This window comes from Marmota flaviventris, chromosome 15 (assembly GCF_047511675.1).
Source record: "Marmota flaviventris isolate mMarFla1 chromosome 15, mMarFla1.hap1, whole genome shotgun sequence".
Lineage (NCBI taxonomy): Eukaryota > Metazoa > Chordata > Mammalia > Rodentia > Sciuridae > Marmota > Marmota flaviventris.
In genome coordinates this window covers 78,489,009-78,553,582 of record NC_092512.1, presented here as the reverse complement: position 1 = coordinate 78,553,582, position 64,574 = coordinate 78,489,009, and the positions used below count along the sequence as shown (strand labels likewise).

The 64,574-nt window shown below is 39.7% G+C and overlaps 1 pseudogene; it reads right to left on the bottom strand.

Moving 5' to 3' along the window:
* Positions 1 to 29,703: 29,703 nt before the first annotated feature.
* LOC114090597 (large ribosomal subunit protein eL30 pseudogene) lies at positions 29,704 to 57,576 on the bottom strand (annotated as a pseudogene).
* Between the last annotated feature and the right edge of the window lie 6,998 nt (positions 57,577 to 64,574).

Below are 64,574 nucleotides of genomic sequence, written 5' to 3'. Positions count from 1 at the left end.
CCCTCAGCAACTTAGTGAGACCCCTATCTCAAAAATAAAGAAAGAAAATAAACCTGGGGATGTAGTCCAGTGGTAAGGAGGTGTAGGGATGAACCTAGGGAAGTAACCCCCGGGGTTCAATCCCCCGTACCATAAATAAAATATGTTGAACAGTTGAAAGAAAAAAGTATTATGTTGTCCATGGGGTTTTCAGTGTCTGAAAAAAACAACTTGGAGGAGGAATGATTTTAGCTTATGGTTTCAGAGGATTCAGTCCATGGCTGGCCGGCTCCACAGCACAAGGTATGGCCGAGAAAACCTGCTCAGCTCATGGTAGCCAGGAAAGAGCCGGCAGGTGGGGGAGAGAGAGGTAGCGATCATCTTAAGAAAGAAGGTTTTGACCCAGCTGTTTGTAAAGCAGGCTTTCTCCAAATGGAGAGGAGGTGGAGTGATTTAATTTATTGCAGGCAATCTGGCACCACTAAAGGTTAACTGGACACCTGTCCCAAGATTCATTTTCAAGTTCTAGCTCAGCATGGTTCCCTCTGTGACCTCCTAAAGTCTCTTGGATTCCCTTATTTTTCACACCTGCAAACACTCATTAAATCTTAACTTTCTATTTGGATAGGTTGTAGGACTAGACTCATGATTTTCTTCTTGATATAGAAAAGCCTATTCGTAGAAACCCATTTCACCAGGAGAGTCCAACATAATCTGCCGAGGCTACTATCACGACCTGCAATAGTTCAAGTCACACTTTTAGAACAAGCTAAATCCAGAGTCATTAATCAGATTACTTTCTCTATTCTTGTTTCTCTCTCCAACTTCAAACAGTTTCTTAGAATCTTAAAGTATATGCAGTGCCATAAATATATTTGTAACTAAATTCTTTTCATGTAAGGTCACTCAGTATACTAAACTTTATTAGTAGATTAATTTTACTCAATTGACATTATATGTTATTAAAATTTTATTGCTAATAATTTCCAATGACAGTTTTAATTAATAAGCATTTACTATTGAACATTATGATGCCCATATTTGAATTGTAATTTCCTCCTGCTTAATTACTCTTCAGTGTCCACAAATACTGTCTTAAAACATGAGAAATTTCATATTAATGGTACATAAAGTGGATTTAGGATAAGCCAAGTTCAGATTCAAGTTTGTAGAGGTCAGTGCAATTTGTGTTGAGCAATCTTAGAGTTGATTACTGTTAATGGATTACCCTGTTTCTTCCCATTTTCCTGTCTGGTAGCACATTCATGTTGTGACGTTTGTAAACACAGAACTTAGTAAACATAGAACTTTGCTCCTGTGTTGCTAGTTTTATTCCATTAAGGTCCCTCACAACTTTCTGTGGTCTTCTCTTGTTACTAACAGTTCAATGGATATTCGGAAGCTCTATTTATTCCTTTTTTTTTTTTTTTTTTTTGTAAAGTGGAGGTTAATTTATCTTTTTAAAAATCTTTTCATTCGTATACAATTACATGTAATAGTGGGATTCATTGTGACATATTTATACATGAATATAACATGATTTAAAAAAAATTTAAATTGTCAATGGACCTTTATATTTTATTTATATATACGTGGTGCTGAGAATCCAACCCAGTGCCTCACACATGCTAGGCAAGCGCTTTACCCCTGAGCCGGGACCCCAGCCCCACATAATTTTTTAAAAGGCTTCTATAGAAGATGAGACAGCTTCAGTTCAGGAAACTACTCTGAACCAAAACATTGAATTTCATGAGAGGTGTGAGCTCATTCAAAGGTCCCCGCAGCTGTTACCACCTGTCTGGGAGCAACCCTTGATCTTTGATCCCACCTCTTGGTGAATGCTTTAATGGTAAGAAAAACCACATTCCACATGGCTCCTGACCCCATATGGCTGCTCTGGATGCTGAATGGCCCAAACAACGCAAGTAACAGCCAGACATTTCATTTTCATTTTCCACTTGAGTGGGGCTGTCTAATGTGAAACTTTGCCGCTTTTCTCTAAGTTCTGTGTTAAGTTTTTTTATTTAATGCACAATAATTATAGGTATGTAGGAGAGTATGATATTCATCCCAAATATATTTCTCTATTTCTCTGGTTATTTTGAATTGGTTAATTCTGAAAAACTACAGACTCTGCAGTCACAGGAATGGCTCTGACATGATGTCCTTTATTTGCTGTTGTTGTTGTGTTTATTATTTTTATTTGTTCTTATTAGTTATAGAAGACAGTAGACTGTATTTTGACATATTATACAGATATGGAGTATAACTTCTCATTCTTCTAGTTGTACATGATATAAAATTGCATTGATCATGTAATCATATATGTACATGGGATAGGAGTGTCCAGTTCATTCTACTGTCTTTCATATTTCCCCTTCCCTTCCCTTCATCCCCTTTGTCTAATCCAAAGTACTTCTATTCTTCCCTAACCCCCTCCCCCCACCTATTGTGAATTAACATCTGTATGTTAATTCACATCTGCATTGTCCAAAGGGAAAACATTCAGTCTTTGGTTTTGGGGGATTGGCTTATTTCACTTAGCATGATATTCTCCAATTCCATCCACTCACTGGCAAATGCCATAATTTCATTCTTCTTTAAGGCTGAGTAATATTCTATTGTGTACATATATCACATTTTCTTTATCCATTCATCTGTTGAAGGACAACTAGGTTGGTTCCAAAGTTTATCTATTGTAAATTGCCTACTCTTCCTCTGAGTACGTATGCTGCCTTATTGCTTGCTTTCTTTTCTTTTCCTTCATATGTGTGTGTGTGTTTGTGTGTGTGTGTGTGTGTGTGTGTGTACTGGGCCCTTTACTATTGACCCACATCCCCAGCCCTTTTTATTTATTTTTTTTACTTTGAGACAGAGTCTCAACTTGTTGTGGCTAAGTCACTGTAATATGCTAATTTTAAGTCCTTTGCGAAACACTGTTCTTGTGTAAGAGAAATTTACATCCATCTCCTCTGGTAAAGTGGAGACAGAGACATTTCTATCTGATGTATATCCCTTTCTTCCTAGGAGGGGTTTCTCCACAGGAAGAAGACATTGGGGATCTGACACCTGGCCTAGACAGAGAGGACCACAGTTAACTGTTACCTTGGAGATTTTATCTACATCATAAGACAACCCTGGCCCCCTATGCACATCCTCCTTTCAACCTTCTGCACACTACTCCACCTCCCTTTGCTCCCAAAACACAAGCCTTATTCCTTAAATACTCTATAATAGAATCAACCATATAGTTTCTTTCTTTCTTTCTTTCCTTCCTTGTTTGTTTGTTTGTTTGTTTCTTTTTTTATTGGTATTGGGGATTGAACCCAGGGTTGCTCAATCACATATCCCCCAACCTTTTTTGTTGTTGTTGTTGTTGTTTTGAGATAGGGTCTCACTAAGATGCTTCGGGCCTTGCTAACTTTCTCAGGCTGGCCTCAAACTTGCAATCCTTCTGCCTCCTACTTCTGAGTCTCTAGGATCATAGGCATGCACCACCATGCACAGCTCCATATAACCCATTTTTGAGCCTAATACTCCCATGCTTTAGGCATGTTTAAAACCTATATGCTCTTTTTTCCTTATCTGTTACTTGTTTGGTTTACTTCTTAGACTAAAATTATTGAAATTCCACAGAGAAAAGAGTAAAATTATGTACTTATTGGTACTGGGGATTGAACCCAGGGGTGTTCAGCCACTGAGCTACATCCCCAACCCTTTTAATTTTTTATTTTGAGACAGGATCTTGCTGTTTCTTAGGGCCTCACTGAGTTGCTAAAGCTGATCTCAAACTTATGAACCTCTTGCCTGAGTCTCCCAAGTTGCTGGGATTACACGAGTATGCCACTGTACCTGGCAAGAAAAGAGTAAATTTAAAATTTCCTTACAGACATATAGTTAAATGTTAAGACTTTCAGATAGTTTCAGAGGTTATAATACTTTTATACATTTTTAAAAAATATTTAATTATTTATTTATTTGGTGGACACAACATCTTTGTTTGTATGTGGTGCTGAGGATCGAACCTGGGCCACAAGCATGCCAGGCGAGCGCGCTACCGCTTGAGCCACATCCCCAGCCCCACTTTTATGCATTTTATCTGTAAAATATATTGCTCTCTTTCCACTTTTCCATTTCAGTTAGCCCATTTGAATGTCCAGTCCCCTTGAAAGAATTCAAAAGCAAAATGTTTCCTGGTATCAGGCATCAGGATCCCAGTGGATAAGAGATGTGTGCTTCAAGTTACAGGTGGATTATGTGATGGAAGGAATAAGTGACTGAGTTCTGTCTCTTGGTAGTCCAAAGTACATTGCCTTGCATTTCCATGACATTTCACCTGTCATGTGGCATAATGTGTCAAGAAAAAATAACAGAGTAGCATTGGTTCCTATGGTAGAATAAAAGAAATATAGATAAGTGGAAAGGAGAAAAGAGCAAGAAAAAAGAGACTATAGCTTTAAATCTAAAAGTTCCTTGATCAGATTCATTCCCTAGACCTCTTGGCCAGTCACTCCCAAAATTTCTGAGAAATCTATGAATCTTGGAGTTACTGTAAATTCACTTATCTATGAAAATTGCCTTATTTTGATTAAAACTTAAGTGCACTGTTAGACTAGGCCACATATTTCCAGATTAGATAAAACAAAGGGAGATGTGGTTTAAGAAAGCTATGACGTAGGCACATTGTAAACCATCAGCTAGATGGAGGAGACAATGTCAACCTGAAGATGCTGGAGAGACCAGACCACCACCAATGTCCTGTGACCCATGGTCACCAGGCTGATGTCGTCTTCATATGCATTCCCATTCCCACCCCTCACAAGTTTCCTTTAAAAGAAGAGCCCCAGATTCAAAAGGTGAATCTCACTCTCCAATGCCTACTCTTCCTCTGAGTGCATATGCTGCCTTATTGCTTGCTTTCTTTTCCTGTGTGTGTGTGTGTGTGTGTGTGTGTGTGTACTGGGGATTTAATCAGGGGCACTTTACTATTGACCCACATCCCCAGCCCTTTTTATTTTTTTACTTTGAGACAGAGTCTCAACTTGTTAAGGACCTTGTCAAATTACTGAGGATAGTCATGAACTTGTGATCCTATTGCCTTAGCCTCCTGCATTGCTGGATTACGGAGGTGTGCCATCGCACCTAGTTTATTGCTTTCTTTTACCGAATAAGTCTCTGAAATGGTGTGAAAATTTTTCTCTGCAAAAGTCAAGAACTCAGGGATGGGGATGTAGCTAGTGGTAGGGCACTTGCTTAGTTTTTAAGGGGCCCTGGATTCAATCCCCCAGGAAAACACACACACACACACACACACACATTAAATGAGACATTATGTTGGTCACAGTGGCACATGCGTGTAATCCCAGCTACGTGGGAAGCTAATGATCCCAAGTTCAAGGTCAGCCTGGACAGCTTAATAGACACCTTTTTTTTCAAAATAAAAAAGGCTGGGGATGGCAATGTAGCTCAGTGATAGAGCACCCTGGGTTCAATTTCCAATATTGGAAAAAAAAAAAAAGAATTCACCTGGCTGAGATGAGGTTCCTTTCTCCGCTTTTGTGGTACTTCCTCCAACGCCCCTCCACTGTCAGTTCCCACACTTAAAATAGGGTCAGGAAATCATTGTTTACCAGGTTCTAGATGCATTGGCAGTTGAATCTTCTAACTAAGTAACAGACAAACCCTGGTCTCCCCAGCTCCCAGATGTAAGTTACAAATTGACCTTGGAGACATTGTTAACCTCTGCTGACCTTCTGTACAACAGACTCTCCCCAAACCACCCTGACCAAACCTCTCCTAATCCCTTTCTTACAAAATAGTTTTTTGTTTTGTTTTTTAAACAAAACTTTTTGGGATGGGGATGTGGCTCAGGCGGTAGCGCTCTCGCCTGGCATGCGTGCAGCCCGGGTTCGATCCTCAGCACCACATACAAACAAAGATGTTGTGTCCGCCGAAAAAACTAAAAAAAATTAAATAAATATTAAAAAAATTCTCTCTCTCTCTCAAAAAAAATTAAATAAATAAAATAAAAAATAAACAAAACTTTTGCCCGGGGCAACTATAATTCCTGGATAACAAGTGACGTCATTTCTAACCCCCTTGGGGTTTAAAGCTATAAATATGCTCTCCGTTCTGTAAAACCTTGTAGTATATTTTCTAGATTGCTTCAATCTGTGTTTCCCCAGATTGAAGCCCTAATTAGCGCCAAATAAATACACTTTTCTTTGTTTCCAACTAAGTTGATTTTGTTCTAGGTCAACTAACACCACAGATCTACCCCTGTATAACCACTTCCTAGAGTGAGAAATATCCGGCAGATGGCTGGGGCCAAAGGTATTAATAGCAAAATAAAACCAAAACCAACACCAGAAAAAGGAGGAGGGAGCAGTGTCTCAAAGAAACAGAAGTGTCTGAAGCTAGTTGCACTGCCACAATCATCACCCCAGGGGAAGAACGGTGGTTTCAGGTTGGACTCCCAGAGACCGACCACACTTGATTTTAGCCAAAAGGCCAAGAAGCAATTCACACAGATACAAATTAAAAACATTGTATATCCAGTGCTGTACCTGTGTGCCTGCATGTAAGCAACTGGCCAGAGGTAGAGTGTAATCTGTGGAAATGTCATATCTACTAGCCTCTGAGTAGGTTCTTTCTAACTCGTAAAAGAAGATTCAGCCTAATATAATTATTTAAAATCAAATAGTGAGGCAGAAGAGAGGGTTAAAAAGGACAGGCAGGAAACTTGGGCTCCTTCAAGGTTAGGTCTCTAGTAACAGGGTTGAGAAACTACAGACACAAGCCAGGCCTCCAGATCAGGCCAACTCCTGAGTAAGCAGAGAGGAAAAAAAGGAATTGATAGTGAGATATCTACTGCCTGCTACCCAGGTCCCACCAAAAAAAGGCATGGTAACCTGATGGGACCAAAAAGCACCTGAAGAGTGCTGTCCCCAGGACTGGGTAGGGGCTACCTCCCTTAACCCTGTAGATCCATAGAAACCCCCAGACAAAGCCACTCTCCAGAATTCCTCTCTTGGGACCCCTCCCCTTTGGGAGCTCTGCTTTCTTTCCTCCTATTAACACTAATAAATTCTGTTACTTTGCTCCCACCTTTGGGTCCGTGGATTTCATTCTTTTAATTGTGAGACAAAGAACACAAACCCAGGTTTCCATGGAATAGAATTTATTGACTTGGAAATCTGTATTTTCACCCTTGATGCCTCCTTGAGCTCCAGTTGCCTATATGGGAGAAAATAAATCCATCATGTTTCCCAAATCCATCCTTCTTCCCATGTACATTTTATCTCACTCCCCCTTCCCAGTTCTAAACTCATTATGTAGTCAATACTCAGTATAAATTCAATCACTATTTTCTAAAATAAATCAACGTTGATAATATAAATTCAAGTCAGTCTGGATTCCTTAAAAACAAACAAACAAACAAACAAACAATCAGAAAGTGCTGTGGGTGATGGTACATGCCTGTAATACCAGCCAGCTACCCAAGACAGCTGGGTAGGAAGGCAGGAAGATAGCAAGTTCAAGTCTGGCATGGACATCTTAGAACCTGTCTCATAATTAAAAAAAAAAAAAAAAAAAAGGTAAAGAGGGCTGAGCTATAGATCAGTGGTAGACCACATACCTGGCATGAGTGAGGCCCTGAGTTCAATCCCTAGAACTACAGAAAAGACAGAGACAAAGAGAGAGAGAGAGACCTGAAGGCACTTAGCACAGTGGTACACACCTATAATCCCAGCGGCTCAGGAGGCTGAGGTAGGAGGATGACAAGTTTAAGGCCAGCCTTGGAAGTTTAGTGAAACCCTGTCTCAAAATAAAAAATAAAAACGAGCTGCAGATGTAGCTCAGTGGTAAAGCACGCCTGAGCTTGGTCCCCAGTTAAAAAACAAACAAAACAGTGTTATATTTTTTCTTAAAAATTGCTCATCCAAGTTTTTTTCCTTTCTATGACTCTCAAATTCCAACATTGTCTATTGGGAAATTCATAAAACAGTGAAGAAAACTACAGATAGAGGAGGGAGAGAAAATGGCAAGGTTACCATAGCATGAAGAGTATATTGTCTAGAGAGAAGAGTGGATTAAAGAAAAGAAGCACGAGTATTAAACAACAACAAAACTGATTGTGCTATTGCAGAACTCAGGACTCAGAAAGGGGATGAGTTGACCACTACGTTCCTCTCCAAGAGCTAGGCCCTGGGCTACATGTGTGAGAGAGGCTTCCCTTGGGGATGGCCTCCAGCCAGTGCCGTGTGACAGTCACGTGCACTGTGCATGTCTGTCAGGGATCCACCAGGTTTCGCCAGGACCTTGCCTCGTGAGGCCACTTGGCCTGGATCCCTACTGCTGCTGGAACTAAATCCTCCCCTCCTTACTAGCTGGGGTTCTTTAGGGTGCTGCATAGAACCGTTAATAGGGCTTTTCAAGTTGGGCGTGGTGCTGCACACCTGTAAACTCAGCGACTTGGAAGGCCGAGGCAAGAGGATCTGGAGTTTGAGACTAACCTCAGCAACCTAGTGACATTCTGTCTCAAAATAAAAAGTTAAAAGGACCGGGGATGTAGCTCATTGGTAAAGTGCCCCTAGCTTTAATTTCCAGTGACTAACAAACAACAACAGACTTCTCAGACCTCCCCAACCAGAACTCCTTGCCTCGCAGCCACAGGGACTTACTTTCTCTGTTCTTTAAAAACCCCAGGCATTTCTGCCCTCAACATCTGTATCTGGGTTGTCTTCATGCCATTCAGGGTCCATTCCATTGAGGGACTTCTAGTGAGGGTCACCTAATCAGGCTGCCTTCCCCAGTCACCCAGTATGAAGTAAACCCCATATCCCATCACTCTTTAAAAGTTTTTCATAGTACTTTTGTTCGCTTTCCATGGCTATTAAAAAAACAAAAACAAAAACAAGATAATTAATCAGGAGAAGAGGTTTATCTTGGCTCACAGTTTTGGAGGTTCAAGTTCACGTTTGGCCCTGTTGCTTTGGGCCTGTGGCAAGGCAGCCCACTGTGGTGGGAGTGCAGGGTGGAGTGAAAACACTGACCTCCCAGCAGGGAAGCAAAAAAGAACAAGAAGAATGTTTTTGGCTTTTTCACTGCTGTGACTAAGGGACCCAACTAGAACAATTGTAGAGGAGGAACTGTTTATTTAGGGGCTCATGTTTCAGAGGTCTCAGACAGCAGACTCCATTCTTCAGGACTCAGGTGAGGCAGGAAAAACAGGAAAGAAGAGTGTGGCAGAAGAAGCAGCTCACATGGTGATCAGAAAGCAGACAGAGAGGTCTTCACCTGCCAAACACAAATGTATATCCTATAGCCACCCCCCCAATGAACCACCTCCTCCAGCCATACCCCAGCTGCCTCCAGTTTACCAATCCCATCAGGGATTAATTCACTGATTAGGTTAAGGCTATAACCCACTCATTTCTCCTCTGAACCTTCTTGCATTGTCTCACATGTGAGCTTTTGGGGGATACCGAGTCTAAACCATAACAAAGGGGATCTGGATTCTCCATCCCCTTCAAGCATCCTCCTCCAGTGACCTAAGGATCTACCAATGGACCCCACCTCCTAAAGACTCCACCACCTTCCAATAGTGTCACTCTGAGGACCAACCTTAACCAGACAGGCCTTTAAGGAACGCTTACCCACACCACAGCAGCACTTACCATTGTTGAGATTACTTTTTCTTTACTTGTCTACGGGCTGTCTACCCGCCATAAGAAAAACTGCACAGGACCAAGCAGCTGGTCTATCTCATTCATTGGTGCAGATTCGGTATCTAGAGCACTACATGCAATGGCTCCATTGATGACTGCTAAATTAGTGGACAAATGAAACATTGACTTGATGTAACAGCAGCAACCTGGGATGAGACTGTACATCTCAGTCCTGCTTCGTTTAATTTCATTTCATCTCTCTCTTCCTCCCTTCCTTCCCCTCCCCTCCTTCCTCCTTTCTTTCTCTTTCTCCCTCCCCCCTTCTTTCTTTCTTGGTACAGGGATTGAACCCAGGGATGTTTTGCCACTGAGTTACAAACCCAGACCTTTTAATTTTTTATTTGGGGATAGGAACTTGCTAAATTGCTGAGGCTAGACTTAAACCTTTGATCTTCCTGCCTCAGCCTCCCAAGTAGCTGAGATTACAGGTATGCACCAATACACCCAACATCAATTCTACTTCAAAGTATTTTTTAGTCAAGGTCTAGCCATTAAAAAAAAAAAAAAATCCTTCTCTGAACCTGTGAAGCCCATTTACTAAGGAAGAGGGAAGTTCAGACAAGATAGGAGGGACTGCAGGGGTTGGGGTGTAGCTAAGCAGTAGATAGCTCATCTAGTTTATAGAAGGCCCTGGGTTCAGGTTCATCCCCAGTACAATATAATAGTAATAATAATAATAATAATAAACTGAGTTATAGTGGCACACATCTGTAATCCCAGTGACTCAGGAGGTTGAGGCAGAAGAATTGCAAGTGTGAGATCAGCCTGGGCAATTTAGCAAGACCTTGTCTCAAAAAAAAAAAAAAAAAAAGAATTAATGAGATCATTAGGATAGGCCCTAATCTAACATTCTCTCACAACAAGAGAAAATTTGGGCACAGATGCACACTGAAATGTGTGACCATGTGACGATACAGAGAAATAAGGGCTGTCTACAAGCCAAAGAGAGAGGGAGGGCTCCAAGAAACCAACCCTGCCAATAGCATGGCCTTGTACTTCCAGTCTCCAGAATTATTATAATGTAAATTTCTATTGTCTGTTGTACTTTGTTATGGCAGCTGTAGCAAACTCATACAGCCACCAGTCAGAGGTGAACTTTCTCAAAAATCTTTGACCAAAAGTTCCTTCACCACCACCCCCATTATTGATTAGCATCCGCTTATCAAGTTGGACTCAGTCAAGATGGACTAGCGTATTTATTGTTTCCTAAGCCGGGCTTATTTTGAATAGATATTTTTAAAAGGTGTGTTTGTTGAACCTTGAGGAAATCATGCAAAGTGAAATAAGTCAGAAACAAAAGGAAAAATACTGTATGCTTCCATTTATATGAGGCACCGAAAGAGTACTCAAATTCCTAGAGACAGAAAGTAGAACAGTGATTGCCAGGAGCTAAGGACAGGAAAAATGGGGCAATGTTTAAATAAATACAAAGTTTCAGTTTGGAATGATTAAAAGTGGAGTTTGGTTGCACAACAGTGTAAACATAGTTAATACTGCTGCATTGTACATTTAAAATTAGTAAGATTGTAAATGCTATGCCAGGCATATTTTGCCATGATTTAAAAAAAAATAATAAAAATAGCTTCAAGTATTTGTAGGTGAGAAAGTCTCTGGTCTTAATTTGCCATAAAAAATAAATTAATTAATATGTCTCACTGAAAAATAATCTTGCTGGGCATGGGTGGCAAACAAGTTCAAGGCCAGCCTGGGCAACTTACCGGAGACTGTCTCAAAATAGAAAATAAAAAGGGGGGCTGGGGATGTGGCTCAAGCGGTAGCGGGCTCGCCCGGGTTGGATCCTCAGCACCACATACAAACAAAGATGTTCTGTCCGCCGAAAACTAAAAAACAAATAAATATTAAAAAATTCTCTCTCTCTCTCTCTCTCTGTCTCTCTCTCTCTTTAAAAAAAAAAAAAAAAGAAAGAAAGAAAATAAAAAGGACTGGGGATGTCCCTCAGTGGTAAAGCACCCCGGGGTTCAATCCCCAATATGGAAGAAAGAAGGAAAGGAAGGAAGGGAGGGAGGGAGTAAGGAAGAAAAATTTAAACAGACTTTTTGTCATAGAATTCTGTAAGGCATTATTGTCATACGTAAATGTGAATTCTTAAGATGGACTAGCATATTTGTTGTTTCCTGGATGCCTAGATATATTCATTTAAGAACCTTTCTCATTAAATACTTATTAATGTGTTGGGAGATATTTGTCTTTCCTAGGGGACACTTTCAAATTCTCATTCCTTTTGAAATATTTGACATTTATTTGCCTGAAAACAGGTTGACAGAGACACTAAGTATGGTGGGAAGTGTTTGATGGTTGACTCTGATAAGGCAAATGTTTTCATATGAAAGTTATTGATCAATAGTACTGAAAACAGAAAAGCTTGCTTATTTGTATGTTATGAAGCTATGGTAAGAACATCCCTCATCAAAAACACTGAGTCATTTTCTGACCCTCAAAATTGAGTCAGAAACTATTGTTATTTTGTTAATTTCTCCCCAAATCCTACAACATAGTGTTATGCTCAAATTCGGGACCCCCCAAAAGACCACCAGAGACCAAGATCCATGTAAGCAGCAAACAGGTGTTTATTGCAAGCTAGCTCGGTCCTCCGCACACACACAGCAATTGGTGACTCTGAGAGCCCTGAGCCCAGGGTTTGCAGCAGTTTTATACACTCTTTGGGGGAGGCAGGGACTTCACATACATCATAGCATCTCTTAGCAAATCATCACACACCTCGGGAAAATCATAAAACAACTCTAAAACATGATTAGCATATCCAGTGGCAGGAAAGAATCTGGAAAGGATTATTGATTAGTTCAAGGGGTTGACACACTTAAAATTGATTGGTTTAAACCGTGAGGATGTCGCAAGGGGGGTGCGTGCCAAGCTGCAGGGCTTCTAGTTTAGATACTGGTCACCACACCTAGGTGGGAGCCATCTGGAATTTCAGATATTTCGATATCTTGGCCTATCTTAGGTAATCACAATCTGAGGCTTTTCCGAGAACTGTTTCCACAGAGCTTTTCTGTGGTATTTTCCTGACTTTAGGACTGCAGTAGGTCAGAGGTTAAGTTTCAGAACAAAATGAGGTCCCCAGTAGAATGAGGTTGCTTAGGTCTTTCAACTTTTGCTTTTCTTCTCTTTTGCACTCAAAGGTAGGAAATAGCCAAGCATGGTGGCACACACTTGTAATCCCAGGAGGCAGGAGGATAGGAGGATGGCAAGTTTTTAGGACTACAGAGGCTGGACCAGGAATTGCAGAGATAGTGTGCCACAATCCCAGGTGGAGTGGTGCACACCGAAATCCCAGCTACTTGGGTGAGGAGGGGGAGGGTAATTTTGAGGCTGGCCTATGCAACTTAGTAAGACCTTGTCACAAAATAAAATAAAAAGGCTGGGGTGTAATTCAGAGGAAGAGCATTTGCCTAGGCCATGGGCTCAATCCCCAGTACTGTAAGAAAAAAGAAAAAGAAAGAAAAGAATAGGTCTCTAGTACTTGAAGGGATATATATCCCCTTCCCCCATGCTCAGGATCAAACCCAGGGACTCAAGCATGCTACCAGGCAAGTGCTCTACCATTGAGCTACACCCCAACCCTGAAGGGTTCTATTTTGATGAGAGACTAAGCTTCTGATTTACTCAGAGGAAAAATCCATGCCAGTTCACTCCACCTTAGTTATGGAAACTTGGACCTGCCAGTTGATGTACTTAAGCACTTTTTCCCTCGACTCTGTTCTAGGAATAATCATAATAACCTCCTAGGGTTATTGTAAGGGAAATTTAAGATAATATCTAGAATGTTCTAGAATCCATTGCTTGGCACTTAGTAAAAGGGTTCATAAATGGTAAATAAAAGCATGATTTCAGGGAGTCACATTGGAGCTCCAGATAATTAGAACGTCCTAACAATAAAAGGAAGCTCATTCTGAAAGTGCTGAAGCTTAGTTGGAATGAACTCCTATCCAGGAAATGATAGAGAAAGTCCAAGACTGCAGGTGGCTTGCTGTGGTTCGGCTCCCCCTAACTCCTTCCTTTTTCTCTTGACTGGTGGCCCACTCCTGTTGATCTGCCCTCCATTTTCATTTTGGATGAAATGTTAAGTAGCATGGCCATTAGCTTTTCAAGTGGCCACTGAGCGGACAAATGACAAGACCCAGGAGTGGGGAGCTAGTCCTCTGCAGAGTGATCCTGAAACAATGAGAACTGGGATGCAGTGGGAGCTGGATAAATAGGCTTGCCCTTCCTTTTACTCTGCTGTGGGCTGCTCCAAAGTCCCGAATGGGGACACACTGGGTGAGAGAGTGTCCCTGTGGTTTGCGGCTGATCGTGAAGCTTTGCACCACACCATAAATTGTCTCATGTTTCTTGGCTTCATTTTGATTTTTCCCTTACGGTACCATTCTGGCTTGTGCTTCTCAGATGAGCTTTAGAAACTTAATCCTTGTATCTTTTTTTCTACTTTCTTGAAGGTGTGGATTGAGACAGCTGTTTCTCTTAAATCTAGGATTTGGGCCAGGAGTGGTGGCATACACCTATAATCCCAGGAGGCAGATGAGGTAGGAGAATTGCGAAACTGAGCCCAAACAAAACAAAACACAAATCACAAGTTCCTTTTTACTTTCTTTCTTCTTCTTTTTTTTAAGACTCAAACTTGGTAACTTACAAAAGAATAAAGATTTGTTCAGCTTATGGTTCTGGAGGATGGAAAGTCAGAGGCTGCATCTGGTGGGGACACCTTTTTGCTTGTGGGGACTCTGAAGAGTCTGGGGGCAGGCATTGGGCATCACAGGGCAGAGATGCTTAGACAAGGACACAGAGCTGGTGCATGCCCATAGTCCCAGCTACTTGGGAGGTGGAGGCAGGAGGTTTACAACTTAGTGAGACCCTTTCTCACATCAATAAATAAATAAAAATAAAAATGAGATGGGTGTGGTGATGGTAGAAATATCAAGGTGCCGCAAGAAATCAAACACCTGCGCTCTAAATTGGGTGGCCAAGACATGTACTTCCCTGAAGGTTGTACTTGGGAGGGCAGTCCACCTGTTTATATACCTAAGGCAGTGCTGCTCTTCTCCCTAATTGGAGGACTCAGGGAAACAATGTATGGGATTGGCTTATTTTAAAATTAGGGTGGGCAAAGGGAAGGGCTATAATTAAAATAGCTACAATTGGATCCAATTAAGTCTGAATACTATATTCTGAAAATGGATCCTGGACTTTCTGTTTCTCATAGTGGTACACACCTGAAATTCCAGCAACTCGGGAGGCTTAGGCAGAAGGATTGTAAGACAGAGGCCAACCTGGGCAATTTAGCAAGAGCCTGTCTCAAAATAAAAAGGGCTGGGGATGTAATCAGTGATAGAATGCACCTGGGTTCAATTCAGGGTACCAGCAAAAGAAGAAGAAGAGGAAGAAGAAGAAGAAGGAGGAGGAAGAGGAGAGAGGAGGAGAGATGAGGAAGAGGAGGGAGGAGGAGAGAGGAGGAGGAGGAGGAGGAGGAGGAGGAGGAGGAGGAGGAGGAGGAGGAGGAGGAGGAGGAGGAGGGAGTCTGTGCTTTGTCTGCATTTCCTTTTTTGAGGTACCTAGATGCAAATTTCTTTTACAAAAGAACAGGTTTTTTTCAGAGCCATTCCTATGACTGCAGAGTTTGCAATTTCTGGAAATAACCAATTCAAAATAGCCAAAGAAATCTATTTGGGGTGGGATACTGTGCTCCCCCACAAAACCATTTATGACGAAAGTGCAGAGAGAAGGGAGTGCCAAGGATCTACTCCTGAAGAAAGCCAGCAAAGGAGATCAAGGAGAATCCAATCTGGTAGGAGGAAAAACTCAAGGGAGGGTGGAGACCTAGAAGCTGAGGGGACTGTGTGTTGTAGGAGGGGGGAACTCTGTGGGGTTTTTGTTTGTGTTTGTTTGGTTTTGTGATGCAAGCTAGCATACTCTGTACCACAGAGCTGTGTCCCAAACACCAAGCAACTGTGCTTGATTGCTGCTGAGAGGTTACCTAAAATGAGGACAGAGAAGTTTCCACTGTATGGAGTTACAGGGAAGTCTGTGAGCTTGGCAAGAATTGGTGTGATCAAGGCTAAAACCAGACAAGATTTGCTCAGAGGAAAGGAGAATCAAGAAAGCCAAGTTGGTGTTACATGTAGACGGAGAAGATTTGAGTGGGTTGGACAAAGGATCAAGGGATAGTTTCTATACTGGTGAGGAATGATCTAGAAGACAACAAGATATTTGAGAGAAGTGGTTAGAAGAAGGCAATGTCTAGGGAAGGTAGGAATGAGCAGCAAAGCAAGGTGACAGATTTTCCCATGGTACAAGGAGTGCTTTAGTGTTACCCAACCGGTCCAGCTGCTCACCCCTGTGACAAGTCAATTAAGTCAAGAGACAAGGTGCCAAGGTAAGGAAGCTGACTTTATTTGAAATGCAAGCTCATGGAAAAGAAAAGGGGACTCCTGTCATAAAGACATTTGTGGAGGGGGGCACAGGGACCCAAAGGACTTTTATAGGGAGATAAAGGAGGGGCAGGGCAGGCAGTCAGGTGCTGAGTGGTCATACTGTATGAGTGTCCTCTTTCTTTTTCTGTGACTTGAATATTTCAATGGACTTGGACCACCTGTGGTCAGATAACTAGGGGAGGGGCTTTGCAAAGGCCATCAGATGTTCTGGGTTCTGTGACTCCAAAGAACCATTTAACAGTTAACATCTCAACCACTTAGGTTGGGTCTCTCTTTAGAATTTAAAATGCTGAGCAAAGGAGAGGGGTAACGCCCTTGTAAAACTCAGCCAGGGACAACTCCCCCAAAGAGCTGCCCTGTTACATTGTTTCCCTAGCAAGGTAAGACAAACTGTGCAGCTTAAACAACAGACTTTATTGTCTCATAGTTCTGGAGGTTACAAGTCCAAAATCATGGTGGCATCAGAGCTGGATATGGTAGCATACACCTCTGGTCTCACAACTTGGGGAGGCTGAGGAAGGAGGGTTACAAGTTCAAGCAGAGCGTGGGCAATTTAATGAGACCCTATCTCAAAAATTAAAAACAAACAAACAAAAAAACAACTGGAGTTGTAGCTCAGTGGTAGAGCACTTGCCTAATGCATAGGAGGCCCTGGGTTAAATTCCCAGTGCCGGACAGGGGAAGCTGTTTGGATAGGAAGTGGCTTCAGAATTGTTTTTTTCTCAGGCCCTGGAGGGAAGGATTCATGTCAGGCCTCATCCCCTCAGCTTTAAAGAGATCATACTCAGGGCCCCAGCTGCCATATTTCCTTTCTCTGTGAAGACACCAGTCATACAGGATTAGGACCCACTCTAATGACTTCATTTTAACTTTATTTCTTGAAAGACTATCTCTAAATAAGGCCACATTCTGAGGTACTGCAGATTAGGATTTTAACATTTGAACCTGGTGTGCATGGAGAGTGGACATATAAGCGGTACAGGGGAGAACATTCCTTGTCCTCTAACAAAATGAGGAGAACCATGAGGATGGCATGGCTGCTGTACAGATTGGTGGTAGAATGGCCCAAAGATGCAAATTTCATGGCTTCTGGAGTCTCAATTGTAATGCCAGATTCGTGGGACCCCAATAGACCCCCAAGAGCCTAATCTGATGCAATCACACAAGAGTCTTTATTGCAAGCTCGAGCCTGGACTCACAACTGTTCCCGATGCAGCGGTCCCAGGGAGTGAGTCCTGGTCCTTTTTCTAGTAAGATTTTATAGGTTTTTTGGGAGGGATTACTCTGTGCATCACAACATCACACAGCAAATCATTCCATACCGAGGGAAAGTCAAACAACAACTCTTAACATTGATTAGCACATTCACTGGCAGGAACAAGTTGGGTAGGAGTGATTGGTTAGTACAAGAGGGGGATTCCTTTGAACTGATTGGTTTAAGCCACGAGGGATGTACGTGCTAAACTACATGGTTTCCCAACATGTTATCAACCACCATAAACTACTTGGGGGTCATCTGGCATTTTAAAATACCTGGGTTCCAGGTATTTTCCTTGTCTCATGCTGATTGGAGGTTACTAAGGGGTTGCTATATGTCCTCATCTAGACTGATTGAGTTAGGGACACCTAGTGCAGCAGATCTCTCCCGTTATTTGTAGACAAACAACTTAGCAGGGTGGGTATGTGCTTAGGAGTGCTCTGTGGGTCTTTCCAAGGACAAGGGTCACACCCCCTTCCCTAGGACAGGCCTTGAGGTAGAAGCTGCTGTTATTTATTTATTTTTTAAAATGGAGTCACATGAGTTTCTCATCAATGATTCCAACAAGTATGAGAAGATTCAATGAAGAAAAAAGCTTGGAATAGTTGCCCAGGAAAGTGGGAACCTTCCTACTAAAGAAATATAGTCGGGAGGTAGGAGGAATAAGAAGTAGGTAGGCAGGACATAAAGGAAGGGCCAGGAAATCACCCTAAAGAATTATTTCTTCACATTTTCAGGCCTCACTCCCTAAGTGGGTCTCTCTCCCAGGCCTGTAACACCCAAATTCCTGAGAAATGCATAAATCTAACTGTGCAGTATTAATGAGTCCCCTAATAAATTGATGAAGTAAAGAGAGATACAATGAGAAAGGTATGATTTAGGGGACTTTCTGGATCATGATCAGATAATGGAGACATCAGCCTAAGGGCCCTGAGACTGAACAGACCACCAGAACCCATCCTGAGATCACTGCACTGATGTGATTCCTACATACTGTCCATAGCACCCTTCACCAGGTTTCCTTTAAAAGAAGACCTGGGAACCTGCAAAACATGTCTCTCACTCTCAGGGTGGCCTGTCTTATCCCTTGAATGCATATTCCTTGATCTACCCCAAAGGCATCTCTCTCGAGATTGCCCCCATTCTCCCTTGAATGTGTATCCACTTTGCTAAATAAACCTCTGTCTATGCCTCTGACCGGTACAAGCCTAAATTCTTTTTCATCACATATGCCAAGAACCCCACTGCCTGAATCAAGATCCCTCTTCCTTCTGGGAACTCTGCGGACTTTTCTTTGGAGGCATCTCTTCTTTGATAGTAGGATTCCTGAGCAGCAGCCAAGGGTCCATGTCCGTGCTCAGACCATGAATTTAAAGTGAAACCATTAGGTTGACTTTGTAGTTTCTTGTAGCAACATGCAGCTGCTCCGGAAGGAAGAAGGAAGCCAGTTAAGCTTGTACCAGGCAAGTGTCACCAACCATCAGGATTGAAAATAACATGCAATTTTGAGGGAGTTTTAAAATAACACAAACATTTAGATAGAATTTATCACTCTCTTCACCAAATGTTAACTGCTGCCAATTATACCTCTCTCTTTGTTTCTCTCTGAGCTTGAACCAATTAACTCATATTAAATCTTTTCTTAGAACCTGAGACTTTCTGCAGACCGCGTCACATGGTTCTGTTTCAGAACAGCTGACCCTGCAAGCAGAACTCTCTAGAAAAGGGTAAGGAGTTTTGACAAATGATTCCCAAGGGAGGACAAAGGTTTGCTTGAGGCCAGAAGAGCAGCCCCATATTTTTTCCTGGTGACAAGTTCATGATTCATTTATTTTTGCATCTCCTCATAACTTGGGAACTAAGAAAGGTTATAACATTTTGTGTTCATAGCTTAAAATTAACTTTTATTTATTCACTGAGCAAATATGCACGGAGTGTTCACTATGTTTAGGCACCATTCTCTATGTGGAGAACAAGAACATCTGTGTATAAATTTTTATAGCGAAGGTGAAAAGGAATACATAAATAATAAACCCATTTTTTTCTTTTTAAAAATTTGTTCTAATTAGTTATATAAATAAACACAATTTAATATTTCAGATGTGGCTGGGTGCAGTGGTGTATACCTATAATCCCAGTGTTCAAGGCTAGTCTGGGAAAATTAGTGAGACATTGTCTCAAAATAAAATTTAAAAAAGGACTGGAGATGTAGCTCAGTGGCAGATCATCTCCTAGGTTCAATCCCCAGTAGCCACCCCGCATCCCAACACAAGACTGGGTATGTAGCTCAGTGAAAAAGCACTACTAGGTTTAATCAGCAGCACCAAAAGAGGGGAAAACAGAGAAAAATACAGAAATTTTAGATGGGGATATCACTATTAAGAAAAATAAAGCATAATAAAGGGTTAGAGAGGGATGGAGTTTGGAAAAACATCCCATAGATTCAGAATGTTGCTGAGTAGCAGACTGAATGATAATAAATCTGCTTCATGAGGGACTTGACTTCCTACAGTACTGGTACTTTGTATACAAAATTTGTTTAACCATTACTTTGGGAACATTGTAACAAGGTAAAAAAAATAACCTGTTTTCAAATTATATTGAATGCACTGTTGTTTCCACTATGTCAAATGGTTTCTCTATTATTTGAAATCTTAGTGCTCATAAACAAAGTTTTTCTTGTTCTTTTTTGGCAGTGCTAGGTATTGAACTCAGGGCCTTAGAGTATACTAGTTAGGCATTCTACCACTGAGATACATCCTCAGCCCACAAATAGTCATTAGAAAACTTGAGGCTATTTAGATTTCAGTTTTCATAACAACTGAGAAACACTAAAATGGTGCTTGCTACATCATTACAACTGCTAAATGCGGTTGAATATGTACATAGTAGTGCTTAGAAGATATTTCTATATTATGGTATAATCATATGAACTTTTCCTAAATATAAATTCACCTCTCCTGATAGGTAAATAACTTTGGTATTAAAAGCAGTGGAAGCTGGATGTGGTGAAGCACTCCTGTAATCTCAGTGACTCAGGAAGCTGAGGTAGGAGGAGTGCAAATTTGAGGCCAGCCTCAGCAATTAACAAAACCCTGTCCCAGGACTGAGAAGAAGGAGGAGAAAGAAAAAAGAGAAAATAAAAAGCCAAGGAAGACATATTGGGAAGGAAGTAAAGAGAAGAGAGGAGAGAGAGAGAGAGAGAGAGAGAGAGAGAGACAGAGAGAGAGAAAGTCAGTGGAGACATTTAGGGCAGGAAGTAAGATCAAATTTTAGAATGAATCATCTCAAGCATATGGCCTATGTGTAGATTTGTATATTCATGTACAGAAGTTCTTCACTTCACCTGTTCAAGAGGGCTGATTTTCATTCAGATAAGTAAGTTTTGCCAGGTACAGTAGCACATGCATGTAATCCTAATCACTCAGGAGGCTGAGGCAGGAGAATTATAAGCTTGAGGCCAGCCTCATCAACCTGGAGAGGCACTGTCTCAAAACAAAAATAAAAATGACTGGGGTAAAGCACCCCTGGGTTTAATCCTCAGTACCAAGAAAAAAAAGAAGAGAGAGAGAGAGAGAGAGAGAGAGAGAGAGAGAGAGAGAAAAGGGGGGAAAAAGAAAAGGATAAATAAGTTTCAAGCATGCTACTTCATTTAGGTGACACTTTTTATAGCAGAGTTCTTTCAGTTCTTTCAATTTGGTTATTTTCCACACAGTTGAAAATATGCTGTTGATATAACTTTCATAATAAACAGTGCCCACCAGGAATGGTGAGTACTTGGAATATCTCAGAACTCTTATAGACCTTCAGTCTTCTTTTTCTCCAGTGAATGGCTAGGAAGAAGATGAACTGCTCCCTTAGAAGTGACCTAGGGAGATTGTAAAATAATACCATGCAAATACCAGGTCTTTCAATCACTGTTTTATTATACCCCCCAACCCATCCCCCGCCCCTCCACCCCCTCTTCTCTCCCCCGCCCCCCTCGTACCAGGGATTGAAACCAGGAGCACTTAAGCACTGAATCACATCCCAACCCCTTTTAATTTAATTAAATTAATTTATTTATTTTTTGAGAGAGGATCTCAGTTGCTTAGAACCTTGCTAAATTGCTGTGGCTGTCCTTGAACTTGCAATCCTCCTGCCTCAGCCTCCACAGTTGCTGGGATTACACGCATGTGACATCACGCCTGGCTCAGTAAGTTTTTCTCTACAGCAAATGTAAGAATTCCATGTGTTGCTTTTCCATTGTTGGTCAACAACTGAAACATGGCAACTGTTTAGACTTCAGCAGTTATCTAACAAAAGTGAAGAGAATCAGTTTTACCTTCTATTGTGTTTATGAACAGACTATTTGCCAGGCACAATGGAGCACACCTGTAATCTCAGAGACTGGGGAGGTTGAGTCAGGAGGGATCTCAAGTTTGAGGTTAGCCTTAGCAATTAGCAAGACCCTATCTCAAAATTTAAAAAAAAAATGATGGGATGTAGCTCAGTGGTAAAGCATCTGCCTAAATGTGCAAGGCCTGGGTTCAATGTCCAGTATCCCTCCCCCAAACACACACACACACACACACACACATACACACAGTCAGACTTCCAAGGATGGAATAGGCTACATAGAAATGCTGTGATTTGAGGTGGGGGTGAAAGGGTTCAGAGAAATCCTAAAGTTAGGAAAATGCTATATATGCTGCAAAAATATACAGTATAATTAAAATTTCCTAAGTACTTGTATGTGCTTGACGCAAATACCTTACGCAGAACTTCAAAGTTAGTCTTCTCAACATCTTCTTAACACAAATGCTGCTTTTACAAGTCCTAGTACATAGGTGAGGAAAATGGATCTCAGAGTGATTAGATAAGTAGCCAAGAAACCAGTCGGTAATGACATGGGCCAAGAGGTAATCTTGGGTCTAGATGAACCCCAAACCTGTAATTTTACTTACCTGACTCCACTGTCTGTGTAACTGCCCATGGTGTACAGCTAAGGCTCATACTCAGTGTCTACACACCCCTGAGCGCTCTCAACACCACTTTTGTGGAGAATAATTATCCATGGGAATGAGTTTTGATTTCTTACCATGGCTGTCCAGAGGAAAGATTTTTTTCTTTAGGATTTATTTATTTATTTATTTTTGCAGTACTGGTGATTGGACCCAGACGCACTCTCCCACTGGGCTATATCTCTAGCCCTTTGAAAAATTTTTTATTTTGAGATAAGATCTCACTAAATTGCCCAGGCTGGCTTCCAATTTCAATCCTCCTGCCTCAGCCTCGCTGTAGCTGGGTTACAAGCGTGTGCCAGCATGCCCTGTAGATCATTTTGTATTCAAAGCCCATTGTACAGATATGTGGAATAGCAGCTTGGAGTAGTGGAAAATTTAAGCATCAGGGCACCTTGCCAATAAAACTGGCTTTGTGATGTTGGGCAATCTTCATTACCTTACAGAGATACTATGGACTAGGTTGTCAAGGGCATGATCTTGAAGGTCCTTTCCAAGAGGAAGATCTCATGAATCTGTCACTGTTCTGTTTGCCCATTTGTGCATCTGTCCATTCATCCATCTATCCATCCATCCATCTTGAATTTCCTGACTCACAAATCATAGAAGAACAGCTATCTTCCTTAAGAAGCAGATAAACCTCAGGAATATTTTCAGTGATAAATAAGACAATGAATGCTTTTAAAAGTACTCAGAAACCTGAAAAACTCAATACAAATACATAGTTTTATTATGTTTCCAACTGTTCTCAGAGCTATGCAGGCATGTCCATCTGTAAATTGGCTAATTATGATATTTCATCATATATTGGATATTGCTGGAAGGATTCCAAATGCAAAGCTTCCATTGACCCCAGACATGTTACCTTCATTCCAGATGTATGAAAATACACTCAGAGTATTAACAACCAGGGAAGCCTCTCAAGCTTCCATGATCAGTTTTTATTGGACTTTGTTTCATAGTCATTATTGATTGATTGATTACCCATGGTTGAAGTCAGTTCCAACTTCACCCAGTATGAGGTTAGGCTAATATCACAGGCCCAATGGACCCACCATGAATCAATTTGCTAGCATAAACCATTAGGTATGAACAGGGGACTCCCCCATGAATAATGAACACTTTTCTGCTGCTTCAAATATTCTAAGAGTTTAAAGAGTACATGTCTACCAGATATGGAGGACAAAGATCTTGTTCTTCAATGACAATTGAAATTTGAGCTGTTAGACTAGTGTTATTTAACTAGCTTCTTCTTCTTCTTCTTTTTTTTTTTGGTACTGGGGATTGAACTCAGGGCTGCTCAACCACTGAGCCATATCCCCAGCCCTTTTTTGTATTTTATTTAGAGACAGGGTCTCACTGAGTTACTTAGGGCCTCACTAAGTTGCTGAGGCTGGCTTTGAACTTGCGATCCTCCTGCCTCAGCCTCCGAGCTTCTGGGATCACAGATATGCACCACCATGCCTGGCTTATTTAACTAACTCATGATAACTGAAACTTGTGCATATTGGAACATGTAAAGTAAAAATTGCACATGTATTTACACACCCATGAATTATCTATAAAAAACAAAAAAACTATTTTATTTATTTAGGGAAAATTTGTCAGGATGTATCAAAAAGTCATAAAAGGGCTGGGGTTGTAGCTCAATGGTAGAGCACTTGCCTAGCTTGTGTGAGGCAGTGGGTTTGATTCTCAGCACCACACATAAATAAATAAAATAAAGGTCCATCAACAACTAAAAAAAATTTTTTAAGTCATAAAAAAAGCATAATATTGGATTCAATGATCTTATACTGTGACTCATTCAAAGAGTAATAAAATATATTCAAAATTTTATGTCAAAATTTAAAATAACCTAATTAGAAAATGTTTATATTTAAGGGAGTTTAATGCAGTTACTTAAATCCATTAAATCAAGAACTGTATTTTTTTATGAGTATTAACTGAAAAAGTATATAACATACATGTAATATTCTTACCAAAAGCTTGAGTCCTTGTCCCGATACCATTTCAATAATGATGACATGGTTTTGTGAAAAAGGAAAAAGGAAGTTTTATTGCTTTGCTTGCAAAGGAGAAATACAGGGTACTTCTGTTCCAAAGGCTGATTCTGCTCATCGTGGGGAACAGGTGACTTTTAAAGAGGTTTTTATGGTTTAGACGTGATGTCCCCCAAAAGCTCACATGTGAGACAATACAAGAAGGTTTGGCAAAGAAATAATTGGGTTATAGCCTGAACCTAATCAGTGAATTAATCCCTGATGGGATTAACTGTGTGTTAACTGGAGGCAGGTGGGGTATGGCTGGAGGAAGTGGTTCATTGGGGGCGTGGCTATGGGGTATATATTTTGTACCTGGAGGCTGGAGACTCTCTCTGCTTCCTAATCACTGTGTGAGCTGCATCCCTCTGCCATACTCTTCTGCCATGATGTTCTGCCTCACCCGGAGTCCCAAGAATGGAGCTGACCTTCTATGGACTAAAACCTTTGAAACGGTGAGCCCTCAAATAAACTCTTCCTCTTCCACCATTGTTCTGGTGATGTCTTTTAGTCACAGTAGCAAAAACACTGACTAAAACAGAGGTGATTCAAAGGGTCCATTGTACATGTTCTCAGTCCAGTGTTGTAATTAATTCACTTGTTAATTTGGGTGATAGTCATTTCTGAGATCTTCTGTTGCCATCCGAACAGTCTGAATTACTTTGGTCCTATGGAGGGTATGTGCTCAAGGACAGATAACTCTGGGTACAATGGGGAAGAAAGGTAATCCTGTTTCCCCTGAAATCAGAGGAAATATATATATATAGTAGATTTGTAGGAGAGATTAGAATGGGGAAGGGAGAGGGGACGAGAAGGAAGCATGGCCCTTTTAAAAATAAGTCATAGTGGTGGAACAGCAGGAGTTATATTCAAAGCATAAAGTAGACCACTGTTACAATATCACCAAAATTATATTTCAGAAGGCAGTACTGCGGGTAGAGCTCCATGCAGATCACTTGCCTAGCATGCACAAGTCTCTGGGTTTGACCCCAGTGCTGTATGTATATATATTTCAAAAGATTTCTAATCTGTTGGCAAAAGTGAATTGCTAACAGTTTTGCTTTTCTGTTTATTTCCATTTTTCTACGTGCATTTAAAAAATAAATCTAACATAAACATTAATTTACATAAAATTTGTTATTTGACAGTTGTGGGTTTGATCTATTTCTTATTGGGGTACCAATTGAAAATGTTTAAAAAAATATCTAGAAATGAGTAGGTACAAAGGACTTCTATAAAGTTTTATTCCATACAAGGTCTTTGGGGGAATGTGAACCTATCGAGGACTTTGGGGTTTTGTTTGTTTTTGTTTTAATTTTTTTAAAAAAACTTTGTTTTAGAAGGGCAGACGGTGCAGAACTGCAGAACTTCTTACCATGTTCCAAAGGTATGTGAACTCAAAAAGTCAAGCACCACTTAATTAGAGAAAATTCACTAAAGAACACAACCATTAGCATAAGACCGAAGAATAATATTTATATGAGGAAAAGAAGTCATAAAGGATTTTCTCAATAGGATGACCAAAAAGATATGGCCCACATCAGAGTGTGGTGGCACACACCTATAATTCAAGTTGCTCAGTAGGCTGAGGCAGGAGGATCCCATGTTTGAGGCTAGTCTAAGCAATTTAGTGAGTGTTTGTTTCAAAATAAAAAAGAGCTGGAGATGCAGCTTAGTGGTAGTCACACCTGGAATCAATCCCCAGTAAATGAGCAGGAGGATGATGGTGGCCCAGATATGTTTGTAATCCCAGCTACTTGAGGGGCTGACGCAGGAGGATCAAAGTGCTAAGCCAGCCTGGACAATTTAGGGAGACCCTGTCTCAAAATAATTAAAAAGATCTGGGAACGTAGCTCGATGATAGAGCATTTGCCTAGCTTGCCCAAGGCACTGAGTTTAATTCCCAGCACCACAAAAGAAAAACAGTTTAAAAAAATGTTAAAATAAATAAATAAAAATAAGACTTTGGGGCTGGGAGTGTAGGTCAATGGTTCAGCACTTGCCCTGCCCATGTGAGGCCCTGATTTCCCATCCCAGTACCACAAAATAAATTAATGAATAAATATAACGGATAAAAAAAGGAAATAAATTTTCTCCTGAGGGGTGTGGAATGATACTTTGAGGGATTTGACTTTTGGGACAAAAAAAGTATATGAACACAATATAGTATGGTAGTGCTGAGAATAAAGTTGTGATTATTGAGAAGAAAGTCAAATTATACCCACTTCTAGAAGGCTGCTTCTATTCTTTCTTCACCCAGTGCACAAATATTTGTTGAGCAGCTACTTAGTGTTAGACCATCCTTAGGTTCTGGGCATGGTAGGGACTGAAAAGACACAAATCCCCTTTCTGAGTATGTGCTCATAAGACTGCCTTATGCACTCTTCACATATATTATGCTTGACTGCTTTGATGAACTCATACACTGGATTTACATACAACATTTCTACAAAATTGTTAAAAATTTGCATCTGAACTATGGCGTTAGATTCCTTGAAGCAAGAGACCTACTGCCACCTTGTGGCATAGGCTGCAAGTTTCAGGGATAGTGCCTCAAGGAAATGAGGTTGCTTATTAATTTTATAAACCTAAATTTTAAGGTCATGGCAATGCCATAGTTTTGATATCATATGAAATAAAACATTGTACATTTTTTTGTGGTATGGGGGAAATCGAGCCCAGAGGCACATTACCACTGAGCTATATCCCCTGCCCTTTTTAGTTTTTATGTTGACGCAGGGTCTTACTAACTTGCCCAGGCTGGCCTCAAACTTGTCATCTTTCTTCCTCAGACTTCAGACTTGCTGCAATTACAGGCATGCAGCACCACACCCAGATAGTTGTACATTTTTTTCATATGAGATGGATAACCGTAACTCTTGTAAATGAAGAGTACCTTGTGCTTATAAAATTATCACTTCAAAATATTTTGGAGTGTGTTCCAAAGTGCTGTCCAAGGAACACTCCTAAAAGGAACTGTATGATTAACTCTTACTAATATTTATCTTGTGACATCGTTGGCAAATCTCTTCCTTGTCTAAACTGTTAGTTTTATTGCAAAGTAGATGTCACTTCATCCTTTGTCTTGGTGGTTCTGGGGATGGAATCCAGAGCCTCATGCATGCTAGAAAAATCTCTCTGCCACTCAGCTACATCCCAAGCCTCTACCTATACTTCTTAATCTACCAGAGATTTTAACATAGTTAAAGGTAGTTTAACATAGTTCTTCTAGCTGCACAAAGTGAGACAATGTGTATGTTTTATCAACAGAGCGAATGTAGCCAATGCCAATATGTGACCTCCATTGGTTTCTATATAGGTCACTTAGTTTTGCATAGTATGTGGGGTTTTTTTATTTATTTATTTTTAGATTTTTAAAAAAAATTATTCATTTATTTATGTTTTTTTTTTTGCATTACAATTCTAGTATGTGGTTTTAATCAACTCTGATCAGCTGTTGTGAAAATATTCATCAAAGATGAGCTGGGGTTATAGCTCAGTGGTAGAGTGCTTGCCTAGTATGTGTGCTTGCCTAGCACGTGGCTGGGTTTGATCCTCAGCACCACACAAAAATAAATAAATAAATACAATATAGGTGTTGTGAAAAAAATTCTTTAAAAAATATTCATCAAAGATTATCAAGGGGACTGAGTGTGGGAGGTGGTAACACAGTGGAAATCCACCAACACCATAGAAAAATCTTTAGGCAACTACTGTCTAGTATTGCCATTCTATGTCTAAGGTAATATACCCTATGGAACAGTATTTTGATAGATTGTATGTTATTTGTGACAGTTAAGAGATGTACAGATACCTTTGCATTTCAATTACTAATGTCCAATAGGAGACATATCTGCCCGGTGCAGTGGCGCATGCCTGTAATCCCAGAGGCTCTAGAGGCTGAGGCAGGAGCATTGCGAGTTCAAAGCCAGCCTCAGCAATGGCGAGGTGCTTAGCAACTCCGTGAGATCTTGTCTCTAAATAAAATACAAAAATATGGCTGGTGGTGTGGCTTAGGGGTTTGAGTTCCCCTGGGTTCAATCCCCAGTATCAAAAAAAAATAATAAAATAAAAAGAGATGTATCTGTCATTCAGAGAATTTCTTGGGAAAAATATTCAGTTTATTTGCACTTAACGTTCTTCAAGGACTTATAAAATACTGATTATTTTCTAGTAATCACTGGAAAATCTTACGCACACATGTGCATGCATACACAAGCCCACAGACTCGTGTGACAAAACTCTGAAGTAGCTTTCTTTTTTTCAGTATTGGGGGTTAAACTCTGTGCCTTGCACATGTTCGGTAAGTGTTTCATCACTGAGCAACATCCCCAGCCATATTTATTTTATCTTGAGCCAAGGTTTCATTAAGTTGCTGAGACTTTGCCATCCTCCTGCCTTAGATTCCTGAATTGCTAAGATTACAAGAATGAACCACTGCACCAAGCTGAAGCAAACTCTTAACACACTAAAAAGCCATGAGCCTTTATCGACTATAATTCTAATACCTTTTAAAGAAGCAAGAACACTTTTCAAAGCCTATCTACCAATCAGTCAGAAATTGCAACCGCTCTTTTAGAAGGAGGCGTGGGCAACAATGATGTACATGTTATGGCGTATCATGCAAATAAAACTTCTGAATTAACCACATTAATTTAGATATTGCACTATGAGATTACAATCAAATTACTTTTATTTTTAATTTATCTTTTCTGTAGTCCCGAGGACTGGACCCAGGGGTGCTGTACCATTGAGCCACATCCCTACTCCTTTTTATTTTGAGATAGGGTTTTGCCAAGTTGCCCAGGATGGCCTTGAACTTGCAATCCTCCTGCCTCAGCTTCCTGAGTCTGGGATTACAGGTATGCTCCACCACACCTGGCAAATTACCTTTACTTTTAGTGAAGTAACATGTTTGTGTCCAGAGATTTAAGAGTTAAATTGTCGATCATTTTATTTCCTGACTCCACTCTTCTTATCCCAAATCCTACTCCTAGAGGTGAGTGCTTTTAATGTGTTTATCAATGTCTAGTGATCTTGATATATATATATATATATATATATATATATATTTTTTTTTTTTTTTTTCTTCTGCAATAAGAGGGATTGAACTCAGGGCAAGTGTTCTATCACTGAGCTACAACCTAGGCCTTTGTTGCAATTTAGTTTGTTTATTTATTTTTAATTAAGATCTGGCAAGTTTTATTAAACATTTTGCATGATTTACTTTTCACCAGTCTGTTCTGGCATGCTTCTAATGATATCAGAATCACCTGGATCCATGATAGTCCGCGTGCATGCTCTGTAGTATTTTCCACATGCTCTGCCCAGTTCTATATTATTGCCACTTCAGTAATGGACACTAGTTTTGGGCCAACATGGCATATTTCAGATTTCCTCAAAGCTGGATAGTTGTTGGTGAGGATGGTCAATTTATTCCACTTTGCCCTGTCTGATCATCTTGAGAGTCGTCTTGTACGTGCTTTTCACTTTTCATTACAAGCTGGAGTCTAGAGTTGATCAACTCCAGAGACTTTTCATCTTCTTTGCAGTCACCATCTTCCTGCCTTAGATACTGAAGGGCCCCCAACTAACAGCAGCTGCCAAGATGGCTGGAGAGCTAAGCCAAAAAAAAAGCCTCATTACCATTTTAAAATTCATCTCTTTATTGCTCATTTATTTCCTTTCTTTTCTTTCTCACATATTTTATTGGTGTATTATAATTATACATGATAAAGAGATTATCGTTCTTTAGATTTTCTTCAGAGATTTTCTTTCATCTCTTTAGAAGCCTTCTCCAACTTATTCAATAGTGGCTACAGTGCCCCAGTGTGCTCCTGTGACATGATCCCAGCACCTCCTTGTTATGCTTTGGATCCGGAATATCCCCCAAAGGCTCATGTGTGGAGAGTTTGACTCTCACTGCTGCAATGTTCAGAGGTGGAGTTTTGGGGAAGTAATTAGATCCCGAGGGCTCTGATTTCATCAGTAGATTAACCCATCGATGGAGCCATAGCTGAATGAACTCTTGGGAAGTGGCGGAAACTGTAGGAAGTGGAGCCTGGGTACAGTGGCGCACACCTGAAATCCCAGTGATTTGGGAAGCTAAAGCGGGAGTATCACAAGTTTGAGGCTAGCCTCAGCACCTTGATGAGACCCTGTCTCTAAATCAATGAATGGATGGAAGGTCTGGGGATATAAGTCAGTAGTCATGCACCCCTGAATTCAATCCCTAGAACTAAAAACAAAAATACTCGAGGAGAGGAGACTTAGTTGAAGGGAGTGTGTTTTTTCTGGGAGGGGAGGAGGGTGACCCTGAGGACTATACTTTTTCCCTGGCTTTTTTCTCTCTTCCTGTTTCCCAGCTGCTGTGAGCTAAGCAGTTCTGCTCTGCCATACTCTTCCTTCATCTCCTCCAAGATGTTCTGCCTTACCACAGGTGCAGAAGCACTGGAACCAGATAACCACAAACTGAATTCTCTCAATCCATGAGCCAAAATTAATGATTCCTCCTTTAAGTTTTTTTTTTCCCAGATATTTTGTCACAGCAATGAAAAATACTCTGTCATAACACTTATTGGGTTAAATCAAAATTAGAGGCAAAATGGATCACAAGAAACTGTTTTCTTTTTCTTCCAAATCAGAAATGGAAATGTTATGGGCCAGGCCATATGGGCAATGACCAAACAGACTCCATTTACCCTGAGACTCCACATCATGTAAGAAATGCTTCTCCTGCGGGAAAGCCCCACCTCTGTACCCATTAGTAGTTACCTAGCATAACATACTTGGCAAAACAAAATAGCAATTCTTATACAATGTAAAAGTGTTCTCTTTGTTTTCCATGTTTCTTGGGTGATGTACCTTGTCAGAGATTGATTGTCTAGACGTTAGTAACCATTCTCTAACTTGTATTCAACTAAGGTCATTTTGACCCACTTCTCTTCTGCTTGCTTGCTGCTATGCCAACCTGGAAAGTCCCGTGGGAGATACCAATGTACCCATTGCATGGTCTTGCTGACTGCCCAGTCCAGCTTCTGTACCTGCTTGCTTACAGCTACGTCAACCCAGATGTAGTTTTTGCCTTTAAATATCCTAAAATGCTCAGGCTTGGGGCTGTTCCTTGCAGAGACAGTTATGGGTCCTGCAGGGAGAAGTCGCTGGCTGGCCGGCTAAATAAAGATTCTTCAATTTGGACAAAACTGGGACTCGGTGTGTTTTCTGCCCCACAACAGAAGGCATGGCACTAAAACTTGAAAGTTGGAGTAGAAAGCTTTTTTCTTTGGGGGAGGAAGAAACCAAGTGAAATTCAAATGAAATACAGACCTTAGTATTCTTAAGGTCTCTGCTCATGTAGAGAGGTTGAGAAACCCACTTCATCACTATGGGGCACACTGGTGCCCTACACCTGGTGTCCCTGCTGCCACAGTACTCACTTTCAGGAACCCCCAGGAAGACCCACTTGATAACACACTCATTTTGACTTCTTTCTCTTCCTATCTTACTTCTTACTCCTCTACGGTGGTGTTTTTTGTTTTTAATTTTATTTTAAAATTTGTTCTATGGAGGTTCTTGGAATTAACTCTCAACTCACACATTCCTTTTATTTATTTTTGGTAACAGGGATTGAACCAGGGATGCTTTACACTGAGCCTCATCCCCAGCCCTATTTATTTTTTGGGACAGGGTCTCACTAAGTTGCTTAGGGCCTCACTAACTTGCTGAGATTGGCTTTGACTTTGTGATCCTCCTAGCCTCCCAAGCTGCTGGGATTACATATGTGCACTACCATGCCCAGCCAAAGCCCCCTTTTATGCATCTGGTTCTGGGAAAAACTAAGAAAGCAACTGGCTTATTTTGAAATTGCTCAGATAGGCAGGTGTGGTGGTGCATGCCTTTAAAGCCAGCTACTCAGGAGGCTGAGACAGGAGGATCACAAGTTCAAGGTCAGCCCCAGAAACTTAATGAGACCCTGTCTCAAAAGAAAAGAATAGGGCTGGGGATGTGGCTCAGTGGTAAAGCACAAGTGGGTTCAATTCTCAGTACTCAAAAAAAAAAAAAAAAAAAAAGAAGGAAAGAAATTGCTCAGGATTGTATGTATGATGCTCAGACGGACGGTCCTTACTCATATTAGGACTGGGCCTAAAGTAATCCACCTGTCTTTCCTGCTATATTGGTGGGCAGAAGCCTTGTCTGCTCGCTCGCTCTCTTTCTCCTTTCTTTTTTTTTTTTTTTTTTTTTTTAAGGCCTTGGGATTGAATCCAGGGGTGCTTTACCCCTGAGCTATAGAGCTAGTCCTTTTAATTTTGAGATAGCGGTCTTGCTAAGTTGCCAAGGCTGGCCTTAAATTTGTGCTCCCCCTGTCTCAGCCTCCTCAGCTGATTTGACTCTTAAATTCTTTGTGAAATTAAGACACATATGAATGGGCAAATCATATTTCATAGGAGTCATACAGTAATCTCAGAGATTTAAAATGTAACAAGTTAGATTCTTACTGATTATTTCATCAAACATGCTCATGTTAGGTGGTGAATTAGGCAGACTAAATATTTTAGTCACATACCCAGGCCCCAAATGAGTTGTTTTCTTTCAAACCTACACAGCATAATATTGGCATTAAAATATTTTCACTATTTAATAATAATAATGTTTCGGCAGAGAAACTCTAAATTAAGAGTTTAATGATCTAGAGACTCATTACTTGCCTTTCTTGAAACACGGAACCAAGACATTTCCATCTAATTCTAAGTCCTATTTATGAAACCAATTTTCTCCACCATCGAATTTAGAGAAAACGCTCTTAATTTGGAATCTGATATTACTTGAGATGGAATTAAGTCAAACATATTGGCATATATCTAAAATAGTGCATTTTCTCAATTATGGAGACTATTCAAGTTGATATATAAACATACATATATATTTGGTTGTTACTGGAGATTGAACTTGGGGGTGCTTTATCACTAGACTATATCCTCAGCACTTTTTTGTATTTTTTATTGTGAAACAGGATCTCACTAAATTGCCAAGGCTGGCCTAAAAAAAAAATGGAGAAAGAAGGAAAAATTAAAAATGAATCACTCAGGTTTACATATACAGTGTTCTGACCGTCCCTACTTACACCAGAACTGAAAAGTAGGAATCTTAATGTGCCTGCTTTTCTCACCACATTTCATTCTTAACAGTGAGAACATTTGCACAAAAACAACTGCTTCCTCCTCCTCTTCCTCCTCCTCCTCTTCCTCTTATTTTTGTAGTGGGGACTGAACCCAGGGCACTTCACCACTGAGCTACATCCCCAACCCTCTTTATAGTTTTAATTTTGAGACGGGATCTAGCTGAGTTGCCCAGACAAACCTCAAACTTGCCAAATCTGGCTCTGAACTTGTGATCCTCTTGCCTTAGCCTCTGGAGTCATTTATTTTTAGTTCACGTGTGTACATTTTGCCAAGGTCCCCTGCCCTTGGCTTACTGATGAATGAGGTAGGACTAGGAGACAGAGAGTGTCTCTTTCCGTTTCTTCCACATCATCATCCTACTGGCAAGAACACAGGGTTTCATGGGTCATCTTTGTGGTTTTTGTTTCTCAGCATACCTCTCTCTCTGCTCTAAACAAATTCTGGTTCACATGGAAAATGTAGGCTCTCAGAATTGTCAGTCCTGGATGTAACATGCTCAGCTTGTCCTCATTCTGAGTTCCTCTGAGCTCCCATGTGTCTCGTGTCCACAGGAATTCTGTGCTCAGGAGCATCCTGAACCCCTGAGACAGGAGGATCTCGAGTTCAAAGCCAGCTTCAACAATGGCGAGCTGTTAACCAACTCAGAGGGACCCTGTCTCTAAATAAAATACAAAATAGGGCTGGGGACGTGTCGCAGTGGTTGAGTGCTCCTGAGTTCAATCCCCAGTACCCTCCTCCTGTCCCCCCCAACCCCCCTCCCCAGTATTTTTCCTTTGGTGCTGGTAATTGAACCAAGGCTTCACATAAGTTAGGCGAATGCTCTACTATTGAGCTGCTTCCCCAGCTCTGATCTCTATTAGTTGTTGTTTGAGACAGGATCTCCCTAAATTACCTGGACTGGCCTTGAACTTGGAACACTTCTGCCTAAGCCTTCTGATTCACTGGGATTTCTAGCAAGTACCACCATGCCCAGCTAAAATCATTTTTAAAATCATGTTTATTAAATATAACTTATGTAGAATAAAATTTGCCTATTTTAGTGTTGAGTTCCATGATTTTGGGGCACTGGGGATTACAGGTGTGTGCCATTACAGCCAGCTGATTTGACTCTAACATTGAACTATATCCCCACCTCTTTTTTCATTCTGAGACAGGGTCTCACTAAGTTGCTGAGGCTGGCCCTCAAATTTTCAGTCCTCCTTCCTCAGCCTCCCAAGTGGCTAGGATTACAGGCATGTTCCACTGCACAGGGCCTTCATAGTATTTTCTTAATGTTTTTTTTTTCTCCCTGCACTACTAGGAATTGAACCTAGGGGCATTGTACCACTATGTTACATCTTTATCCCTCTTTACTTTTTATTTTGAGACAAGGTTTTGCTGAATTGCTGAGGCTGGCCTTAAACTTGTGATCCTCCAGCTTTAGTCTCCTGAGTCCTTATGATGAACTCTTTCTTTAACATATGATTTTTTTTTTCTTTGTACTGGGAATTGAACATGCGGTATTTTACCACTGAGCTACATTCTCGGTCCTTTTATTTATGTTTTGAGAAAGGTCCTTGCTAAGTTGCTTAGGGCCTCACTAAATTGTGGAGGCTGGTCTTGAACTTGCAATCCTTCTGCCTTGGCCTCCTGAGTGACTGGGATTACAGGTGTGTGCCATCGTGCCCAGCTAATATTACTAATATAATGATTTTTAATCTTTTTTATTTTATCTGTTGCATAAGCAATTCATCTTATTTATTCTGAAGGTGGAAAAACATTTGTATAAAAACAGTGGCATAAATTATTAACAACCAGAAACAACTCAAATGTATAAGTTATAGAATGAATAAAACATCCGAATAATATGTCAAATTAAAAGGCAGATGTGAAAAAAGTAGACTCATGATTTTTTAATTTATTTTATTTTATTTTTTGTGGTGCTGGGGATAAAACTCAGGGCCTCACACATGTTAGGCAAGCACTCTACCACTGAGCTACACCCTCAGCCCTTCATGAAATCTTTTGCATGAATATGATAGTAAAATACCTAATAATATTTATCCAGTGATTTTTTTATATAAGTTTGAATGTTTAAAAGGTGAGAATTGGAAGTTATATTTTACCATTTTTTTCTTTAGCTCAGTAGATTGTTATTTCAAGGGTGAAGACATACCATAGAAACGAGGTGTCATAATTTCCTTAACCACTAGGTCAGTTTGAAGATGACTCCGAAGTGTTCTAGGCAGTGAGACGGACAATGCATGCTCTCAAGCTGGCTGTCTGGAAGTGAAGCCTCAAATTCCTAATTGCTAGTGGGACCTCACCCTCGTCAAAGGAAACAATTCCAAGACTTTCTGTTTTGCTTAGATGAAAATGAGCTCTTTGTGTCTCAGCCTTTTGAAGACAGCCCAACCCACCTACGTTAAAACACCACAGTTAGAGTCAGAGCTTCTTACAAGATTTTTTTTTCCCCCAATGAAGAACAAAGCTTTATTGAAGCTTAGATTACAGGATGCCACAGACGCCTGGAGAGGATGGTTCATATTAAACAATAGGCACTTTAATGTTAAGTGGAAATAGAAATGAGGACATTGTTGATGAAAATATTCTAGGTTTTCTTTTAGGGCATAGGGATAGGGTGGGTAAAATATTTTAGAGTTTAGATATCCTTCTTATATGATTTAGGATTACAAAAACAGTAAGGTATTTTTTAATTTTTTTTTGCATCACTAGGCACTCTACCTAGCAATTAAGGGTACTAGGCAGGTGCTGTACCACTGAGCTACATCCCCAGCCCCAAGGTGTTTTTTAAGATGTGGGCAGAAAAAAAAGAGCTAGGAATTTGGTTTACATGTATGATTTAAATAAAATAACTGTTTTTCTAGTTATATTTTGGAGATCTTAACATTGCTACATCTGCTGAAAATATTTTTAAGATGTTTGTGTTGAGGGAAAGGCACATTTATATACTGTTGTATTTTAAAATTAATTTGTAAACTAATTTATCAATCATGAAGATAGTGTTAAGCTCATTAGACATTAACATGTTCCTTAATCTTTGTGATTTAAACATGTGAGCAAGATGTTTTGCTTTATTTTTTTTTCCTTTTAGCACATCAATCTTTATACAGATTTAAAACCTGATCTGTATACTTTTAAGAATTACATTTGGAGGGCTGGGGATGTGGCTCAAGCGGTAGCATGCTCGCCTGGAATGCGTGCAGCCCGGGTTCGATCCTCAGCACCACATACAAAAACAAAGATGTTGTGTCCACTGAAAACTAAAAAATAAATATTAAAAAGTTCTCTCTCTTTCTTAAAAAAAAATTACATTTGGAAAGATACACTACGGTTTTTTTTTAAATATTTTATTTCTACATTAAAAAAAAAGTCCCTCTTGATATTTTCTTTCAGTTAACAAATTAAAAGGGAAAAAAATGGAATGTGACAGCTGAGAAATATGAAAGAGTCTATTTACTAAAAACTAGTTTACAGATCCAGTTAAAATAATGAGCTGAGGAGTCTCCTGGCAGACAGATAGGACTTGTTTACATTTTGATTGCAGTTTAATAATTTGCTGATTGCATTATAATCACAGCAATATTGCATTTTAATCACACGCATACATTTGGTTAACCAAATTAATGCTTTTAAATCACAATTTGATTTTTGCTAATACATAACCAGTTCTCTTTTTTTGTCCCTGTTCCAATAAGGATAATCATCAGTAAGCATGGCTTCGAACCAATTGTTTTTTGGTAAACTCCCTAGCCACATTCTGTTTCTTGCCTGCTAAAGACATCATCTTTCATACAAATGCGGAATAATGAAAAATGCTTCATAGAATAATGTATAATAAATTGGAAGCAAACCTCATCTACCATAAACCTGCAATAATCTTTGTGTGAATAAAACCCACAATTATTGGAGCAGAGAATTGCCTTGATCTTCCCAAACTGCACGCCTTTCCTATCTCAAAATTTAAAAAGTAATAACAGCTGGGAATGTAGCTCAGTTCTAGAATGCCCATGAGTTCAACCCCCAATACCAGGGTGAAAAAAAGAAAGAGGAAAAATAAAAATATTTGAACAGTACAGAGTGACTTGAGGGAAAGAGTAAACCATTGCATTTCCATTTCACTCTTTCTACAAGTCCACAGTGTCTTGAGGTGTTTGCAGAATTTTCTTCATGCCTTCCCTGTGAGGAGGGAGGTCAGATACCCTGGGATGCTGAGGTCCCGAGGCAATGGGCTCAAGTCTTCTGACTTCTCAAAGCTCTGGGCCAGGGATACCCAGGGATCTAGGGAGCTTAACCAAGTCTGAGGTAGGGTCTGACTTGGGGTGTTGGGTGGTGTGTATGTGTGCAGAGAAAAAGGTGGCTCTAGTCGCTGAGAGTCATTATTATGGAGCTGTCTGCCCACTGTCTTGCAGTAGGGACCAAAGACAGTCACATACCTGGAGACAGGCTGGATGAAAGACCTCATAGGAGCCCATGAGTACAGGGTGCTATGTATGATCTTGCTACCTGAGCTTCCAATGAGTCCAGGAGCCACCATGCAGACTAAGAAAGAAAACAGAAAAAGGAAGCCCCGAAAAGGGACAATCACTGGAGTTTACCTGGGAATGATGGGGTTACATCATAACGGATCACAGTGGCTGGCCAAATTAAATTAGTTCCACCATCAACAGAAATAGTTGTTTCAGTGGTTAGTTAACTAACTTCCATGATAGAAAAATATTGTTTTATTTCTTTACATCTGAATTGTGACTTTCATTAATAAACTTGTTTGATTTGAATTGTATTAATCCTCAGTTGTTTGTCTGGGTACTAGAGATGGAACCTAGGAGTGCTCTACCACTGAGCTACATTCTAGCCCTTTTCATTTCTTATTTTGAGACGGGATCTCACCGAATTGCTGAGGCTGGACTCAAAACTTACAATCTTCCTGCCTTAGCCTCCCAGTACCCAGCTCAATCCTCAGTTTAAAGCAGTGTTTTCTCACTTTTTACGAATGAAGAAATCAGAGTTTAGATGACTGAATTTACCAGAAGTTATACAGCTAGTAAGTGGTGCTCCAAGGTTTTGTGGTTGGATCCCCGAACAATTTTGTGCTGTTAAAATAGAACAACTAAGATTGGATAATTTTGGATGCTAGGAAATTCAAAGTTGAAAGGTTTGCATCTGGCAAGGGCTTTCTTGCTGCATCTTTCTAAGCAGAAGGCAGAGAGAAAGAGAGGGAGAGAGAAAAAGAGTGAAGGGACAGAGGAAAGGGCAGAGAGAGAGGGAGGAAGAGTGCCAAAATAATTTTTATAACAAATCCACTCTTATGTTAATGACCCTCTTCCTGCTATTGTAATAATGATCCATTTGTGAGGCTGTGCCCCATGACCTCTTCAAGGTCCCACCTCTCAAACATTGAACTGGGCATTAAGTTACTAACACATGAACTTTGGGGGACACGTTAAGACCATAGCAGTCATCAGTGCAGTGGACTAGTGTGATATTTTATGGAATATCAAGATGATCAACATCTCTGTGAACCATATTCCAAAGGAGAGCAAGAGTGAGCCCCTGATGTAAGACTGTGAAGGTTATTGTTGTTCTGTCAGTAAAGGTAAACTGTTTCTAAGTATCTTTATTAGTTAGTACAGAGAAAGGAGCATTTTTCAAGTCAACAGGTGCATATTAGGGACTATATTAATTTTTTCAGTACTAATAGTACATAAAGACATGGGTGCAGAAGCGCATGCCTATAAACCAAGCTACTCAGGAGGCTGAGACAGGAGGATCATAAGTTCAAGGTCAGCCTTGAGCAACTGTCCTAAAAAAATAAAAAGGGGTGGGTGTATAGTTTAGTGGTACAGTATTTGCCTAGTATATGTGAGGTTCTTGTTCACTCACCAGTACTGGTGGGGGAGAGCAGGGTGGGGGGAGAAAGTACATTAGGAATAGCAACTGCAGTTACAGTCCCTATCTGATTATGTTTATAATAATCTCGGAGAGCCATTCATCATCTGCACAGGTTGAGTAGTCAAATTAAAGAGAGATGTATTTATTATTAACACTACATTTTTCAAGTTTTTTTTATGATGGTTCACATCTCTGCAATTCCTTCTGAAACATGTATTGATTTTCTATCCTGAGAGAAAGAAAGTTTCAAGGGCTCCTTCTTGGCCTTTCTCATCATAATGAACTTTGCTTCCAGGGTCACAATGTCAGCATGGATATTCTGCCATTTTATGAATATGCCTATTCTAATTAAACATTCAGCAAAAGTAGGAAAATAACCACAAGTTTGGTTCATAGAGAGTTTGGCCCACTGTGATTCAAACTTGATCCCAAACATCATTTATCCATTTTTGCCAATATGCCACTGTAGCAATTCAGGTCTCCTCAAAGACAGTGTCAATTCAGAACCAATGTTTTGTGATCCCCTAAAGGCCTGGGTATTTCTATTTTTCCAGGTCATAGTAACTTCATTAAATGGTCACAGGCCCCTGTGGGGCCCTATGGGAATGAACTATGGGAATGGTAGTGTACACTTGTATTTGTATTATAGGGTCCTTCTTTAAGGACATCTGCTTACATTTTGGTCAATAAACTAGGTGTCTGAATGACTTAAATATGGAGCTAAGAAAAAGACAACAACTCTCCCTTCTTTCTTTTTTTTCTTATAGTGCTGGGGATTGAGCCCAGGGCCTTGTGCATGTGAAACAAGCACTTTACCAACTGAGCTGTATCCCCAGCCCATAACCTCCCCTTTGCTGATGGGTCAAGATTCTGGCTTTCTTGTTTTATAGATCAAGTAACATTTTAGAAGCTGTCTAGCTCTTTCCTTTGTAGGGACACTGAGATCAATTAGCCACTGTCAGTGATTTCTGTGGGTCATAACATTTGGTGACTATTTCAACTGTTGTCCATTATAGTTACAGTACACATTCTTTTATTATTATTTTAATTTTATCATCATCATCATCAACATCATCATCATCATTATTATTATTTTAGTTATAGATGGACACAATGCCATTTTGTTTGTTTGTTTATTTATTTACTTATTTATTTTTGGTCTTTTTTAATCCTTTTTTTCTTTTTTTCCAGGGCTGAGGACCGAACCCAGGGCCTTGTGCGTGCTAGGCAAGTGCTCTGCCACTGAGCTAAATTCCCAACCCCTGTTTATTTATTTTTATGAGGTGCTGAGGATCAAACCCAGTGCCTGCACATGTGCTAGGCAAGTGCTCTACCACTGAGCCACAACCCCAGCCCCCTACTGTCTTTGAAAGCTAGGCACTGCCCGTTGACCTCGGAAATCTTGTTATATCACTTGCAACTGTAACCAAGAGCTCCGTCCTTGTCCCCAATGCCAATTAATGCCAGTTTAATAATGGGACACAGTTTTGAAAAAAAGGAAAAATTTGCTTTATTGCTTTGCTAGCAAAGGAGAAGCACAGGGAACGCCTGTCCCAGAGGCTGTGATTCTGCCCATCAGCAGGAATAGGGGGATTTAAAAGGAGCTATTCAAAGGCTAGATTTCCAGGTGTGCCCTACCAGGCGGTCCCAGGGTGCCCTGATGACGCCTTAGGATTCACTTGTTAATTTGGAAGATATTCACTTCCTAGACAACTTCCTGTGGAGCACAGATAACTCTTAGTAATCTTAGTATCCCCCTCCCCACCCTGCTAGGGAGGGGGGGAAGGAGAAGAGGGAAAGGAAAACAGGTCTTTTTTAAAAATAAGCCTCAGAGCTATATTCAAAGGTGAAGTGGACCACTGTTACACGACCAGGGAGTCCATCTCTCTCTCCGTCTTTGGTACTAGGGATTGAAACCAGGGCACTTTATCACTGAGCCACATCCCCAGTCCTTTTATTTTTTTATTTTGAGACAGGGTCTTGCTAAATCCCTGAGGCTTATCTGGAACTTGTGATCCTCTTGCTTCAGCCTCCCAAGTTGCTGGAATTACAAGTGTGAACCACTGTGTCCAGCTAGTGAACTCATTTCAATGGTGGCATTTCCTTTGTGATACCTGGTCTATGGAGGACACATAGAATAGCCACATAGAATTTTAAGGATGCTCCCTTGAAAAGCAGTTCACTCACTAATACATTTCTCTCTTTTTTTGGCAGGGAGGGTGTACTGGGTATTGAACTCAGGGCACTCTATCACTGAACTACTTCCCAGCCCTTTTTATTTTTTAATTTTTGAGACAGCTTCTCACTAATATACCCAGGCTGGCCTTGAATCTATATTCCTCCTGCCTCATCCTCCCAAGTCACTGAGATTACAGGCCTGAGCTACTGCACCCAGCTAAATCTGGAACCCCAGGAAGTGCTCCCATTTCAACTAATTCAGCTCCGTAATTATAATAGTTCTCCTTGGTCTAACATCATCAGGATTCATTCCCATACAGATTCTTGAGAGTGACTTGAGAATTGGAGTCTTGGCTTTATCTGAGACAACTAGATGCTCCCTATAAAAGTCTCAGATCAGCCGGGCACAGTGGTGATCCCCTGGAATCTCAGCAACTAGGGAGACTGAGACAGGAGGATTGCACATTCAAGACCAACCTCCACAGGTTAGTGAGACCCTGTCTCAAAATAAAATAGGGCTGCAAATGTAGCTCAGTGGTGGAGTAGTTCTGGCCTCACTCTCCAGTATCAAAAAATTAAACAAAAATATCTGATTCCATTCCTTATCAATCAATGCTAATTCTTCATTTAAGGGACTTGGTGAGGCTACGGTCTCAACTTATATTAAAATTCTGCAACCTTCACAATTAAGTTTTTTTTTTTTTTTTTTTTTTTTTTTTTTGAGAGAGAGAGAGAGAGAGAGAGAGAGAGAGAGAATTTTAATATTTAATTTTTAGTTTTCGGCGGACACAACATCTTTGTTTGTATGTGGTGCTGAGGATCGAACCCGGGCCACACGCATGCCAGGCGAGCGCGCTACTGCTTGAGCCACATCCCCAGCCCTTCACAATTAAGTTTTGTGTATAATTTTCAGCTACAAGAAATAAGAAGCTCTTTCAGGAAGGCTGTGGAAAATTTCTTGGTTCTGTGACTGTGACTTGTCTGGTAGTTTAAACCTCTGAGCTGGTCATTTTCTGTGAGCACTCCAGGTCACTTAGAAAAGCTATTCCTGCTATTCCTGATCATGGTCACCATAGAATCCTTGGCAGCATGATGCCAAGGCCTCAGCCACTTGATTCTGTCAGTTAATTGCTATCAAGCACAGGTGATTTTTTTTATGATTAATTTTGATGCTCCTGTGCCTTGGTTGGCTAGTTCCTCTTAGAGACTCAGTACTGCTCTCAGATCTAAGGTCACAAATCAAAGGATTTTTTTTTTTTTTTCCTTTTATGGTGCTGGGGATGGAACCCAGGGCCTTGTGCATGCTAGGCAAGTGTTCTACCACTGAGTTACACACCCAGCCTGCAGGGACTCTGTTTTAATATCAATAGTTGAGCTTGATCTCTGATAAGCTTTCTGTGGTTGTGGTTCATGAAAGAATACAGCTGTAGAAAGGTCCAGAAATTCTGAGCCTTTTCAGACACTGTTGCTGATCCAGGAACTAGCTGTTGGGGAAGCTCTGTGCCTGCTGGGTTCCTGAGGCTGGCTGGGGGCCTCTCCACCACTGTCTTTCCTGGAGGGGCTGCTGTTAATGGGCACAGGGCTTCACAGCACAGGCTGAGAAACTAAAACTGAATGAGGTAGGGAAACCTAGGCCTTTCTCTTTTTTTTCCCTCTGAATTTACCTGATTCCCACATCTATTAGAATCATAGGAGGAATTTTTACTGACTTATAAGATTTTATTTTGCATTTTAAACCATAAAATCCAAATAAATATCTGGAAAGACCACCCATGTTAAAAACATAAATCTAATCCACAGTAAAGGAATTTGGTTTCAATCTCCCTGAGTCCAATGTCATCTTTTTCATTAACATGATCGCTTTTACTCCATCTTCGGTATTTGATGATGTCTTAATAAATTTAGTAAATTAATGTAATTAATATAATCATAACCTAATTAATTAAACTTTGTATTTTGTTTAACACTTAAAAATATATTGGGGAGTTAAATAATGATTAAAAATTATACCATTAGGGCTTTGATTTAATTAGTGTTCTCTTACTTGAAAGATACCGTTGCTAAGTAATAAAAATGGTTAAGTTGAGAAAATTGGTGCATTTCAAGGAAAAGGAGACTTCCTTTGGTCCCATATCACAATACGAAGTCCCTGAAAGGACAATTGTTCAGAAAAGGCAAACTGGGTGAGAGATTTTCTATGGTAACAATTCAGTTCTTAGTTGTAGGCTGCTTTAACACAGTTACAACGTATAACAACTCCCGGACTGATTGTTGAAGCCTTTGAAGATGAAGCTGAAATAGGGAAAGAGGGACATCAGAGGAGCCCTGGAGGCTAGGAGGTCAGAGGAGGACTGATGCAGCAGAAAGGATGTGTGTGTGTGTGTGTAAAACTGCCCACACACATACAAATGCCTCCAGCTACTCAGGAGGCTGAGGCAGGAGGATCGAAAGTTCAATGCCAGCCTGGGCAACTTAGCAAGACCCTGTTTCAAAATAAAAAATAAAAAGAGCTGGGAATTTACTCAGTGGTATAGCATCCCTGGGTTCATCCCCAGTACCTACCAAAAAAAAAAATGTCCATCAGCTACCTGTAGACTTGAGCCAAGATGTCCAGTGTTAGATCACCAAAGGCCCAGATGTGGTATGAGTGTTCCTGGGGTCAGGTGATTGAGTGGTAGGCTGCCTGACTTGGAACACCTTCGAGGATGAATATGGGCCCTTAACTGTTTTAAATTGTATAAGTTTTGAAAAATTAATTTACTGATCAGAACATTAACATTTTATAGTGATAGACTTAATTACACTAAAATGATTTGTCAAATTCTTTCTAAGAGCATAATAATAGCATAGAATTGTATGCATTAAATAAAAATCTTAAGCCACCCTATATGGATCACTTGATCATTAAAATTGAGCAGGATCACTATTCTTGGTGTACAATCATCTCTCTAACTCCCCACCAAAATCTGTGGATGCTGAAGTTCCTTATATAAAATAGTGCAGCATTTGCATAAAACCTATGCAGTCCTCTCACACTTTAAATGTAGATCACTTATAACACCTTATATGATGTAAATACTATATGAATAGTTGTTATACTGCATGGTTAGGAATAAGGACAAGATAAACATTTGTATATGCTCAGTACAGATATAATTTTTAAAAATATTTTTGATCCAAGGTTTTATTGAAGTCATGGGCACAAAACCGACAGATATGGAGGGCCTACTGCATATTTGAATGCTTGAACCAATTTTAGAAAGTACCATGGGCAATATGATTTTTTCAATGTAGCTATTTTTTTTTTAATTTTAAAAGCAAAAAAGGACTATAGGCAATTTTATTTTTTATTTTTTTTTTGCATTTAAAGCTAACAAAGTTATCAATACTTTCTATTGACTTTTAGACCATAATACTTTTTTTGTTTGTTTTTTTTTCCAGCACTGCGGATCAAAGCCAGGGCCTCACACTTGCTAGGCAAGGGCTACTAAACTCCATCCCCAGCCCCACATAATACTTTTAGTTGAAAAAATTCTCCAAGGTGTTGAAGCACTTAGTAAGCATAATGCAAATTCTTCCAAGTGGAAGATAATTTGTTTTGGAATCACACAAAATGTTTTTGATGGGACACAGAGACATGTTAAAAATGGTAATCTTACTCAGTCAAGAAAACTGTGAAGCAGAAACAACATGGATTTGGATGGTGCAGACATAATTCACAGTTGTGTCCACACCAGCTGCAGTTGTTCCAGTCTACAGCTGCAGCTGTCAAAATGCACAAGTATTTGTAAACATGTGAATTTCTGAATGCATTTCATTTAATCCCCAAGTGTCTGCAGATGTCTGTGAAAGAGCCATACAAGTAATATTGCCTTTTTTTCTCTTACCCCCACCCCCTATGGTTCTGAAGACAGGGTTTATTGCATGCTAGGTAAGTACTCTACCACTTAACTATATCCCTGCCCATAATATTGCTTTTGGAGAGGATCAAGAACAGACGTTTGTTATGACAAAACTGACCGTAGATCAAATATAGCCTCTGTTCACTGCCCATCTCCCATGCTGAGGGCACCACAGAAGCTAGAAATATGGAGAGCAGATCTACAAACCCAAACTCAGGCCAGCTTATTCTAATGCAACTATTAGTACCACTTTGTATAATCTTAAAAAGAATTGAGGCTGGCGCTGTGGCTCAGTGTAAAGTGTGTGTGTTTAGCATGCAGGAAGCCCTGGGTTCCATCCCTGGCACAACACACACACACACACACACACACTCTCACATCTAGGAAAAGTGCTGAACTGAACAATTCCATAGAACATAAAAGTGTAATGCAGATTGTTTTGGGTGCCCCAGGATAGATGCTCATACGATTCATGCTGTAAATCAGTGAAGTCCTATAGAAATAAAATGTGAGCTAGATATGTAACGTTAAATTTTCTGGTAGCCAGAAAAGTAAAAGTAACAGGTAGAATTAATTAGTGCGTATTTTCCCAGTATAGCCAATGTAATCAGCATAAAAATTGTTAATGAGATCTTGTGTGAATTTTACGGTTATGGTTCTTCTCTATTTGGACTAGCCCACACTTTAAGTGCTGAATAACCAATTGTGATCCGTGGCCCCAAGACGGACAGCACAGTTCCAGGGCAAGTTTGAATGTTCAATAACCTCCTTGAACTTCTATAGCTAGTACGTGGCAGAACCTATTTTGAACTCAGGTCCGATCACTCCAGTGCCAGGTCCCTTCCACCTTTCTCTTCTAGGGCAGAAAGATCCTTAGCCCAAGGGCGGTCATGGGCCTCTTAATCAACATGCCCAGGTGTTCCTTCAGTCTTCCAGGGTAGAGATATCTCTATTCTTCCCTGTGACTTCTTTCTCCTTCTCTTTGCTCTACCTTTTCCATGTCAGAGGGCAGTTGAAGGAGGGCCTTATTGATGTCCACAGCGGTCACAGATGGGATTTACAGTGAGCGTGGTGAAGAGCCAGTGTGGGCTGGCCTCACCTGTGGCCAATGCAGGTAGGCACAGGCAGGTAGAGGCAGAGTGCAGGCAGGGGGACAGTGGGCGAGTGACAAGGGGACTGGGGTACAGGCTGGCAAGTGGCAAAGGGTAGGAACACAGGTAGGCAGGAGGGCAGGGGGCCAGGTAGGTGGCCTTGCACACTGGGTGGAGGATTTATGAAGAGGGGGTTCATGATAGACTCTGTGTGCCTGTGATCCCTTGAGCAGCACACACCAGGGGCATTAGAGTTTCATCTTCAGTTTTGCATTTTTAGGAACATAATTTCATCAATTTATTTAGGGATTCGGAGACTAAATGGGATCAAAGTATCAGTCTATTGTTTTACAGTGGTGGTACTCTGGCAGGGCAGTTGGAGCTGCTCCTTCCTCTTGGAAACGTTGAAATTCACTTTAGAAGTTTCATGATGAGTTCAGAATGAAAACGGAAAGTGTTGCATATGGTGGGGATAATATTTCTCCAAATTAGATAATATGGACTGCACTGCGGCCCACACATGTGTTGGTCCTAATCCCCAGGCCTCAGAATGTGACTATATTTGGAGATTGGGTTGCTAGAGAGATGATTAAGTTAAAGTGAAGCCATATGGATGAGCCCTAATCCAATATTACTAGGGTCTTTATTTTTTCTTCCTTCCTTCCTTCCCAGTACTGGAGATTGAACCCAGAGGTGCTCTACCACTGAACTATATCACCAGTCCTTTTCTTATTTTGAGGCAAGGTCTTGCTAAATTGCTGAGGCTGGCCTCGAACTTGTGATCCTTCTGCCTCAGTCTCCAGAGTAGCTGAGATTATAGGCATGTGCCATCATATCATATTCAGCTTGGTGTCCTGATAAGCAGAGAAGTTAGAACACAAACATGCACATAGGGAAGGGAGACCATGTGAAGACACAGGGAGAAGATGAGAGGCCACATCAGGACGTGGTGGTGCACACCTGTAATCCAAGCTACTCTGGAGGCTCAGGCTGGAGGGTTACCAAGTTCAAGGTCAGCCTTGGCAGCTTAGTGAGACCCTGTCTCAAAATAAAAAGGACTGGGGATGTAGCTCTGTGGTAAAGTGCCCCTGAATTTAATACACATTGCCAAAGAAGAAGGAGGAGGAGGAGCCTCAGGAGAAACCAATCTACCCACACCTTGGTATTACACTACTAGACTCCAGAACTGTGACCACATAAACACTTGTTGTTTTAGCCCTCCTGTCTGTGGTGTTTTGTCATCGTAGCCCTAGGGTGATACCAAAAGGCTCACTTCCATTTCTGGATTTTTCTCGACATCTAGAATTGTTAGATTTTAAAGCCCCCATCTGGGTAGGTCTGGTCTGTTGACACTGTCTCACCATTTGGATTTTGCCTCTGTATATTCCTTCCAGATGTTCATTCTTACATCCGACATAGGAAACTGATTCAATTGTGATTCCCACACTTTTGTGGGGTCAGGGGTGGTTACAGTTTGGAAATGAAGTGTCCCCCACAAAGCTTCTGTTAATGCAGGATCATTCAGTGGTGAAATGATTATGAGAGCCATAACCTAATCAGTCCATTCTAGCTTGGATAACTGGTCACTATTCCATCACAGGTATAAGGCCACTTAAAGAATAGTGAGGGATCCACCATATCTGGATATAGAATACCACTGTCTCTCTATTTCCCTTTAGCATATTTTAATGTTTTAATTTTGGTTGGGTCTAGTTCACAATACCTAGTTCCCATTATTAGATTGGGTTTGAAGACCCCATTATCTAGTGTTAACTAAACAAACATAACAAAATGAATCAGATTTTAAAAGACTCCTGTAAAGAAATAATAAACTGACAATAACAGCACCAACATAAGCACAAGCTAAAAATAAGAGAATGATAAAGCTGTTACTCTGACATCTAAAACAAGCTCATTATCAGTTACATCAAACACAGGAAAAAAAAACCTAATGAGATCTAACAATGAAGCACAAAAGAATTGAGACTATCAAGAAAAATTTTGAAAAATATTTTTATAACCAGTAACAATGAGTCTTCAGAGATATGTTAATCCTGGCCTAAATATCACAGATAGCCAAATAGCCACCAAGCAGGCATCCAGAAGACAAAGGACAAATGTCTGCATTTTTGTAGATATGTTAATTAATATAGAAGATATCACTTAATCACCCCTGTTGGTTTTTAGAGAAAGAAAGTTTAAAGTTCCAGCAAAATAAATGATAATTTAAAATTTTAAAAATGTTCTTTAATAATATTTTTCCTAGATAACACTGTGATTCTTTATAAATAGCCTGGTTGAAGTTTGCCAGTTTGTGATTTCAATGCACACACTTTTCTCTATCTTGAGAATCCGGGACCTTTGCAGTTCTCAGAGTCTCTAGTTTTCACATTAAAGACTCAGTGCTGAAGGGCACATTGGCAAACATCTGTAATTCCTGTTACTGGGAAGGCTGAGGCTGGTGGATCCCAAGTTCGAGACCAGCCTGGGCAATTTGTCAAGAGCCTGTTTTAAAATAATAAATGTAGCTCAGTGGTAGAGCATCCTGGATTTAATTCTCAGTACTAAAACAAAAATCCCAAACAAACAAAAAACCCAAACCAGTGTCATGGTCTGCTAACTTCCTGCCTGTGGCTAATAAATAGTCCTCTACAATGTGGTTCTCAGTAAATGACAATCTGATTCTAAATGTGATGTTTCTGGTCTCATCTTCTACAATATTCAATACTTCACCTCCATTCACTAGTCTATACTTCAAAAAATGTATTGAATCATATGAAAAATGAATACAAGTAATTTATTTTTCAATTTTCACACTTAATAGCAAATACAAAGCTGCATCATATTGAGGAACTACCAACGCCCCCTCCCTCGCCCCCCCAAGAACACACTTATAATTGAGGAAGGTGGATTCATTGTTTGTTGCAGCTAGGAAGAAGGAACAACCGTGGGAATCCATGGACATCTCAGGAAGAGGGGGTTTGGAAAGAAACTCTTAGAGGATTCAAAGTTGAGGTAGGTGATTTTGGGTTTTTTTTTGGGGGGGGGGGCTTTGCTGAGGATTGATAATATCAGGAAGCAGGGGGATTTTTTTTTTATAACTGAATAGCTTAATATATCTTTTATAAAATGAGAAGCAAGGATTAAACTGTGAATTTATAAAGCAGCAGCAGTTACTTACACTAGCCAGGAGAGGGAGATATTTGGTCATTTTGTGATATGAAAAATGTTATTTTTTTTTTTAAATTGTTCTACTGTGGTACAAACACTCAACATGAAATCTATCCTTTCAACACATATTAAGTCTAAAATACATTATTGTTGACTGTAAGTACAGTGTCCTACAGTATATCTCTGGAACAGAGATATTTATTTATTACTTCTTAACTGAAACTTTATGCCTGTTGATTAATAATTCCCTAGTTCCTCCTGTCCCCAGCTCTGAATAACCAATATTCCAGTCCTTCTTATGAGTTTGACTGTTTTAGATATCTCGTATAAGTGGAATCATGCAGTACTTATCTTTCTGCATCTGGTTTATTTTACTTAGTACAATGTCTTCAAGGTCTTTCATGTTGTTGCACATCACAAAATTTCCTGTTAAAGACTGAAGTGAACTCTATTGTATATACCACATTTCCTGTATCTGTTCACTCTTTGATTGGTATTTATGTTGTTTCCACTTCTTGGCTATTGTGAATAATGCCATAATGAATATGGAAGGGCAGATATATTTTGGAAATTATTTAAATGCTTTTGTATATACTGTGTACCCAGAAGTAGGGTTGCTGGATCACAGGGTCATTGTATTTTTAAATTTTGAAGAATTTCCTTACTGATTTCCTTAGCAGTCACACCTTTGCTATGCAGATTTTTAATTTGATGTAGTACTCCTTGTTTATTTTTGTTTTTATTGCCTGTGCTTTTGATGTTCTAATTCATGGAAAACAAACAAACAAACAAACAATGCCAGGACCAATGTCATGAAGCTTTTCTCTAATTTTTTTTTGTAGGAGTCTAATGTTTCAGCTCTTACATGTTAAGTTTTCAATCCATTTTGAGTTGATTTTTGTGTGTGGTGTAAGATGAAGATCCAATTTCATTCTGTTACTTACCCAATTTTCCCAGCATCACTTGTTGAAAAGACTATTTGTTCCCCATTTTAAGATCAGTTTCATCCTTATGGAAGATCAACTTACTATAAATGCATAGATATGTTTGCCATTCCATTGGTCTGTATGTCTCTCAGCATGCAGGTACTACACTGCATTTTTTATTGATTTGTGTTTTCTTTTGGTAGGGACGGGCATTAAACCCAGGGGCAAACTACCACTGAGCTAGAACCCCAGCCCTTTTTATTTTTATTTTTGAAACAGAGACTTGCTAAATTGCCCAGGCCAACCTCAAACTTATGATCTTCCTGCCTCAGCCTCCTGAGTGGCTAGTATTACACAGACATGTGCCACTGTGCCTGTTTTGATGATCATAGCATCATGTTATATTAGGAAATCAGGAAGTATGACTCCTACAGTGTTGTTCTTTTTTCTTGGGATCAATTTGGCTCTTTCAGGTTCCATATGAATTTTTAAAAAATATTTATTTTTTACTTATAGGCGGACACATATCTTTATTTTATTTTATTTTTTATGTGGTGCTGAGGATTGAACCCAGGGCCTCGTGCATTCTAGGCAAGCGCTCTACCTCTGAGCCACAATCCCAGCCCTCCATATGAATTTTAAGAAATTTTTCTATATATATACTTTTATAAGTTTGGGGATTTTGATAGAGATCACATTGGATCCATAGATCTAATGGGTTGTAAGGACATTTTAACAATATTGAGTCTTTCAATTAAATAATGCATGATATCTATTTTGTTTAATGTCTTTCATCAATGTTTTATAGTTTTCAGTATATACATTTTTTACCTCCTTGAACTTAAGAATTTTAATTTTTTTAAATGGAGTTTTTTGCAGGTTTACTAAATATGTATATTATCTGCAATGATTTTCTTCTTCCTTTCCAATTTGAGTGCTTTTACTTCTTTTTCTTATCTAATTGCTCTGGCTAGAGCTTCTAGTAGTATGATAAATAGTAGTGGCATCCTTGCCTTGTTCCAGATATTAAATGAAAAGAGTTTAGTTTCTCACTATTGGGTAAGATGTTAGCTATGGGCTTTTTATATGTTACTTTTATTGTGTTGCAGTATTTCCCTTTTATTCTTGGTTTGTTGAGATTTTTTTTTCCATGAGAGTACTGAATTCTGTGTCAAACACTTTTTCTGCATCTATTAAGACAATCATATGATTTTTAAAATCCTTTATTGATGTGATGTAACACATTAATTTATTTTCATATATTAAAACATCTGGCATTCCAGGAATAAATTCCACTTGACCATGGTGTATGATTCTTTTAATTTTGCTGCTGAATAGGTTTGTTAGTATTTTGTTGAGAATATTTTAATCTATGTGTATCAGGGATATTGGCCTGTAGTTTTCTTTTATTGTGGCATTGTGTGTTGTTTTGGTGTCAGGGTAATGTCAGTCTCATGAAATGAATTGAAAGTGTAAAGTGTTCTCTTGATTTCTTTCTTTTTTCTTTTTTTTTGGAGAATTTGAAGATTATTGGCATTAATTCTTTTTAAAAAAATGTTTAGTAGAATTCACCAGTGAAGTCATCTGGTCCTGGGATTAAAAAAAAAAAAAAATATATATATATATATATATATATATATATATATATATATATATATATATAATTTATTTTAAGTTGTAGATGAATACAATATCTTTATTTATTTATTTTTATGTGGTGCTGAGGATAGAACCCAGAGCCTCACATGTTGTAGGCAAGCACTCTGCCACAGAGCCACAACCCAGACCCTAGGCTTTTTTTATTGGGAGGGTTTGATTACTGATTTGTTCACCATACTAGTTATAGATCTGTTTAAGACTTCTTTCTATTCATTCATGATTTAGTATTTGTAGGTTGTACATTTCTATTAATTTATCCAGTTTGTTGGTACATATTATGATTCTTTTGTGGTATCAGTTGTAATGTATCTTCTTTCATTTCTGATATTATTTGAGTCTTCTCTATTTTTTTCTTGGCTCAACTAAGGGTTTGTCTCGTTTATCTTTTCAAAAAACTGGCTCCTAATTTCATTGATTTTTTTTTCCTGTTATTTTTCTTTATTATTAATTATTATTTTTATTTGTTATTATTATTATTATTATTATTATTTATTAATTTATTTATTATAGTTCTGGGCACTAAAAAAGGGCCTCACTGATGCTAGGAAAGTGCCCTGCCACTAGAAATACAGTGTTTTTACCAACAGATTTTTATTTTCTTTGGCTATCATGTTGCTGTTTAGCATCCTTTATTTCAGCTTAAAGAAGTCTATATAACAGACTAACCCACAAAAATACAGCTATCTCATACAAGACAAAGGTACAATAAACATACATTGGAGAAAGATAGCCTCTTCAACAAATGGTGCTGGGAAAACTGGAAATTCATATGTAGCAAAATGGAATTAAACCCCTATCTCTCACCCTGCACAAAACTCAACTCAAAATAGATCAAGGACCTAGAAATTTGACTAGAGACTCTGCACGTACTGGAAGAAAATGTAGGCCCAATTCTCCATCATGTCAACTTAGGTACCAACTTCCTCATCAAGACTCCTAAATCACAAGAAGCAAAATCAAGAATTAATAAATCAAACAGTATCAAAAAAAAAAAAAAAAAAAAGCTTCTTTATAGCAAAGGAAACAATCCAGAACATGAAGAGAGAGCCTACAGAATGGAAGAAAATTTTGCCATCTGCACTTCAAAGCATTAATCTCCAGAATATACATGAACTCAAAAAACTTAACACCAAAAACAGACAAACAAATAATTCAATCAATAAATGGGCAAAGGAACTAAACAGAAGAAAAAATGCGAATGGTCAACAAGTGTTATATTTCCTCGACATCTATGTGATTCAATGTCATTGCCTGTTTTCCTTTTGCTGTTGACCCAGATGCTGTAATGTGTTACTCAGGATTTGAGCCTTTAGCCTTCCTTTCCTTAGTAAAGTCTGTCCTAAGGTTTGGGGTAATATATTAGGTTGTTTTATATTTTCTCTAAATTAAATAAGTTGTTTTTGTTTGTTTGTTTGTTTGGTACTGGGAATTGGGCGCTTTACCAGTGAGCTATATCTCCAGTCCTTTTTATTTTTTTTTTTATTTTGAGACAGGGTCTTTCTAAGTCGCTGAGGAACCTGCAATCCTTTTGCCTCAGCTTCCCAAGTTGCTGGGATGACAAAGGTGTATGTACCACTGCACTGGCTGTAAATGAAATATGACTTGGGAAGACAAAAAATTTATATATATATATATATATATATATATATGTCATTCTGTAATGTGTATGTTTTCTAAAAACTACCAAATTATACCTGAAAATTAGAATTCAGATTCTAAATTCAGATTCTAAATCATTCTATTGATGATTTTTGAGAATGCATGCACTTATATTCTGAATTTTAAAACAATTCCAGTGTATGTTTTTATATTTCCTTTCTCAGATTTACAATCTGTATCTTTGACTTGAAAAAATAAAAACATCACTTTGCAGCTTCTGTCAAAAGGGCCACATTTAGTCACAGCCTTCAGTCTTATCAGAATACTAAGTCTATCGTACAAGCAAAATTAGAAAGATGCTTTGCAGGGCTGGGGATGTGGCTCAAGAGGTAGCGCGCTCGCCTGGCATGCGTGCGGCCCAGGTTTGATCCTCAGCACCACACACAAAGATGTGTGTCCGCCGAAAACTAAAAAATAAATATTAAAAAAAAAAAAGAAAGATTCTTTGCTCTTTACTTACGTAATATTCCTGAGAGGCCAAGAATGAATGGCTTTACTACCCACTCCACTTTCTCAGGCGCCTTTTAACCCAAATGTGAAGCGCTCTTTCTCATTAGCATCTCCAACCACTCCTGACTCTTCAGTGTCTCCGACTTTGCCAGATCCTCACTCTGCTCCGCTTCACTCCAGATTCTCCTGTTTGTTTTCCACATGATCAGTGATCTCATTTTTAGAAAGGACTCATCTAAACATATTATGCTTCCAAAAGTGACTTGGGAGGCTGAGGCAGAAGGATCCCAGTAGCTTAGGTGTAAAACACCCCTGAGTTCTGTCCTCAGTATCACCAAAACACACAAACAATAAAGCCAAGCTGGCCAGCAAGGAATGAAAACTGGTCTTAATGGCTTTTGTGACCTTCATGGACTGGCTCTGCCTTGTCTTTTCAGTGTCATGGTTAGGCAGCCCTTACGGCATCTATCCTACCATGTGGCTATTTACCATTCCATGAAAATGCTGCTCATTTTAGATCTCTATTCTGTTTTTTGCTGAATTCTTTTTTTCTATATGCAATGTCTTTTTGTCTCTTCTTGGCACAGTGTACATATTCATCAAGACCCAAGTTGAACGTCGCTTTCTCAAAAGAATGACTCATACACTCTTCCTTGGCCCTATTGCTGTGTGTTCAACCCCTACAGCCTTTCCCAGAGGTTGGGCACTTCTGTGCTCATCCAATTCCTCCAAGAATGTCTTCTCTTATTTATTTTATTTTATTTTAAAGAGAGAGAGAGAGGAGAGAGAAAGAGAGAATTTTTTTTAATATTTATTTTTCAGTTTTTGGTGGACACAACATCTTTTTTTTTATTTTTAATTTTTTATTGTGGGTTGTTCAAAACATTACAAATTTCTTGACATATCATATTCCACACTTTGATTCAAGTGGGTTATGAACTCCCACCTTCACCCCATACACAGATTGCAGAATAACACAACATCTTTATTTTATGTGGTACTAAGGATCGAACCCAGCACCCCGCGCATGCCAGGCGAGCACGTTATCGCTTGACCCACATTTTTTTATTTTGAAACTCTTTGTTTTTAAATACATTTATTTATTTATATATGGTGCTGAGGATCAAACCCAGTGCCTCACACATGCTAGGCAAGCGCTCTGCCACTTAGCTACAACTGCAGCCCCTCTTACCTTATTAAAACAGCACAAGCTTTGGAGCACAGTGTTTGAATTCCAACATTGCCACTCTCAGCTCTGTAGACTTTAGGTACCAACCCTCCTATGCAATGGGAATAGTCATGTTTATTTGGGGTGCCATTATGTAAGAGACAATCAAAAGATGTGTTGTTTGTTCTCCATTCATACTGGTTTAATTATGATATCTTCAAGATTCTGTTCATCCTTGTTTTCTTGTATTCTAGTACCTAGCACAGTCTAGCATGTAGTATACTCTCAAATATTTATTGAATAAATGATGGAATATGTAAGTGGAGATTAAATTTTGGCATTGGTGGAGAAAGCAACTAAAATATCTACATACCAGTATAAATATTATATATATATAATATTAAAATGTATTTATATACTAAAATAAATGTACTTATTAATAAATGTATTACAAATATACAAACTCTAGCTGGATTTGAAGTAGAACTAAGTATATAAATTCTAGCTGGACTTTAGCTATATCTTGTCATTCTATAATAGCGCATTTTCAGTTTGACTTCTGATTAAGGAGATAAACCAGAAATCCAAATTCTACTTCCTTGCTTTATTTGTACAAAATAATTTTCAGGCTGAAACAACTGGTTTCTATCCTTTAAACTCAGAATGTATAACTCAGAGGTCCTCAATCATTCAAAATTTGGTTAAATACAAAATCAAACCTAATTCACCATTAATTACAGAGCTTCTAACGTTCTATTCAGCTCTGATAGCTGTATTCTCTGGAAGAAAACTGCAACAATTATAAAACAGTTATTCCTGTTGGCTTGGAAATTTCAACTTCTTTGGGATTTTACCCAACTCTACATTTATTAAACCATATTTTCCTACTAATTAGCAATAAGATAACACAGATTAGTTTTGGCTACTTTGCATTTAGTATCACCAAGAATAAGCCAGGGCTCTGCACCAGGAAGTATTGTTTTGTCCACGCAGGTGGCTGTCCCTCCTCTGGACACATCACCTTCATTTTTACAATAGGATTTAACCCCCCCCATACTGTCTCAGTTTTGCTAGGACTATAAACCAAGATGTTGTCCGCTTTCCCATTCAATCCCTGGTGACCTACCTAGACCAACTGGATGCTCTCTAGCCATCCCACCCACTGTACCAGATGAGCAGGTGTTCACTCATTCCTGCTGCTTGGACCTCAGAGCTGCCCACCGTTCCAGTCTTCCTGAAGCCTCCATCAGCTATTTCCCTTCAATTCTAGGAACCACTTGAGGTCCTGGCAGTGTGTGCCTTTCTATTTGTTATGAAAAGTGCATCCTTGTTGCTTATAACTGGAGAATCCTAACACACATTCATTTTCTAGGAACATTCATTTTCTAGGGAAAATTGCTTTAATCTCAGTATTATCTTAAGCAACGTCAAGTGGTGACACTCAAATCCATCGCACAATAATGAATGTCTAACGACAGATGGCTCCTGCGTGACTGAGAACCGGCTGCCAGCCCTCCTGAGCCTCGGCTTTCTCATCTGTAAAACGATGACTATAAAACTCCTAGATACACTTTTTTTTAAACAGGCTTGCTGTGACAGCAAATTTTTGAAAAATGAACGTGGTCTTCAAATCTCGAAGCACTCAATAAAGTAAGATATTTGTTTTTCATTTATTTGTTTAGCAGATATTTCTACAACACATTGTTCCTACAAAAAATTAAAAATTGCCATGAGAATAGTTTAGTGTTTGTAGTAGACAACTTAAAGAAGTAATCGAATCTTTGGAAGTATGCAGGGTCCACTTACCTGAACAATGACCATGTCCTATGCAGGTATAATGCCTTTTTGTTTTACTTTGATTAGCAATAATCTGGTATTGCCATGATTTTGTTTCAATGAGCATAAATACAAAAGGGTATATATTGAGAGGCTGTGTATGTGTGTGGTACTGGAAATTGAATCCAGAGCCTCATGCAGGCTTAGGCAAGAACTCTACCATTGAACTACATCCCCAGCCCTGTAAGTGTTTTTTTTTTGTTGTTGTTGTTGTTGTTTGTTTGTTTGTTTGTTTCTTATGGTACTGACACAGAAGTGCTCACCCACTGAGCTATATCCCCAGTTCTTTTTATTGTTTATTTTGAGACAGGGTCTTACTAAGTTACTCAGGGCCTTTCTAAGTTACTGTGGTTGGCTTTGAACTTGCAATCTTCCTGCCTCAGCGTCCTGGGTGTCACTGGGATTACAGGTGGGCACCACTGTATCTGGCTTTAAAGGAGATATTTTAAGAGATTTTTTTTGTTTGTTTTGGAGAATATAATAAAATTGTATAGGAAAAAAAATTGAATTTAAGGTCATAGTACCTTATCAGCAGTTTTAGTTGGCTTTTAATTTTCTAGGTTACAATGTGACCTTATTCTTCATTTCCATGATTCTAGAAGGGCATTAATGCTTGGTGGAAAAATGTACTTGCTTGTCCTCTGGAGCACCTGGCTCCAGGCTCAGGCTCCTTCATTCATGATTTTTGTGTCTGTAGGAGATTGGTTTACCTCGCCACACATTTTCCTCTCTTGTTCTGCGTTGTAGAACCAAATAAAATCATGAATTCCTTCTGAAATGTAAAGCACTATCAAAATATAGGTTAATGTTTATCTACCAACAATTATTGCTTGCTGACAATTACATATTACTACCACTCACATATCAGCTGCCTCCTGATAACTGTTGGCTAACTAAGAATTCTTTTTTTTGTTTGTTTGTTTCCTATTACTGATGTTAAGAAAACATAACATGCAGATCACTTAGGTGAGGCTACTCTGTGTGGACACAGGCCAGTAACAGCAGCATCCCCTTGGAGCTTGTTAGAAATTCACATCCTGGGGCGGCATTCCAGATGGACAAGGACGAAGCCCTGGGGGCAGGGTCCAGGAATCTGTGTTTTACCAGGGCCTCCAGGGGATTCTGCCATCTGCTAAGTGGAGAAGCACTTAGACTTTTCCATTCCAGTTACTCATCTATGTGTCAAATATTGTTCTTTGTAATTTAATGATAATAAAATAATGAGCATTATATTAACTATTTTTGTCCCTTCCTTTTTAGGTTTAGTATTCATCAGGAGCCCAAGAGACCTAAAAACTACAGCAGCACGCTTCTGCTCAAAACCCTTGAGAGGCTGCCCATTCTCAGAGTAAATCTCAAAGTGCTTATGATGACCTGCAGTTTCCCTGAGTGAGGCCCATGGCTGCCTGGACAGCTTCTCGCCATTATCACCTTCAACACCTCTACGTAGGTCATCTTGGCCTCCCATCTTCCTTCCCTCGTCAAGTCCTTTATATTTGCTGTTTCCTCTGTTCTCGACTTTGCCTGACTGACTCTCCCTTTTCTTCCAGTCTTGAGTTAGTCATCTTTTTGTTGCTGTAACCAAAATACCCAACAGGAACAAGTTGGAGGAAGAAGAGTTTATTTGAACTAGCAGTTTCAGAAGTTCAGTTCATTGTCAGCTGGCCCCATTGCTGTGACCTGGGTGACGTGGATCATTATGGCGGGACGGCATGGTAGAGGGGAATTGCTTAGCTAAGTTGGCAGTAGGAAGGAGAGAGAGAGAGAGAGAGAGAGAGAGAGAGAGAGAGAGAGAGAGAGAGAGAGAGAGAGAGAGAGAATGCAGAGAGTGCTGTTCTCTTGCTAAGGACAAAATAAAAACCCCACAGGCATGCTCCAGTGACCTACTTCCTACAGGCACGCCCCACCTGCCTACAGTTACTACCCAGTACAGTAGTCCTTTAAAACTGTTAATCCATCAGATGGCGACAGCTCTCATAATCATTTCACCTCTGAACATTCCTGCATAACACATGGGCTTTGGGGGGACACTTCATATCTAACCCTTAACAGCTCTGATCAAATGTTAGTTACCAGTGAGCCCTACCCTGGTCCCCCACCTCCATTCCACTTGCTGGTCACTGACAAGTTTGCTCCCCACCTCTACTGTCTCCACCATAATGCAAATACCATGAGAGAAGGGCTTCTGCCCAGAATCTAGGATTGAGACAACCTCAAAGGAGCTAATTGTTGTCTTTTCGTTAAATGGAGGAGTAAAATTCTCCCTGTGTTTCAAGCACTGTGGAAAGACTAGATATGTTACCACAGTCCTAGGCCAGCGGCCCGACTCTGAGATTCAACAGATCAGGTCTGGTCACTCATCCCAAAAACCAAACAGAAAAGGCAAGGGTAAAAATCACTGAAGGAATTTTAATCAGTGTAGACACACCTGCAAGACAAGGGGACCCAAGTCCTTTGCCCTGTTTTCCAGAGACTGACAATGACCTTGAAGTTTTATATAAAGGAGAAAAGGGTAAGGGTTGAAGGTTTATATGTTTGGAGCCTTTTCACAGTTGCCAAAGTAGGTCCTCTTGATCAGGTGTGGTCTGTCCATCATTATCTCAGGATTGGTCAGGTGGGTCCTTGTCCCAGATAAGAAAGATGCTATTGCTTGTGGATGGGGGCAGTTAGCTTCAAGTCACCACAACATGTTTATTGATCAGACCTTGTTCCTGAAATCCAAGGTGTCTCAGAATACAAATAATAGAGGCAAAATAGAAGCATAGGTACCAAATCAATAATCCTGCTTTTAGCCACCCATTGGACTTTTGCAGACAAAAGTGAAGAGTCTTAAGTTTTTTTTCCATTATAGGTCCTCCTAGATTTTCTGAGTTAATAATTCCTCACACTTTCTAGGTCATGTTGTTCTGTATCAGTTTACAGGTGGTATTCTATAACTCAGAACCCTAAATCTCAAATGCCTCAGTCCATCCAAGAGACTGAAGGATCAAGACATGTGTGCTTTGCAAAGCTCCCCCTTGTACTTCTGTGTGCGCCTCCATAGAAGCCCTTGGTGTGGTGGAGCTCTTAATGATTGAGATGCAATACTGTTAACCATGGATATTACTCAGGGTCCTTCAGAGACACAACCCATACATATGCATTTTTGAGAAAGAGGTTTATTTTTGAAAAAATTGACTCATGAAGTTTCTTGTAATAGTCCACTTACGGAAACAGACTTGGTTAAAATCTGCAGAGCCAGTGTCCCAGTTTGAGTATGAAGGCCAGACTCTGCTGTAGAACCAGGGAGAGGTAACGTTTTGTCTTATTCAGGGGAGCGTCAGACTTTTCTTCTAGTCCGGACTTCAACTGATTGCTTAAGGCTCACCCTCATTGGGAAGGACACTCTGCTTTGCCCTGTCTACCAATTCAGATGTTAAATTCATCCAAAAACATCCTCAAAGAAATTCCCAGAATAATGTTTGACCAAATATCTGGGCACCCTGCAGTCTAATCAAGTTGACACATAAAATTAACCCTCACAATGTGTCACAAGTTTTGTGCTTCTAGGGCTGTTCTTTTCCTTTTTCATTTTTTATTCAGCACTGAAGATGGAAACCAGGGTCTCAGGTAAGTGCTCTGCCCCTGAGCTACAAACTCAGTCTTCTCAGGATGTTTTAATTCCATCATCTCAAGATTTGGTTCTTATTGTTTATATTCTCATTTCACAAAGAAAATCGAGGCTCAAAATCTAAGCACCTTGCTTTGCTAAAACACTTTGCCTTGCTAAATTTTAGCCCTCTAACTCCAGGTACATGTTTACTATGTGATAAGTTTTTTGTTTGTTTTTTAAAAATAGTTTGTGTTTTGTGGAAGAAATGGACACAAATAAAAGTTAAATCAGGTTCTGTGTTTTGTTCGGTCTATTGCTTTTGTTTTAGGGATTTTTTTCGCCCCCCAGTTAACTTCAAGTTAGAGATGCATAATTCCTTGGTAAATTTTTGGTGTCTTTTGGGAAACTTGAGCTTTCTGTCACTCAAGCAGGTTAATAGGCATTGTGTCAGTAAAACCATGCACATCTTGGTGGATAGCTCTTCAAACAGCTCTAATAGCTCAGGGCCTAGTGAAATCCTTATCTAGGAAAATGGCAGCACTATTCCTATTCAGATATAAATACAAAAATTTTATTTACTAGGACTGTCAGCTTTTGGCTTTCCTTTGTGACAGCTTAACAGAATCTCTTCTATGCATTCAGTCAAAACATTGAATATTATTCTTTGGCTGAGGATATTAGTCAATTTTTTTTTTCCTCTGTGACCAAAATACCAGACAAGAACAATTTAGAGGAGAAAAAAAATTATTTGGGATTTTGGGCTCATGGTGTCAGAGGTCTGAGTTGATAGTGGGCTGACTCCATTGCTCTGGGCCTAAGCTGAGACACCATCATGGTAGAAGGGAACTGTTCTGCTCCTGGTAGCTGAGAATGAGAGAGAGGGGGAGAGAGGGCTGCAGAGAAGAACAACTCTTCCAGGGCTTGCTGCTGGTGATCCGCCTCCTTCAGCCATACCCAACCACCTAGTCAGTTCATTCAAGCAGATGAGGTCACGCTCTCATAATCTAATCATTCACCTCTGAATATCTGTGTGTCAACTAGGAGGTTTTGGGAGATACCTCATCTCCAAACCATAACACTGAGCATAGCTTCCTCTCTCTCTAGATGACCACAACACTGAGCATAGCTTCCTCTCTCTCTAGATGACCATAACACTGAGCATAGCTTCCTCTCTCTCTAGATGACCACAACACTGAGCATAGCTTCCTCTCTCTCTAGATGACCATAACACTGAGCATAGCTTCCTCTCTGGATGTTTTGTTCCTATCTAGACTATCTATAAGAATGTCTCAATGTAAACTATTCTATAGAACAAAAAAGGAAAAGTAATTATTTTACCCTTTGAAAAGAAGTTTTGAAAAACCTGGCTATATGAATCACATTAAATTCTAATGCTTTTGAATAGTAAAGAATAGGGAATGATAAAAACCAGGCATTGATCTGATGGCAGTGAAGACAGCATGTAGCTCAGAGGTAGAGCACTTGCTCAGCATTGTCAAGCCCAGGGTTCCATCCTCCGTGCTGCATGAAAAAGAAAAAGTCATTTGAATAGATGACCCATTCATAGGGTCTTTGTTTTTGCTTGGAAATAAAAGGGAAAAGTTTGAAATGGAAGCACACAGCTTTTGGGGAAGATAATGCTCATATGATATCGTGTGGATCCGCTGCTACCACATGAAGTTGTACTCTTTAGTTCCTTCTATGTTTAAAGGAAGGCAAAAGACTTAGAAAGGCATGAGTCCACATATCAAAGTGAACAAAGGATATTGCTAGACTATTTTACATCAGGAGGAAAGAGTGATGAGTGATAAAAACACAGAGCTGATGGAACCAGATCAGAGCTTGCTGGGGATAAAAGGGCTGTGAAGGATGTTGAGGAGGCAGCCAGTGCCAGTTCCCAGGGGGTACGTGGAAAGATCTCAGAAGGAGACACATACCAGGTGAGGATGAAGGCTGGGGCCGAAAGAAGGAAGAGCATCTGGAATCAAAGCAACAGCTGGATTCTCCTCTCCCCTCCTGTTCCACAAGGACACTAGAGGTATGTTCCCTGGTACAAATGAACACTATTGCACTTAAATTTAGAGCCATCAGGCTCAGCAAAGGGTAGGGATGAGTTGAAGACAGTGAACTGAGAGGAATTCTGCAAGTGAATGCTGGAATGTTTACCCTCCTCTCCTGATTGGCTCCTAGCAATCTCCTCCAGGTAGGAGATTAGATGAGTCCTCCATGAAGAAAATGAGAGGCAGGCTGGGATTGTGGCTCAGCAGTACAGCGCTCGCCTAGCATGGGCCGGACCGGGTTCCATCCTCAGTACCACATAAAAAAATAAAGGCATTGTGTTGTGTCCATCTACATCTACACACACACACACACACACACACACACACACACATATCAACCTTGAGCCCATCTTACTGGCCCAGTGACTCATTCTTAGTTGTGAATTAACAGCTAACAATCACTGGCCACCTGAAGGAAGTCAATGATCAAAAAGGAAAATAATAATAATAATAATAGTAATAGTAATAATAAATAACTCAATGGGGAAAATGACGCTAAAAGTATTAGAATAAAATAATAAGAAGTAAATTTAATACCCTGATGTTGAGAGCCACAACCAAGTCAAGATGGCGCCTGGCATTTTGCCAGAAGGAGTGGTTGAGGGGTAGCGCCACCGAGCCATTAAGATGATGATAATTAAGTTAAGCTGTGTATAATTAAGATAATGACTGATTGCTGTAACTGGATGATGCTAAATTGAAACAAGCTGTGTATTCAGTTGTGTATATAAACCTCTGCTGTCCGGCAATAAGACGGCTCCTGCTACCTCAGGTGCCCGCTATGTTGAGTTCCCGCGGAGTTCTCGTTGAGTTCTGGCAATAAAGTAGTTCCTGTTTGAACCTACAAGTGGCTCATGACCTCCCGGTTATTTGTGCCCAGCCAGACTGCGGCACCCTGAGAGAAAAGAGATGACGTTTTATTCAAGAAAAAAATATCAAGAGGCAATGAAAAAGGTACAAATAGAAATTATATCCCATCTGATTCTAATGTATGATATGTTAAGATCACTGTACTGTCATGTGTAACTACAAAAAAAAAGAAAAGAAAAAGACACCAATAGAAAACAAGGAAGAAATCTGGATAATAAAATATGTGAGAACTGAAACAAACAGAAAGCTCAGTTGAAGATTAGGAATAGAAATCTTACTAAAAGAAATTAAAATTAAAAGATAAAAAATATTAAAAACAGAGAAACTAACAAAAATTTAAAAGTCTATGAATTCCAAGTCTCTTAAATAACTTCATCAGAAAAGAGAAGTAATAAATGAGGAAGAGATATATATATATATATATATATATATATATATATATATATATATATTGTTTATTT